We start from the raw sequence: 72089 nt of genomic DNA on the forward strand, positions 1-72089 counted from the left end.
ACAGAAATAATATATAAGGATTTCTGAGCGCATAAATAATTATATTTTTTGACTCCGTTATCGGAATATCGTATCTTAAATTGTTCCGAAATTTTAAGAGCAATCACCGAAAAGTGAGTTTTGGGAGAAAATGGAAGACTCCTTTCTCGCGCATTGCAGATGGTTGTCTTGCTATATGAAGACAGTGAATTGCCATTCTACCTTCCACTTTTCACCAAAACTTTATAAAATCTATCGACTATTCTCAAATTTCATTAGGCTTTGAGATCTCGATAAGTAAGGGACGAGGGAAAATAGTTTTTGCGTACAAAATGTCACAATATGCTATTTAACTGATCTATATTAATGTTTTTTGCCGGGAGAGTGATGTAGCGGTTAGGAGTTAGCCTCACACGCAGAAGCTGCAGGTTCGAACCTGGCTCCAATTGGTGAATTTCCAAGGTGTAGAAAATAAACAGCGTCCATGACATATGATTATCGGCTTATGAAAGATCCCTTCAATACAAATTGGACTTGGAGTGCTCTTGGCAAAATAAAATTCTTACTGCAGTTTCACTTCGAAGGAGTCCAAATGTCTCCATCTGTTGAGGAAAATGGGTGTTAAAAGTCTTGTATCCGCCGATAGTGGTGCTACATGAAATGACAGATGCTATATTGGCGGATCGCACTTGCTCTGCAAAAGTTTGATCCTCTAAAGCAGTCCGATAAAGAAAAAAAAAATTTTTATATTATTAAATTATTCGTGTGGTTCCCTGGTGGATGTACTTAAGAGGTACAACTTCAAAAGGTAACTACGATCTTTACCGTACTTTAATAACATGCCATAAAGGGTTCAGTTAAAATTCAGGTCGACAAAATGTTTGGAATTAGTTTTAAGTCTTAAATTTAAGATTGTCTTCCAAGCCCGTTTGGCTTGCATTCCTTATTTAAAGGTGATATACATATAAACTTCTCATATGAAATCGATCTTGATTCATACTCAAAAAGTGTTATGCTGATTTTCCAAAAATTTCAACTCTTTCATACATTTACCAAATGATTAATCTTGACGTTCCGTTTGACAGCTCTGTGTGGAGGGTGAGAAGTAAAGGAACTATTTTTTCCTCCATTCTAGAACGAGATTTTTTCCAGAAATTGTGATTAATATGTCATCATTCATCAAAAGCGTTTCTCAAGCATGACCGGTTGAAATGGTTTTGCCACGATAGGGAAAGTATGATCACATAACGTGTGGGAAACGCCCACGTAATATCTAGAACCTCACGGTGATAACGTGACTGGATATGCAGGACATTTTTTCAGTCTTTTTCTGATAGTTTCATAATTTTCATTTTTATACGCAGAAAATAATACCTTCAATTTACGTTTGCGTGTTACTGTATCCATTTTTATGCAAAATAATTGTTTCAAAGAGTTTAAATGTTTAAGTATTATTTTACAATGTTTTATGATGTAGACGAAACAAAAAACAATGAATAAAATGCAACTATACCGTTATTTAAAAGGTAATGAGTCAAGAAAACAAGAAAACGCTTTATAATATGAGCTGAAAGTTGCTTTTAAAAAATAAATTATTATTCTATTAACGATGTAACAATAACTACAATTTGTATAAAGGGAAACTAAAACTATTTTTATTGTTAAAAAAAACTATTTTTCAAAGATAAATTTCTTTGTATAAAGCAATTGTTTTTATTAATTTCAAATCGACCCTAAAAACATGTTTAAATATTTTAATCTGTTTACATACCTTTCATACGTATGGTTTAGTTCTTGCTTAGCCTTTGTTTTCCTACATTTTTCCCCGAAAAATGGGAGCACATTCACTGTTTACATGAAAAAATTGGGGAAAAAAAACCATACCTTTAAATCTATTACTCAATTCGTAAATTTTAGTTTGCCAAAAAAACTGCGATTAAATTTCAAAATAGTAGCGCACTTATTGTGCGCAGCGCTATGAATTAATTGCTTAAGAGTCAAAAAACCAAAAACACAGTTTGTACCACACAAACAGTTTCCGGATGTCCCATCGCTCTCAGGGTCTCAATCCTTTCTAATCCCACTTGAATGAACTTTTAAGAAAACATATTTTTTTTCAACTACAAAGGCTAGTGTTCTCTCTCTGCATCCACCCAAAAAACGAATACACTACATTTTATTCACTTGAACAAGAATAAAATTTTTCTTCTTCTTTTAAGGCAAATCATTTAACAGATAGAAGTCAAGATAGTCCAAGATAGCATTATAGTAAAATACGTTACTATAATGCATTGTTCACTACAGAAATCAAGCAATCAATGTACATGATATGATATTCTACCGTTTTAAAAGTCAGTTCTTTGCCATTCAATTCTTCAATATCACAGTGATAATAACATTAAATGTTAATAGTATGATGATAACACTAGATACATGATGATTGGTATTCATATTTTATTATCGTCTTGTTGCAGTTTGTTTGCTGATACTTCGGCCATCCAAACTTTTTCCGAAGTGAAGAATATGTCTTGTGGTACTCCTCTAAAAACGTTATACTCTAACTCTACACTGGAAAAAAATTCCGAAATGTCACTCATTATTTCTGTATAACGTTTCGGTATTATCACAGATTTTTATCAATTTCCTGTGAAAGTCAAGTATTTTTGCAATAAAGTATTCGAATTTTACACGTTGTACAAATGCAGAATTCTTGCTATTGTGAAGAAAAGGATTTTAACTACCAGTTTAATGATAAAAAGTTTTTCAGTCTAAATGAATGAAAAGTTTTTCTGTCACTAACTACTGAAGCCTTATTCAGTAATTATTACCTAATAACCATCACACTGCTTAGTAAAACTATGACATACCTACGAAAATAATAATACACTATTATTACCTTACTAAACTTGACTAATTAACTGATAATAGTACTTGTTAATATTTAAAGAATACATGCAGCAATATTCCCAATCATTACGTTTCACGATTTGGATTTTGCACAATCCCACAAAAAGGTTAAACTCCCCAGAATTCTTTTATCAACAACCACACTAACGCTCTTTGTTAGTGCAGAGATTTCGGTTGATATTTTCCTAATCCGTTGTTATTAGAGTTGATGAAATGGGGGATTGTCGTTAGAAGTCACTTCATTAACGTACACTGTGGATTGCAAGAGGATTACTCGTCTTGTGGCCGTGATGGCTTTCGATGCAAACGTCTGTCAGTTGTCTATGGTATTAGACTTAAAATATTCACTTTATTTACTTAACGTCATGTTATATTGAACAAGGTTAGCATAGATAATTAACAATATGTTGAGTGACGTGTTTATGTACGTGAAATATGCTCGAAATTGAGAAAGTATGAAATACTGCTGAAGTGACTTAGTGGTTAATGTTGCTTCTTCATCAAAATTTCCAAAAAAAAAAAAAAAAAACCCGAACTGATGTATGCATCACATGACTTCCTTTTACACCAATTTAATGTTATTTCCCCGTTATTGCAATTTAAATGTGATTCAATAGTTAACTCTCTAAATATCACCAACAGTAGTCAAATTGAAACCAAATTTAAAAAAAAAATCGCCATATTTGTCGTCAAGTTGGCAACAAGACTTGGCGATCAAAAGACTGGCGATGTATCGCCAAGTGTCCACCAAATTATAACACCACTTGAGTTTGCATCGAAATTAACATTAATTTCCTCCCAAACAAGATGCAAAAGACCCCTTTAGAAACACCCGAATGCAACCAGAAGAGGAGGTGCACAACTAGACCCCACTAGGAGTCTACGTAGCAAATTTCAACTTTTTAGGACATACAATTCTTGAGTTATGCGACATACATATGCAGATACGTATATACGCACATACGTACATACGCACATACATACATACGCACATACATGCATACGCACATACATACGTACATACACACGTCACGAGAAAACTCGTTTAATTAACTCGGGAATCGTCAAAATGGATATTTCGGACGTCTTTACGTTCTTAGGTATGTATGCACGTGTGGTCGGGTCGAAAAAAAAATCAACATTCATTCGGGGATGAGCAAAATGAAATTAAGGTCGATTTTTGAGTGAAATTTTTTTCGCGAATACAATACAATACTTTCTTTTTTGTAAAAAGAAGTAAAAACGGAAGATACAATGGGATAAAGTTAAAGTTAATTCCAGTTACACAATATAAAATGATATGTTTAAAAATAGTTTGAATTTTCAGATTTTAATTTCAAATTATGCTTTTTACAATCACGAATTGGATAGGGCCCTTCTGTTGGGTTTCTTGTTTCTACTAATGGCTTTTATATCAATCGTAATTTGAATTCAAGGCGTCAAAATTCAAATGACTGGCAAGGGATGGATACTAGATGTTATGTGCTGAATGCTGGATGTTGTATGCTGGATAATGTTTTTGCGTAAAAAGGATTGCGTAATGTCGGGAAGCTCGTTTATAGATAATTCGATTCCGAGGCACATGAATGTCTGCATTATCTATATATATAAAGCAGACGGTGTTTCTTTGTTTGTTTGTTTCTTTCTTTCTTTGTACCCGAAGGCTAGAAGCCTCCCTAGCACCTACAGCTCTGAAACTTGGCGCAATATTTGTACGTACACCGGGGGTGTGCACCTTGAAACCGAAAGACAAAATTTCCAATTCGGTTTTTCCTAATTAAATGTTTCATGTGATTTTTAGATCTTGTTTGTGTTTATTTCGTCACAGATCCCCAACCAATCACCCGAGGAAAAAAAAATTTGCACTATAGTGTAGGAAATTTAGTTTCAAATATGATGACTGAAAAAAATTTGGAGATAGAACTAATTTTTGAAACCGATTTTTGAATTTTTTTTTTATGAGTTTTGCATTTTTGCACGGGTTTAACTGTTTTTTAAACCCATCCCGTCAAAAGTATGAGACATTTTTTTTTTGAACATTTAGTATGTATTTGCCAAAACATTTCTCCCTCTTCAGAAAAAAATAGTTTTCAAAAATACGCGATAGCTTTAAAAAAAATGCAATTTTGAAAAAAGCCTTTATTTTTCGCATTTTTCTAGGTTTAATTCTTTCTAAACTCATACCACAAAAAGTATGAGAGTTTTCTTTCTGAAAATTTAGTATGTAGTAGTCAAAATATATTTCACCTTCTTCAGAAAAAAAATCAAAAATATGCAAAAGCTGCTGAAAACGGTTTTTTTTTTTTTTTTTTTGCTATTGCTAACGGTAGTACTTGCTTTTCTCTTTCCTTTTTTTTTATTATGCATTCTTTTTTTTTTTTAATCCCTCCTCCCCCGCCGAACATTTCGCTGTATCTATTTTACGTTACATATTCGCGTAATTGATTTAATAAAACTAGTGCGGTGTTTTTTTTTTTTTTTCCAAACGCTACTTTTGCACATTTATGGGAACAGGACAGAGCATATTTTTTTTTTTTTTTTTTTTTTTTTTTTTTGCGTTATTCAATTAAATGAATAAAGCGCAGTTTTTTGAATGATTTTTGTTTAGATTAGGAGAGTTGAAATAAATAGAGAAGGATAAAACAATTATAGATTAATCGTATTGGTAGATATTCGCCAAAGGCGGCTATTTTATGTAAAAAGATGAATGACACAAAACGCATATAGAAATAGGTATAGAAAATACGAAAAAGAAAAATATCGAATTATTAATACCTTTGCATAATCTATTTAAACAGCCGCCGTAGTCGGTGAACTTGGCTGAAAAAGAAGAGGGAGGGGATTTTTTTTTATTCAACGTACTTTCTTTAAATTCTTATCAAGGGTATCGCCGTGCGGGTACTGCTAATAAAATATAAAATAAACTTATAGGACTGCTGTAATTTAACGGTCAAGTGAAAACAATAAGCAATTCCCGATTGCTCAATACTTCATAAAATGCATTAATTTGACGAATCATTCATGAATTAAAAATGTATCGGGTTTTTTAATAAAAACATTATCTAGTACTCTTGTATTTTCATAACATAATATTTTTTTACATAAGTTAATGTACTGACAGACAATTTAAAGTTAAAAACCTACTACACACAAAAATATGAATTGTAAAAAAATAATCCGTAAAAGACCAAACATTTCAAATTTTACTTATTTTTTAATTTTCAAGTACACCGAAATAAGTTGCAAAACATAAAAAAAATAATATTTTAATGATGAATCATATTTATAACAAATTGAACTGTATTCAATTTGATTTGAGCTAGATATGCTCGCATAGAAATTTCTTGCAACCTGTACCTGTACGTTTAAAAAGTATCCCATAAGTAAGTCAATTTCATAGAGTTTACATGTTTTTTAACGATCAGCATAATTTACCTATTTATAAGTATGTTTAATGTATCTCTAATGCATACATAATTAATTTTATTTTTCGAAAAATGCTCTTGTCATTTTTTATTACGCTTCATCTGAAAAACATGTAGTTAGAGATTTAGAAAAGAGTTAATCAGTTTTGTTTCCTTTTCCTGAAACTTAAATGTGATTTGGAAAAATGATTGTGTGCAATTTTATTTTCTGTGCGTGGTTTATTCTTTAAATAAGATCTTGTTTTATAGTTACTTTATAATCATGCATTACTACTTTTTTTTTTATCATTTCTCTAATATTGTCATTATTTTTAATTGAGTAATTTATTAATTTTGCAGTAGATAAATTGTTAATTAGATAAAATGTTTATTCTCTTAGTTTTCGTAAAGTTTGTAAACGAAACAAATTTACCAAAATATTTATATTGCTAGTATACACAAAGAAAAATAATATATTTTCGTTAACACTAGGGGTTCCCGCTTCAAGGTGATTACTTCAAATTAACTGGATATTTCTTCACGCTTTACTGTAGTAAAGGTTAATAATAAAACATAACAGGGTTTCAATTGAAAAATCTTACACCGAACAAAAAAAAAAAAAAAAAAAAACATTATGCATTAAAAATACATTTTCGAAAGAAAAAAAAAAGAGCTGAGAACTGAGAACATTTAAATTGAGATTAATCAAGGGATATTTCACCTTCTCCTTGCACTCTTCTGCTTCCTATGAAGTCTTCTTTTAGATGAACTCTTGTTCCGAACAAATTTTTCTACAGAAAAGTTGAACTGGTTTTTTTTCTTCAACAATCGTAGAAGAATTTTTCTCGAATGATTTTAGAACATCAGCGGAAGAACAAGGTGAACCGCTGGAGGCAATTTAAAAATCAATTACTTAGAAGTGACTTCTATATCTTTCTAGAAAAGTATTTAGATTTTTTCCATGACGCGTCTTTTACAATAATATTTATTCAATTTTGACTTGGAAAGGAGGAAAATAACAAATTTTTATACTCTTGGCTTGTATGAATATTTTAACATTTCTTTAACTATTTCAATTCCTTTATGGTACATTAAAAAAGAGTTTTCGAATCGAAACTGACGTTGCTTTAAAAAAAAAAAAAACTATAAAGCAACAAAGTAATACCTTCTGATAAAATAAACAAAACAGTTGGTTACTTGATGTTTGACATTTAATCAATTTTTGCGATTGTATTCCTAAATTAAAGCTGATTCATTTATTGCACTGTTTTTTTTTTCATTGTTTTTTTTTTTTTTTAAGTTTTGTGCTTATAATAAAAAACAGAGAGCTTATGCTGTTTGTGAAATATGTTGTCAATTTTTAGCTTAAATTTTAATAAATATCGTTTTTACACATTTAGTTTTTTATCCCTCAGTAAAAATAAGAACACATCGATTAACAAGTTAGTGAATTAAAAGATTTTACAAATATTAAAAGAGCAATTTTGGATTTAGCTGTACTCCTTGTTCAGTATTCAATCATAATTGGGAAAATTGAGCCAAAACTGCTCCGGAAGCAAATATATTTCATTGGTTTAATATTTTTGCTGAAACAACAATGGAACAAGCAGGTATATATTTTAGAGGGTTCGTTTAGTGTTCTTTAATAAAACATCTGGAATTTCAAATATGAGTTAAATAATTTTTTGCCGTGATGTAGATAAAGCAAAGAAAAGCCTTTTTGTCTTTCAATTAGAGGTATTTAACTAATGATAAAAAACTTTTTACCAAGTGTGCGAAACAAATAATTATAAGTGAGAAGATGCAATATTTTTTTTTACTTTTGTAATTCTAGTATATGTTTAAAAAACGCACATTTCCCTGTTAATTATGGATGGACTCTAAGATTTTCCGTTACGTAACATTGTCGTTATGTAATTTTACCGGTTTTGCTATTTGGCACAGTAGCGTAACTATGGGGTCTATCGCCCCTTGCGAACTTAAAAAATTGCGCCCCCCTCCAGGGTCTCACACATGAGAAGTCACCGGAGGTCATTGTGTTTTTTTTTTTTTTGGAACATTTTGATTAGTTTAGTCGACAATTAGGAGGCATCGTTGTATTTTTTTTCTCGTTTCTTTTTTAGAATTGTTTTCTATTATGCCTAATGTTCCTTCTCAGTAGATATAATGTATGTGTCTCTAGATTTTTTTTTCATTTTTTAAGGCATTTTTCAAATTCTATGATCAAAAAAAAAAAATCAAATGAAATGTGGCCGCCCTGGCTGCTGCACCCCTGGCGGATGCCACTCCTGCCAATTCCTAGTTACGCTACTGATTAAGCACACGTTAATGGTTTAAAGTTGCTTTTAAGGAAAGACACATTTACACTTACGATCTATATAATAGTCTTGAACTTAAATTTGCGCACAAAAATATCAAGTTTTCATTTCCAACTGTTAAAATTTCTGATCATTTTCAATACTTACCATAAATGATGCTACTATAATCTGATAACTTTAAGGATTGATACGTGTACTCTTGATACGTGTTTCGGCGTTACTAGGAACACCTTTTTCAATACAAAACAAATTAGCTTATGGATGAAAATACATCCGGAAATAAACCCTTCAGCTTTTTGTCGACTGTATTTTTATTCATAAGCTCATTTATTTTGCATTGAAGGAGGTCCTCCTAGCAACACCGAAACTCGCGTCTTTAGTACTGTGTAATTTTTGACATTGTTAATTCTTATTTGACTTCTCAGCACAAAGGTATTTATTTAACTGTTTATACGTTTTCCGTATTAATTTATCTTTCCATTCTAAACATCTTAACAATATGAGCAAAAAAACTTGAAAAGGTATAAAAGAGAACAACATCAAAGCATACGATAATGGAGATCCATTTTTCTTCAACTGCGTTGATTTTTAGAGTCAGATCAAATACAGTTCCAATATTTTAGAAACAGTAAATTCTCATAAGCTTCGTTAAGTAAGAAAATCACAACTGGGAGAAAAATTCTGCTTTATCTTATCGGACATTTCTAGCGTTAAGAAAAGAAAGAGAGGAACTTTGACACCGGATTACAATTGATTTATTACATTTGACTGCAAGGTTTGCTCCATTAATTTAGAAACTCATTTTTTTCCGTGGAAATATTTCTCAAGCGAAAACGAAACTTTTCTGATTGTAAATGTATGTGGTTAAATTTCTTATCTTTAAGAATATGCATTTAATTTTACACATTAAGGAAATTTTTCAAATTTCTCAAATTTTTGTGAAATAAGGACTACTATTTCGTGAGCAGTGCACTTACGATCTAGAGTTATTCTAACATCCTGATGCACATAATTAACAAATAATAAAATCAGATGTATGTTTCTTTGGCGCAGCCAGGAAATAAAATCGGGAAGGGGTTTTTAGAATTAAAACTGTTTTATATTTCATTCACTTCTAATGTGAAAACATTATGTATTGTATTTAAGCAAATAGCTTATGTGGCTCAGTAAAGATATTCACATCTTTCACTAGCTTAAAACTTATTAATAATGTGTATTGATATCACAATGTCTTTAAAACAAAAAATAGGAAAAATGGGAAGTAAATGCAATATATTTATAATTATCTTTGCTTAAATATCGTATCAGATTTTCGCGGTGTTTGTCTACTGCGTTTTTCATTTTAAAGTTTACTCTTGTCCTGCGTCAATGATTCCATATAGAAGTAAGAGATTTAATCGTTCTTCGGAAATTTTCTTGGAAGACAAACTTTTATTTTATTGAAATATATATTTAAATATATCTCGCGAAGTACATATAGGTATAAATTGAGACACCTGTAAAGCTTTATCAAACGCAAGCTAATAACGGTTTTGATTTATCGGTAATAATTAAAAAGAATGAAACAAACAGCGATTATCAGGCAGTAGAATTATGGGTGGATTAGCTGTGTGGAATATGATTCTACATGAGATATATATTTGTTAAACAAAATATGTAGTTTTCAAAACATGCAGAGCATAAAAGATTAAGTAACTGAAAAGGAAAAAAAATGATTTCGTTAAAAGGCGCAAAGTTTATTCCTAATCTTACTACAGACTTGTTAGACTTTATCGAGGTAAACTGTAAAAGAGGGTAACACTTCTTTTCATTTTTTCAGAAAAAGGATTTTATGTAAAGGGTTTCAATAATTATTTTTTAGGGATGTTAAAATATCAAATTACAACGGTTTGGCACTTTGAAAATGTATAACGTTAAGCGGGATATTTATTTTAAAATATACTATACTAAGTGGTCTCAACTGTATCAAGATTACCTAATTTAGGGCCGACGAAATGAAGGTACAAACTTTTTTTTAACGAAAAACAAATATACATGTATGCATATGAACTTATAGCGAGCCTCAGTATATTTTTCTGAATCAAAATATCGCCACGAAAATCACAGTAAAATGAAAAAAAAAAACATAAACCTCCTTAAAAAAAAATTAAGGATTTTTTCAAATTATTGTAATAGATCAGTGACTTTAAATGTACGCAAGAATGAAACATACAAAAAACTTTTTCGAGAGATACAGGAGACATGGTATTAAATTCAAATAGAATATTAGATTAGAAAAAGTAACACGGGAAACGTCTCCCATCAATCTTACCAAAATTCGACTAAAATTGCGGTTTTATAAGTACTAGGGTTTGCCCAGCGGTCGAAATTCGACGATATTCATTACTGAATATTTCAGAAAACTTATATGAATTTTCCTATTTCTAACATTTTATTTTTCACTCTTATACAATCGTTTACTGTACATCTGGGAACACATAATTTTTACATGTACTCAAAATACTGTTACTAGTTCATTGCAACTTCAAACTTTTTTCGAAATGACGATTCTAATCTTGAGAAAAACACAGGAGATTTTTTTACATCTATGTACAATAAATATCGCCATATCTCGAGATCCAATGCTGGACTAGAGTCTCTGCTACGGTGGTAACTTCTTGATCTGGAATGGGGTACGCCTCGGGCCATAGTCAATGGAAGCAAGGATGTATTAGTTCCCACCAGCAGTTCTTGGCAGAGGACCCAGGATGTCAATCCCGATTCGTTCGAAAGAAGCTTGTACAAAAGTAGCTTCTTTCGGTATCTTTTCTTCGGTCCTTTACGGACTGCACAGGCATCACAAGAATGGCACCACTTCTCCACGTCATCCTTCGCCTTGCTCCAGAAGAAGCGCTCTCGAACTTTATTAAAGGTTTTCAAGACACCAAAATTTCCTCCAGTCGCACTACAATCTATTTCCTTCAGAGCTCCAGAAATCCTTGATCGAGGAAAAAGTAACTGCCTCGATAATTTTGAGAATTTTAAACACCCCTCGAACCGATCATCCAAAATCCACTCGTGATGTTATTTTTTTTTTAAACTCTATTTCCGGGATAGTCTTTGAGCATCATCGAATATAGTCTGAGATAGCACTTTTTGATATTCATTTCCAAAAACTTATTGGAGGAGAGTCTCTAAATTGCATCGTTTCCCGCAATTTAAAAGGTTCCGACAATGATATGCTTAAAACATTACTCTTTTTTTTTCGGGATTGGCCGCCTGATCTTCCCTGTTCTTAACAGCATCAAAATTTGCCTATAATTGCGTTTCGGGAACTTTCATTTCTCATAACTACTGAGGGAGAGTCCCAGAGCTCCATTCTTTACCCACAACGTTACCAAAAATGGCCAACAATCGTGTATTTAAGACTTCACTTAAAAAAAAAAAAAAAAAAAAAATCTGCCAGAGGCACCTGACTCTCCAATCTTCTTAGAATAAAAACGTTTTATCCAAAATTGTGTTTTTGGAGTGTCAGCTTCGAAAAGATATTGTGGGACAGTCCATGAACATCTCTTCCTTTAACATTACAAAAATAGTCTATTGTTGAATTCTTAATTCTTCAGCTTCAAAATACTTATTGAGGAAGGGAACGAAGCACTCTCTTTCTCTAACGATGTGTTCAACTCTGTGGAGACCGTGGTGACCTAATTAATAAGTGTCAACTCGTAACCAAAGGTCCCGGATTCGATACCAGCCTCTCAAAGAACCTCCGTTTACATTTATAGTGACTGGAGCATGTTAAACAGTCGTGGTCACAAAGTCCTCCAAGTTCCCATTCCAAACCAATATCTCTAGGGATACTGGACCAGGGATTTTTCGGTTTCTGATCTAGATCAAAAAATGAAACGATCTTCCGAGCCCCATCCAACCGGTTAAAATCACGCATAATGCTAGTTACGGTAGCCGTGGAGAGTGAAGTGCTCAAAGCTGCCAAACAAAATGTGAAATAGCCAGTATAGCTATTATATTGCAAAAAGTGTAAAGCAAGTGACCTAAGTATTAAACAAGTGCGCATGGTATAATGGGGAGAAATTGTGTAACACTCGTAGCTTGTTCATTTTTAGTAATATGTACACAGAGTTTTTGCTTTTAAATGCAGTTTCTTTAGAAACAGAGTTTAAAAAAAGGATTTCTGAAAATAAATGTTTCAGGGAGCGCAAAATAGCGAAAAGTATGTTTATGCTACTCCTTTCTAAATCTTTATTGCAATATATGACATCACTCCAATCGATATTTCCGATGCATTATTGTCGTTGCCCATTGAGAATTGTCATTTTCATTACTCTTAAAAAAGTCGAACTTCAGGAAAATAAGGAAACATCCTAAAATTAAGTTGTCTAATAAACGTGCAAGTTCAGATTTCATTCTCTTTTTTCTTTCTTTCAATTTCTCCAAGCAAAATGCATATTTTTTGGATTTTTTTTTTAAATATTTCTTAATCTCAGCAAAAATGAGAAATGTTCAGTAAACTCAATCAACAGCTTTTAAAATAAATTGCTTATGATGCGAAGTCACGTGGATAATTTATGAATAATTGTCAAACTTAAAGCAAAATAATAAAAAGATAAGTAAATGCTGAATAACTACGTAAAAATGAAGTAACTGTCCGTTTTTTATATTCATATTAATGATTTTATTTCCCAAAGACAAAAACTTAAGATTCATTTATCCTGTTTCTTCGAATTTCGTACTTGACTGATATTCCTAACTTCATTTTTACCAACCAATACTTGTGGTATCTCCAAGGCAAATAAGTGTTTCCAATCGGAGTAAGAAAAAAAAAAGAGAGAAATAAAACATGAGAAATAAAACCAAAAATAAAAAGAATGTCGAATTAAATCGTTTTGTTTCGCATAAATAAAGCGGACTTCGTTTTCCAAATGAAAGGATGAGATAATTAAGCAGGTTGTTCTTCGACAGTTTCTGTCTCATGCTAATTAATTGAATTGTGTTTGAGTTCGAATGAACAAAGAAACTTTGATGAAAAAATGTTGTAGGAAAATGAGAAATGGTTAGGAGATGTATTTTAATTCACGAACTTACACTTGACTTTGAAGGCTGCTTAACATTTTTAGCAGAAGTGAATGCTTCGAGTTTTTTTAAAGAATATAGATCTTCATAAACATTTTTCTTGGTTTTCAGTGTAGTTTAGAAAACTTAATCATTTCTTTTTCTTTTGTCTTCTAACTTGTAAATAGGCATTTTTAATTTCAGGCTCTGCAATGTTTTGCGATTTTCTTTTGTCTGAGTAATTAAGAAAATCTTTTTGAATAAAAAAAAAGCTGATGAGGCATACTTTGGGTAGTGATTAAAATCGAAGATATTTTGGAAAGGTTACTATTTTTTATCCCTATGTTTAAAATATGTTCCTAATTTGTTTTGAAAGAAGGTTAACTGAGTTTTTAAAGTGAAGAAGAGAGAAACTCTCTCTAATTAAAACTATTTTTTCCGGATGTGGCTAAAAGATCTTTTGTTACATAATTGCATATTTGTTTTCAAAATTAACATCATTATTCAATTTGAAAAATGCATTTAAGCACTGTACGTTTTGAAGGCGTAGTCAATGCTTTACATATTTGTAAACAATTTTTCGTTTTTATTTTACTAGTTAATAAAATAGTTTCGTCAGAAGAAAAATCATTTTGAAAACATGTCTCTCTATTTCTCTCTCTTTCTCTCAAAAAAATGGCCTAAGTAACTTTAAAAAATGCCATATTATCTGATACAAATCAGATAAATACAATTAAAATAATAAACTTTTACTGAATTTAAGCACTGCACGTTTCAACGGCGCAGTCAATGCCTTGCAGGTTTTGCAAATAGTTTTTCGTTTTTATTTTACTATTAAACAAAATAGGTTTGTCAGAAGAAAAATAATTGTGACACCATGTCTCTTTATCTCCTCTCTCAAAAAAAAAAAAAGTTGTCTAAGTAACTTTAAAAAATGCCATATTAACTGAATAAATATAGTATGAATAAAATTATAATAATAAAATTATAATAATAAACTTTTACTGCTTTTCAAATGAACATATTTATAAAATAAACATTTTACTAAGGAAAGGTAAAGTTTAAGGCATTGCATGCAAAATAAAAAATAAAAACCATTAAAAAGTAGCATAAAAATAACTAATTCAAATAAAGTTTTATTTAATTGAAACCAGACAACCTGTTCGCAAGGGTAAACTTACCAATTAAGCAAATATTATTAAGTGCACTTAAAATATAGTGCAAAAATTGAATATGTAAATCATTTTCATTTAGCTTATTCATATTCAACTGTTTCATTTAACTTTTCACTTTAGAGATTTAAAAGCCCTCCTTTATGCATCTAGTTATACATTCTCAGAAAAATGTTACCCCTATGCCTTGCCTCCCCTCCCTCCTCTGCTTCTCTGCCTCTCTCCCTCCTTAGGGTAAAATGTAAAAGTAAAATGCGATTATAGTTTTTATTAGAATAAGTTAATGTCTTTCAATTTTTTAAATTAGTTTAGGGATGATGCTAAAATCTTTTAAGAAAACGGTGCAACTAAAAAGGTATTAGGAAAATAGTAAAAACGTGTACAGTGAGACGGCAAAATTCAATCATTATTTTTATTTAAAAAAAAATTGATTTCTTTTAAATTCTATAATATGTATTATTGTAATAGGTATAATAAAACTTTGTTTAGAAAAAAATTTACGAATTCACACAAAAAAAAAGAACAGAAAGACGAATTTGTCTCAATGTTCCTCCAATGAGTGGGAACAGTGAGACACAAGTAAGTGGGGGACAGTGAGACACAGTAAGTGGGAACAGTGAGACACAGTAAGTGGGAACAGTGAGACACAGTAAGTGGGAACAGTGAGACACAGTAAGTGGGAACAGTGAGACACAGTAAGTGGGAACAGTGAGACACAGTAAGTGGGAACAGTGAGACACAGTAAGTGGGAACAGTGAGACACAGTAAGTGGGAACAGTGAGACACGGTAAGTGGGAACAGTGAGACACGGTAAGTGGGCACAGTGAGACACAGTAAGTGGGAACAGTGAGACACAGTAAGTGGGAACAGTGAGACACAGTAAGTGGGAGCAGTGAGACACAATAAGTGGGAGCAGTGAGACAGAGTAAGTGGGAACAGTGAGACAGAGTAAGTGGGAACAGTGAGACTTAGTAAGTGGGAACTGTGAGACACAGTAAGTGGGAACAGTGAGACACAGTAAGTGGGAACAGTGAGACACACATTTATCGAGCTAGTGAACATTGAAAGCATCAAGATGGACCTGAAAACAAATGGATGCTGGTTGCGTTGTTTTAACCCTGGGTTACGAGCTTGATCAAGTCACATTACAAACAAAAAATAATGTCAGAATCTGATTTTTCGTTTAGGGACTACTGCACATGATGGAATTAGCGGGTTTCATATGACCCGAGGGCCGTAGGTTGAGAAAACCTAGATAAAGTCACTCTCGATAAAGTACCTTTCAAACAAAGAAAAATATCAAAACCGGTTCATCCGTTAAGTATTTTTTGTAAAAATAAAATAAAATAGGTGCAGCGCGATGCCAAACACACACATACACGCATTTATAATAAAATTCTCTTTTTTTCGGGTTAAAAACTAAAGTTATATAAATATGAAATCGAAATAAATCCACCATATAATTTATATAAAATCTAGTAAATACATATATGTATTATTTCGATATAATGGCCGTAGCTAATTATTGTGTTGGTAAAAGGTTTTCAAACTGATCTTGTTAGTATTTTTCTCAACAGTTTAGCTGTAAATTAATTCTATAAAACACATAATTTTTAAACTTCTTATATAAAAGTACCACGGAAACAGTCAGACATGAACTCATGCTGTCTCAATGTTCCCGTCTCAATGTCCCCTCATTGCTATAGCTGAAATAAGTAAGCACCATTTTCATACAAAGAAAAATAACAAAATCATTTTACTGCTAAAATGAACGTTAAATAATAGGTTAATAAACGATTAAAAATATCAGTTTTTTAAAAAAATCAAACAAGGCAAGAAACGATACAACAATCAATGCGCAAAATTTACTTTGATGGGGTTAAATTATTAAGACGCAATTATTTTCTCACCTTGGATCTGAACTCAACTTTCTTTCTGAAATAATGTTCACAGCATGTTAATGTGACTTAACACAAGTTTTGCTAGTCCGGAAATATCAAAACAGAAAATAATTGGTTGCCGTGTCACTGTTCTCCCTGCCTCACTGTACCCACTCTTTCCCTAGATACCTTGAAATAACGGCCATGAAATACGGAATCACGAAATATTATTATACGTAAGAATTTCTTGATTTTTAAGTTTTTTTTAAATAATTTTTATCCAATGTTTTTATTTACTTTTCGCTAGTCACTTTAAACTGCTCTATCAGTCGCAAAAAACTCCACCAAGAGAAAATTTAAGTATAAACAAAGTATATAGTAATGCTATTAATATCTGTATTTTCTTAGCACGGGACGTTACCGGTTCTTATGTAAACGTACCTTTAAGAAAACTGACATGTTCATTTATACCGAATTTAAATCGATAGTTTTGACCACATTACACGTTTTTGGTAAACAGTATGGTACGACTTTTTTCCTTGCAAATTCATTTCAAAACTATTTTTGTTCTTCAAACCATATTAAGATTTTTTATGAATAATTATGCCTGATAAAACAATTTAAAACAGAAATTACATAAACAAAACCTAGAGAGATTTTGGTTCTTGTTACTTTTTTTACTTCCTTTTACAAAAACAGAAGTATTGTATTCGCGAAAAAAATTTCACTCAAAAGCCAATCTTAATTTCAATTTTGCTCACCCCCGAATGAATGTTGAGTTTTTTTTTCGACTCGACCACACGTGGATAAGGGCCTAAGAACGTATAGACACGCGAAATATCCATTTTGACGGTTCCCGAGTTAGTTACAACGAGTTTTCTCGTGACGTCTGTATGTACGTATGCATGAGCGTATGTGCGGATGTATGTCGCATAACTCAAGAACGGTATGTCCTAGAAGATTGAAATTTGGTTCGTAGACTCTTAGTGGGGTCTAGTTGTGCACCTCCTCTTTTGGTTGCATTCGGGTGTTTCTAAGGGGTTCTTTTGCCCTTTTTTTGGGGGGAAATCATTGTTAATTTCGATCTCAACTAAAGTGGTGTTACAATTTGGCGGACACTTGGCGACGTATCGCCAGTCTTTTGATCACCGTTTTGTCGCTAACTTGGCGACAAATTTGGCGACTTTTCTTCTGGTTTCAATTTGGCCACTGTTGGTGATATTAAGAGAGTACACTATTGAATCACATTACAATTACTAATAATGGGAAAATGACATTAAATTGGAGTAAAAGGAAGTCATGTGAGGCACACATCAGCTTGTTTTCTTAAGCTTTCCCGCTTGGAGAAAAAGTGAAAATACCCTACATGTTACGGGAGGATAGTTCTTGAAAACTGTAACTTGGATACCCTGCTTAATTGTTGTTGCTGTTGTCTTGTGCCAGCTAGGCTGGCAACTTGGGGTGCACTGCTTCACGGCTCCGACTATACCGTAAGTTGGTGTGAAGTTCGATTTCCACAATACCTACATGCCATAAGGACTCGTTTATAGGGTAAGTAGTCATTTACAGCCCAACAACACTTTCACACATAGACAATGGCAAGAGAGAAAAAGGACATCCAATCTTAAACCAGGATGAAATTTAATTGCAGAAAAAAAAGACAAATATCCTCACCACCCCCCCCCCCCCTTTTATTTTAAAAAACACAAAATTTTAAAATAATTACGTTTTTTAGTGAGTGTGTCGAGTCAAGCACGCAAAATAATGAAGAAAAACTGAACACATCTAGAATCATATTACGCTAAGTGATCACAATCGAGTTATCGATTAAAAAAAAAAAAAAAAACTGAAAAGAATGCATTGAGTTCATTTCATTTTGTAAGCAACATTGTACGAAAAATATAAATGCAATAGGTAATTGAGAAATCAATAATGAATGACTTTGAAAAGGGCATTCTATTGATCTTCAGTTATGATATTTTTTAATGAAATGATAAGGGCATAAATATTTGTGAGCAAAAGAAATCAATACAAAATAAAAGTTTTTTTTTTCGTTTATTTTTCTGTTCTGGAAAAAGCGTTAATAAAGTAAGGGTTGCAAATAAAAGAAAAACAGTTTTTTAATTAAAGCATTTTTAAATGTATTCTTTCAATAACGAAAAGATTTTTATAGTACAAAAAGTTTACATACACATAACTGGGCTTTAAAAGTAGTTACACCGAACACACTTAAAGTTTTTCTTCCTTAGATTTTTTGGCAAAGAAAGTATTGAGTTCCCGTCACTCAGCAGTAGTGACTTAAAGTGCGCATTTTGCTATAACCGCAGGTTTCAACGGCAACAAAACGGTAAACCAAAAATCAGTTTGTTGATAATATAGAAACTTATAACGAAAGTACTTAATGTACATATTTAAAAACCTTAAAGTATTTCGTTGAAACTTTGTCAACAGTTAAAAAGATGTTTTTGAATACCCTCGAACTACATGCAAGGATAGTCTGAGGGTATTGGAGTGATGAGGAATGAAAATTGTGTGTGAATGAGTATTCGCATAAATAATAAGTGCAATTGAGAGTTATTTCATAAGATGCTAATTAAATAACACAATATGTTTATAAAGTATTGCACTGAAAAAAAATCATTAAAAACAACTGTTCCAAATTTAAAGTAATCAAACTGAATTTATTTAAAAAAAAAAAAAATACATATATCATTGCATATTTTACGCATTGAAATAATCGTTTCATGTATGTGCCATTGTTTAAGATGTCCTCTATTAAAACTTTGAGTACAGCGAGCTTTAAACTTAGCTAAAGCTTGTCACTACTTGAGAAACATAATGTAATCCACCAAAAGACCAAACTGCGACAGTGACGTTGATTTACAACGCTAATCCGAAGACTAAAGGCTTTCCAGAAATATATTTTGATAAGCTTAAGAACACATGCTAAGCAATGTAATTGTTATTCGAATTGATTAATATAAGCTTTGTACACTGATAATTTTGCAACTCGGGTTAAAGAGGAGTTTTAGCTAATAAAGTAACAGTTTTGTTAAGATTTTGCTTTCGTTGTTTTTGGTTTGTACTGCAGAGGGAAAGAATCATGATGTTTCTTATGGATATCATCCCTTTGTTATGTTAGAAAGTTTAGTTTATGTTGTAAAAAAGTGAGGTTAGTAAAATAATGCGAAATTTCAAAACTTAATAATAAATAACGTTTGTAAAATATTACGATACAAATATTGCCTTTCTAAATTTACGTTGAAATATTAAATAATTTTTCTTCTTTAATAAAGTATCAAAACATGCTTTCAAAACAAATACAGAAGTCATTTTTGATTAAAATGTGATATGGAACGGAATAACATAAATCTGACAAAATTAAGGCAACTAATGCAGCTTAAGTTTCCTGCTATAAATAATCATTTCAGTTCAAAATGCTTTCTAAATTGTATTAAGTTTTATAATTATTTATATTAATAATATTTATTTTTAAACTTGTATTTTTTAAATTACATTTTAACTTCAACTTGTTTATATATTAACTTCTTTTCAGGTAACTTCTTTAGCAAGATAGTTATATGTTTAGAGCACTTAAAATAATGTCCGATTATGTTATGAAAAATAAAAATTCATATTTGCATTACGTTTTATGGCATAAAAACATTATTTACCAAGTTAATTTTTAGCTTTTTTTTCCCCATTTTACGTAAGTAACAGCTTGTTACCGAGTATCCGCAAGAGTTTATACGAAAAATTATGGTCAGAAAACCTCAAAGAATTAGATTAGAGAACTAACATTGACGTCTAAAAGAGGATAGAGTTTGTTATCCCTTCAAATTGCTTATGTTTTCCTAGTAGCATGTTTTTTTTTCTGTTAATTAAAATCTGCTCAATTTTTGCATACGTAACTGGCATTCTTTCTCCTACAGTGCAGTCCTAGAACATTATAGATCGTGAATCGCTCTATAAAGACCCTACCACGCCGTAAAATACCTGAACAGAGTGATTATTGAATATACTATAATGATGTATTTTCTGAATTTTCCTCAATTATTCTCCAGAACTATCAACATATTTTATCAGCTATTTTTGCATAAAAATGCTATTATTTTGTATATTTTATTTTTTACTTGCTACATACTATACATTTAGTAGGGGAGAGCGGGGTTAGAAGTTCCGTTGTTTAAACAAGCTCAAAATGTGTTAAGAAAATGAAGTTCTAGAATTATTATTCGGAGATTAAAACCGTAATATATGCCTCTATGCTATAACAACTGTTTTTTGTGTAGTATTTAAAATTTTTTTATAATTAATATTATAGTAACTAGCTTTTTCTGGATTACGAAAAGGAAGGTTACTTGTGTTTGTAATTTATGCCTACAATAATGAAAGTCCTACACAATTTTGACCAGGCTAAACTCACAAAGTAGAAGCTACAGTCTGGCTAATGACGACTAAACAGGTAAAGCCTAGACAGATCCACTTGCGTAGGATATGACCTGTTTAATGAGACATCTGCCTTGTCTGAGTAGCATTGAACTCTTTTACCGCTTCGGCTACTTTCTCAAATCACAGCAAGGTGGCTCAGCTCTAGAGCAAAAAATTTTACAACTTCATATTTTCATACTAAGATATGAAAGATATTTTTATTCATATTTAGATTTTCCAAAGTTTTATATTTTTTTATCTTTCTATAAGAGAACGACCAAATATTTTCGGTGAATCACAGGTGAGAGTCGACATTCTCCGATTTCTATATTTCACGGTGATGAATATATGCATATATTCTGTCTTTGTTTACTGCACTACTGATATAGATAAATAGGGACAAGGAGTTCCTTGGGCCCCACAAAGTAGGAATAACTAGCCCCACAAGCACAAGTCCTTGAAAAATTAAATTATAGGTTAGTAACGAAACGTAAATCGTTTCAGCGGAGTAATTTAGGATGCACAGTACATATTTGCATAAAAACACCAAAGAACTATAGTCTATCATTTATAGTCTCTGAAAAAGACGAAAAAGTTTAAAAACGAAAATATTTACAAAAGTAAATCAATGATGCACGTGGTCAACTTTTAATATACAGAACGCCCCTGGTCTGATAAGTATGGCTGTCATCGGTGCACTGCAACATTCCATTTTACCAGGTATTGACAAAATACATTTATTTTTTTTCTCCATTGAACTATTTCAAAGGTAACAACTTACTCGCGGAACTTTTAGCCCCGCCCTCCCCTACACAAAACTTGAAACGAGTTGGTGCATGAAGTGTTATCAGACACCACTAGAAGTTTTTTTCAGCAAATCAGCTTACGAAATTCATCAACTACAGCCACAAGGTATTTTTAAAAATGCAACTGTTTTTTTTTATGCTGTGATTTCCTATTAACCGAGATCGTATTCACAAAGTTGAACTGTATACCATTGCTTGTACAACTAAGAAAAAACATTTGCCTCCCATAGAACACAGGCGGCTATTAAATGATGAATGCCTTTCCAGCCCTGAAAGGCTTTGTGATTCCAAACTGTCTATGTGTAGGTACTGTATCATTTCATGAAGTGTAGCCCATGTTTTTAAAACTCAGCCCATATGTGCTTTTTAATTTAATTATCACTAAAAACTTTACCGTACAAAATGTACAGACTTTAAAGTAAAACCCTAGATTAGCGGTCATCAGTTGCCAACGGGCCAACATTTCCTTGAAAATGGTTGACAAAAAATTAGTACTTAATATCCAAAAGTTGCAGCCGTGCGTTTCTTTATTAGTTAAAAAATCATACCGTATGTCGTGCTACGAAGACACGCTTTTAAGACTGAGACGTATACATTGAGGTACATAGAAACTCCTCTTCACCCCCCCGCCCCTTGGCAGGGGGGGGGCGAAGAGGTATGAGGACGCACGATCTGAAAAAATAACACTATTTTAAGCTTTAAAAAAATCCTTATGGAAGGCGCACTTATAAATCTCGCGGAATGGGGGGAAGGCGCACTGCTTCCCAGCATCAGTAGACTTCCCTGGCTGCATGATTCAGAATAAATCTTCTTAAGGTTATTTAATTTTTTCGCTGAATATATTTAAAAAAAAAAATAGCTATCGAAAGTCAAAAGTGGACACCATTTATTGTGACTCTGTTCCTAGTCTAGAACATTCATTACCTTGAAGTTTTGCATAGTGTATCACAAATAAATGACACTAAGATGTGCAAAGCGTTGTTCTTTTATAGTTTTATTTTTTTTTTAAAAACTGTACTTGTTCATCTTTGCTCTCTAGACATTTAAACATGTACGGTTTTTACCCCTCAACATATTATGGCATCTCATTCACCCCGATCAACAACATGTATCATACCTTCGAGCGATTTCTATATGGCGTAATTATGTTTGCCGCAACCACTGCTACATTATGTAATCCTCACCAGTACACTTGACATTGATTTATGATGTAAGTTCTATGACCAAAGCCTTCATATTAAGACATTTTGATTGGCTAAATACCTGCTATGACACATCGCGATTGTTATCCAAGTTCGTTGATGTGAACATTAGACAATGTTGATTTACCGGATAGTGATGAGACGACGACGTAGAGGGAACACAACGAGGATTACGGTAAAGAGAGTTTTATCATTGTTTATTTATCGCTGTCGTAAGTCTATCTCAAACAATGCACCTAAATCTCAAAATCAGTGTTTCTCAGATATTAAGCAGCGAGTCTAAGTTTTACTATATTTATGATTCAAAATTTTTGCATACCTTTATGTAAAACTTATATTTTAGCGCTATCTTAAATACAATTTACTTTGCACATCGGTAATATGTTTTTCATATTACCAGTACATAAAAAAAAGAAATAAACCTTATATTAAAAGACAATTTTCATGTACTTTCCCTCAGATTACTCAAAATATTGAACATGATGCGGACGGATGATTCTCCAATATCTTAGCAATATCTTGTCCGGGAAGAATAACACGAGAGTTAGTGGATCCACAAAGTTTTTTTTTTTTTTTTTTCACTGTTAGACTTAATTTTGTCAATGTATTTCTCTTCTTTTAAAACCAATAATTCATTTATAATTTCCTAAGAAAATTTTTGAGTAACCAGAAAGTTACTCTTCCAACCCGTTCGAATCTTTTTCTCAGAAGTACTGAAATTGATTTTAAAAATGTGTGAACATTTCACACATTAAATTTGTTGTGTTAAAGTATGCATGCTTATATATGTAAAATAACATTACTTCATCCATCTCTTTTTTTTTTGGATTGCAAAGATACATCATTTCAACGTTTCCCCCAAGGTTTTCATCTCACTTTCTATTCTAGAAATGAGTTCAATTATTACATGTAAAAAGAAATAATTTTTAATGTGAAGTATAGCAACAAAGTTTATCCTAACTGTATTTTGGATTCCTAGAATATTTTTCAGTCCTAAAAATGAATTGTGGTCTCATAATTTTTAAGTTCAAAACTGAGGTGTGTTACCTTTTTGATGTCATTGTCCTGGACAGCATTTCTGCATAACAATTTTTTTTTAAATTAAATTTATTTCTGATGCGAGTAAATAATATATAAAGTTTTGAAGAAATATTTTTAACCTGGTAATGAAATTCTGGTCCCTGGTAACTGTTCCGGTAATCAATCATTCTTTTCGTACACAAAAAGCAATTTTTGAAATGTCTCCTACTTTTTTTAGATTTGGAAGTAAATTATTTGCTGTTTTTTTTTCTTTTAGTTCCGTCCAGTGTTGCCAAATTGTTTTTTTGACCATAAATCATGCTTAAATTTAACTAGGACATTTAAAAATATTTTCCAAAATCTGTTTTTGTAGTAACAAACGTTTGAATTTATTACTCATTACTTGAGTATGTCACGCAAGGAAAAACATACTAAGATAGTTTTACGTTCCGTAAAAGTAACAATTTACATATCCACATTTCAAAAATATATATTTCTTCGAAAATATTTCTCCACTTTAGTTACACAAACTACATTTATAACAAGATTTTATCGAAAACATGAAGCATTTTCTCATAATACATAATGATATCGCACAAGAGTAACCACCCAAAAGAAAATACAAATAGTCCACATCTGCGTTCTTATTATCTAAACATAGAAAAAGACTGATGTAAGCGTATTTTTCCGATACCTGAAATATGTTTCTCAGATTTCCATTTTTGGCAAATGTATGATATTAAGTTTATTATATGATGCAATGTTCAGTTATGGTATACATGCAGTTCTGAATAAAATATTATAGTTTAAATAAGGATTGTCGAAAATCGTCTTTCTTATATTTGAGGGATTCAGGTTCTTACGTCAACCATACCTTTATACGTTTCTTTTAAACATTAGTGAAATGCAATCCTTTAAAATTGTGGGTGCAACCCTATTTTTTTTCCCTGTAGGAAGTAAAAGAAATATCGTATTCGCTAATCATTTTTATTCAAAAATCACATTATATTTATTAAAATTTTAATACAATAAAAACTTTCGATTATTCGCGGGCCTTTTCACATTTTTTTGCGCAATCACGATTGCTTATTGCTTTCATTTGACTGTTTTGATGTCATATGATTTTATTCCCCCCCCCCCCCCCGCCACCTTATGCAGCATCACCGTCGCGTCGACCGACTCCTCACGATGCTGCTCCTCTAGCGAAAACCGTCTCCAGGTTTCGTCAATATCCTACACTTACACGCATACATACACGCACCTACACACAAACATATACATATATACACCCACACACATACATACACCTACACACATACACAAACACATACGCACACAAACACACACTCACATACACACAACTACCCACACACTCATGCTTGCACACAGACACAAACACATATGCCTGAACACAGACACAAACACATATGCCTGCACACAGACACAAACACATATGCCTGCACACAGACACAAACACATATGCCTGCACACAGACACAAACACATATGCCTGCACACAGACACAAACACATAAGCCTGCACACAGACACAAACACATATGCCTGCACACAGACACAAACACATATACCTGCACACAGACACAAACACATATGCCTGCACACAGACACAAACACATATATCTGCACACAGACACAAACACATATGCCTACACACATACACAGACACAAACACACACGCCTACACACACATACACATACCCACCCCCCTGCACGCAAGCACACATAACCCCACACACAAGCATACACGCCTACATACACACACACACACACACACACACTCGTGATTGCGAAAAACATAATTTGAATTCAATATGACAAAATTCAAATTAATTTTTCTTTTTTTTTTACTTTTAACTTCTATGATTGTGTTATAGTTCGCTTTTGGAGTTTATATTTGTATATTTTTATATTCAATGTTAATAGATGCAGTAGGATAGCAATGCTTTTAATTATAATTTATATGTATGTGTGAGTGTTATTAATATTTTTTAGCCCTTGTATGCCCTAAGTATTTTTCTATAAGTTGGCTGGGTACAACTGGAGTAAAATTTTATTTTCACTATCTTCGTTACGATTTTTCTTAGTCTGGGCATTAGAAAACAACAGCATCTGTTAAACTAAACCAATTTTAAACAGTTAATAACAAGAAATCTCATCATAATGGAAATAATGGGTAGAAGATAGAACGCAGCCCTATTCAATCAGCAGTGAAGATCAATCACCAATTTTATCCTCCACACAACAATGTAATTCAACTTTTTTTTTTCACTTTTTTTTAACGCATGGGAATAAATAACACTAGAAGTCCTTCTGCTGATAAAGAAGTCATAAAAACACTACAAATAAGTCTCAAATAATACGAATTTTTGCAATTAAATGTTTTGAGGTTACAAAACTCCTTTTTTTTTAAACCAGCTTTAAAATGAATGTTTAGTATAGCGTTATCAAACAGATGTCGTATAAAAAGTACTGGAAGGACCTAAACAAGACGATGAAAGGTATAGGAGCTTGTATGCTTGTATACAGATAAGCAAAAAAAAAACTGTCCAGTTCAATGCAGTTCTCGACAGTAAATGCAACGCTTAAAACTGAATCAAGTTAAAACAACAAGCTATTATACACTATCAAATACGATTGAAAATTATTTTTCTTACTAGAAAATCGCCTGTCAGAGTATGACGGATCAAGAATCTCTTAGCTATTTATTAGTCAAAACATATACAAAATTCAATGAACTTTCTCAATTATAATGTGTTTCATTTAAAAAAAAATAACTTCATTGCCGAGAATGTCTGAGTGTTACTCGATCAGTGATTTTGGCTGTTAAGTGAGGATTATGAAAACTAACCATTTTTAAATCTGTTTTTTTTTTAAATAAATATTTTGTTCAGTCTGTTGTAGAGCAATTATATTTTATTTATATTTTAGTGCGACATTGTTAGTCATAGTGAGAACGAAAAATACAGTATATTTTTGTTTATGTTCATATTATTGCTTTCGTTAAAAAAAATGTATTCAATGTCCCATAACGCCCTTAAACCTTTTAGAGTTGAAAATTTGAAAGTTATGCTCAAAAAAGCACATGATTATCATAAAGTAATCAAAATCAACGATGTGAAAATGCCGGCGATTTATAAAAGGATTTGTGTAGTCAGGTTTATTTTTTAACTAGACATTTATACCATTCAGATTAATTATTATATCTTATTGGGCATTACAATGTTTTGTAGAACTGTCTCGCATATCCCAAAATAAAAGTTTAACATTCTTACAAAACTACCTACACCTCATAAAATTTACAAAAATCTTCTTTAAGAAAAACCAGTTTCCGTTACCATAATAAAACAGTTAAACAAGAATAATGGAGAAAAATACATATTTTCAGCGAAACATAAAGAAAACCTCAAAGAAAAATATTATGAACAAAACACTACATCTCTTCAGGGCATTAATACAAAATCGTGAAATAGATGGGTATCATTACAGATACGAGAGGAATAATTTTCCCCTTTCATGTTTTGATAATAATGCGCTAAAGAAACAAACATCTGGATCTCTGGTTTCATCATATATTGGTACTCGAGAAAACAATATAATTTATTATTTATCCAACAAGTGCCCATGTTTATTTTATGCGTTCCTTTATGGAACTTGGGAAGTAAAGGAAATACATAGTGACTATGCAGAATAAATACAATACAGTTAGATTTTTACACATTATGTTAAATATATGTTTAATTGCTGCTTATGAGATTTTTTACACAACCATTTATATGATGTTTTTATTAGTTATATTTACTTAAGAGCATTTGACCTTATTGTTTAGCGCAAACCAGATGGATATGAGTCAAACTCGTATGCATGAGATATCCTTGAACCATTATGAACAAAAAGAAACAGTTTCGCGTTTTTTCTATAGCGACAGTTACTTAAAACAGGATTTGACTGAAGAAGTGTGTAGCTATATCGTCGAGTTTTTTTATTTTATTTATTTATTTATTATTTTTTTATTTTTTTTTTATTATTTTTTTTTTTTTTTTTTTTTGGAAAATGAAGGAGGGACCGGAGCTACTGCAACCTATCCACAGATGTAGATGCCTTTCCTTGACGATTTCTCAGCCGATTTTTGCAGTCAATTCAGACAATTTTAATGTAAACTAAAGCCCTGGAATTCAATAGGCTTCTAACTTTCCTTAAATGACCCCAGAAGACTTCTGGCTATTTCTCAAACGCAAAAGAAGCGATTGAAAGGAATGACAACGTCTCTAACTCCATCTAGAAATTCTGCAACGTGAGACTGAGAGACGCCGTAAACTGTATCTAAGGTTGCTTCGATTACAATGTATAATTTAAGAACAACTACATACATTCCTGCTATATACGTGCTGTTTACGATAACTTGAGTGTTTTATAGAAGACAGCAATGTACCTAGGCTCGTCATTTAAGGGATCACTGAAATCATCTACACTTAAACTTTTGAAGAAAGAATGCAATTGAGCATTTTGAACGTATTTCTAAAATCTGAACAAAATAAATACCTTTTGCCCATTTCCTACTAAAAAACTTTAAAATACTGGACCTGACTATTCCAAAGTGCAAAAGTACTTTGTAGAAACTGCCGGTGAAAGAATTTTTTGTGGGTCACAAGAAAGTTTTTTGGAAGAAAAGAAAAAATATGTGTCTTCCAAAATCATTCGAAGAAACCACTAAAATTTTTAGCGAAATCAAAAATGGCATATATCTGACCCGCCTGTTTCTTTTAAAAGATAAACACGGTTATTAATTTAATTCTATTTAGAAACGCAGCAAGTAACTTGAATGTTGTATATTACAAGGTTAGCAGGTTTATCTTTAAATATCCCCCCCTCCCCAATACAATGTTTTAACTAAACCACTGTATCATCCATGACAGTTTCCTTATTAGAAGTACTGTACAAGTAATGAGTAAATACACAGTAACTCTTTCCTGGTGCCCTACAAGATTTTTCCTAACCCCTTATAAGCCCCATATGTTTACGCATTCCCCGTAAACTAGTCAAAGGATGTAAGTGTCACACTTAAATGGACTACGGGTCAGTCACTTACAGTTGTGATGATTTTGATAATGAATTTTACGAAAGAAATAATACTAATAATAAATATTTAGAATATATACGGACAACAATTTATGCTACTTTAAAATATCTTCAAATGACCTTTACTGTACACGAAACCATTACGCGTACGGTAAAGATGAAAAATAGGAAAATTTGTCTGAAACTGTCTCAGACTATTGGTAAAATAGATCCCAAGGTCAGGGGTTCCCAAAGTGGGTGCCCCGAAGAGTTCAATGGCACCAAATCTTTGTTGCTAATGAGACAATCACATTGATTACTTATGCCAATCATAGCCAGTTTCAGATATGTTACTTCAGTAAACATAATAGCAAGTAATAATGATACCGTTTCTCAATATTAGGAGCCTTAAAAGATCTTCCCATAGCAAGCAATAAAGTAGAACCCTGTAGCTACAAAATTTCTGATTTTTCCCACGAAGTTATACACATGTGCATAGATGTGGTAGATATGATGCTTATCTATCTACTTCTATATTATACAAACGTACACACGACAAATTACTAGAAGTGCCATGAGAAAACTACAGTTCTTTTAAGGACTTGGAAAAGTTCAGGAGCCCCCGTGCAAGAGAGCTCTTTAAAGATTTATATTGATATTACACAGTTTTATTGCGTGCAATACGTATTTTTTTATCCACAATTAGTTTCTTTTATCGTATATTCTTATTTAAAAGTCATTCTTTTGTGACAGTGTCAAGTACTAAGTTTAAACTACTTCTCTTTTTGGTCTGAAACCTTTTCATACCGTAAGACATCATACCCGCATCAGACTTAACTCGATTTTCAGTCTCTAATGAAGGCTTCACGTTTCACGGCGTTGACTAATACACATATTTTTCCTATTTTCAATAGTTAATATCGTTTAAATTTAGTTTTTTTTTTCTGCACTTTAACACGTTATTTTCTGTGAAGCAACAACTCTCTAGCGTCGTTTGTGTTTTATTGTATCATTGTAAAGCTTTTATGTATTGGTTTTGTCTATTTTATTACGTACATTAATGTTAAATTATCACAAAATTTTCAAGAGCAAATCAAAATTGTTACAGATAATAATGTAATTTTTTTGTACATTTAAATAAAGTTCCTCAGAGACCCCCACTTGCTCAGATTTATCTGAGCATTTAAAATCGATAAACCGAGCAATTGGTAGGTGCGGGTGGTGTCTGAGGGCGTCAAGTGTCATACCGTAAGACTTTTGGCCATTACTATGTGTGATTTTATTTGCGTTTTTCATTTTTCCTTAATAATTTCCACCTTTCTTTACGTTAAAATACCGTCCGCTGTGTAGTCAAAAATTAAAACTTTATCCAAGATAAGCTGTAGTTTTTCGTTTTTGCAATATCAGTACGCATTGCCAAAGAGCATCAAGTTTTATTAAACATGATATATACTTCAAATTTTCATAAACCTTGATTAAATCTCAATTCAATTTTACTGTTCGCAAGTTGTCGGACCGTAATCTTTAGAAAACAAATGTGTTAACCATTTTGCTTTCCATTTAATTTGTTAAGGTTTTAAAAAAAAATCTCATAAAAATTTAAAATCAGATCAAGACATTTTACTCCAGATTGAACTAGAAATAATGCGAATGGATAATATAATAACTAGTTACAAATGACACAAAATAATATTTAATGATGCAAAATGTATCATCAATAAGAAATCAGTTGAAGCTGCTGTCGGCGATTTCATTTTTTCTCCTGTTTTCCATAGAAAAGTGAGAAATAATGGAGCAAGCATCTGGATGACAAACTAAAGTGCATTTTCTTGCGTAGAAACATAATCATTTTGATCGAAATTAAATTACAAGAATAATATTTTCTGCGATAGTAATTTCATTATGCGTATAAATAAAAACATTTTCGTTTACTCTTTTCTGAAATAATATCACTTTTTAGCTCCCAGAAAATCGTACTTACAAAGCTGGTATTTCTAAAATTAATTCAAGTTACTTTTTCTTTTCTTTTCTACTTTTTTATAAGAAATAAAGGAATTAATATATTTCTGACAGCATTTTCACTCAAATGTTGGGCAGTTTTTTTTTTTTTTTTTTTTTTTTGTTCTTCCGTACGTTGCACGCAAATTGTGTCCACGAAACTGACCAATCCTAAGTTGGTCATCACGAGTTTTCTCGCTGCGTCTGTTTGTGAGTACCTCGCATAACTCGAAAACTTTATGCAGTGGACGATGAAAAATTTCATCAACACTCTAAGTGAGATCCAGATCTGCATATCCCCGTTTTATCGCATTTGGATGTTCAAAAAGAGGACTCTATAAAGAGGGCTTTATCCCTTTTTGGGGGGGGGGGAGCAAGTGAATTTTATATATTCAAGCAGACAAAATATTCTAAACTGGCGACAACTTGGCGATATACTGATAAACTTTTGGCTTCAAATTGTTTGTTTCAAACTTGGTCATCTGTTGCGAGTATGGCGATAAAAATGAATTTTCGAATTCGTTGTCCTTTAGCGAGTTGGCGATAGTTATTGAGGAACTCATTGAATCTATGTTAAAATTGCTGATACAGTAAAACCTGTATAAGTTGACCATTTGCGGTGCACTATTTTAGCGCTCAACTCAAACAGGTGGTCAACTTATAAAGGTTGATTTATATGATAAGGGCTAATTCCGTGCCTGACAAAAGAGGTCAACTTACAAGAGTGGTCAATTTCACAGGTTTTACTGTATTTACTGTATGAAATGAATATCTGTATAAATCTAGTCTGCATCAGTTCGTCGCAAGCGTAGTTGTTGTTACATAATAGTTTTTTTTTTTAATCGCTGTAAAACATTGTATTTTTACAATGCCTGGCATTTACATTGTATTTTTATTCTATATACACGTTACATGCTGTTTTTTAGCAATTTTAGATCTTAAGCGCTAACCCAAGTAGCTCGAAAGGTGAGGAAATGGATGGCTCAGAGCCTGTTCACATACCGGCCGTGAGTTCCATCCATCACATTTTTTTTCCTCCCGAAGCAGGTTTTCTTTGCTGGTTGCCATGACAGCAAGCCTTCTTGGACGGAACCGGTTTCGATCAGACGAACCTTGATATCTGACGGCCGTCAAAAAATTAAATGGCATTTCATTGGTTTCCGCCAAGCAGCGCTCTATTATTTTTGGTGGGTGAATTCAGCCACGTAATTGATGTACGGCGATCGTATGTGAATGCCACCCTGTCTTCGTCGGCAGTCCGTCAAGTGAAAAAACGGGATGGACAGGACGGACGGCTGATAAGGAATGGTGGGTTGGAAACGAGTGCTGAACCAAATATGACTCTACAGTTTCTGAGCATCGTCGGGCCAACTGCGAATATTTCTGATGGACCATCGTTTGGAAATTGTTGAGCACTGTAGCAGATCGTAGGCCCTTCGTTGGGAACTGGTTGGTTGGGTAACGGTTACCAAAGTGACTTTGCCTACCGCTTTTCAACCATAAGCTCCACGGTTGACCGCCTATGAATACTACAATTAACGAGCTGATGTGTGCATCACATGACTTCCTTTTACTCCAATTTAATGTGATCACCAACAGTGGCCAAATTAAAACCAGAAGAAAAATCGCCGAATTTGTTGCCAAGTTGGCGACAAAATTTGACGACCAAAAGACTGGCAATATATCGCCAAGTGTCCGCCACATTATAACACCACTTTTTACATCGAAATTAACAATGACCCCCCCTCAAAAGGGGCAAAAGACCCCTTTAGAAACACCCGAGTGCCATCAAAAGCGGAGGTGCACAACTAGACCCCACTACGAGTCTATGTACCAAATTTCAACTTTCTAGGACATACCATTCTTGAGTTATACGACATACAAACGCACCTAAGTACATACAGACGTCACCAGAAAACTCGTTGTAACTAACTCGGGAATAGTAAAAATGGTTAGTTCGCGTGTCTATACGTTCTTAGGCACTTATCTACGTGTGGTCGAGTCGAAAAAAACACTCAACATTCATTTAGGGGTGAGCAAAATGGAAATTATGGTCGATTTTTGATTTAAAGTTTTTTAGCGAATACTTTTTTTTTTTTTTTTTTTGCAAAAGGAAGTATAAAGCAGTTCGGTGTGTACTTGCGTTCCGATTTATCACCGGGTATGGTGGGTTATTTGTATCTTCATTCCCTTCAAATGCTTAGCATTTCAGGGAAAAGAAAGAGCAAAACTCATTACCATTACTTAAATATGCTTCCTATACAATTATTACTACGTTGTAGGTCTTCATATGGGGCTCATTTAGACAAATCTACTTTAAGTAACAGAAGGTATAACAATATTTTTAAAAAACATATGTTTTAAAACAATAGCAGTTGCTTATTCACATTTTAGACAAATAATTTGTCGCATCACTTATTTTAGTAAAAAATACATATCCAGTAACATATCATTTTATTATAAAAAGAATGCTCTTTTCATGATAAAAACCTGTTTAACTGAAGGTTTTAAATAAATGGCTCAGGTAATTTGAAGAAAAAAATCATAGTTTCATTTTGACATAGAATGTATAATAATTAATTTTATTTTCAACAAAAACTTTACTTCTTTGGGGGAAATTCGGAAAATTGATCTTCAAGTATTAGTTCTCCGTAAAACGTTTAGGAAACTTTTACCAACAAAACTAATATACTACAAAAATATTTCCATACTGCAAATAAGTGTTAATTAATTGCGAAATGCTGAGCTATTTTTCAAAAGTAAACGTATATTCTCAGCACAACCAGTATTATTTTTCCAGGCACGCATATTTTTTTTAGAATGTAAAAAGAAAGTTTACAGCTAAAACAAATTATAAAAAAATACTTTTAAAATAATTTTCTGCTTTGCACCTGGTCTTAAAATGCTTTAAAAGTTCTTTTAGTACCGACAGCAAGCATTATTCTTCTGACTTTAATGATAGGGAAATGTCAGGTGGCCCAAAACTGCGCTAATTTACATATTTATTGCAGCCATTAGTTATTAGATACAAATTTAGAATTTAAATGAAAATATTTGAAAAACGAGAGTGTATAAGGTCATATAATACTTATAATTGATTTACGAAACGTGTTTTTTTTAAGTTTCCCAGTTTTTTTTATTCGCTTAAAATTGCCACTGAAATAGAAAATCAATTATTTGTTTATAGTGCCGCGAAAGTCTGTGATCTTGAAAATATCGAATTCAACCGGCAAATACTAACATTCACATACCTAATAGATATCTTTCAAAAATCTTACAATTTCTTTTTTTCCTTATTATTCTTATTTATTTTTCACTTTCAAAAAAAAAAAAAAAAACACGCATTAGACAGAGCTAAATACTACGCATTTACGTGGAGGCTTAATACAGTCGAATCTGGATAACTCGAAGTTTATAACTCGAATATTTCTTTATCACAAAGTTTTCATCGGGTCCCAAACTCTTGAGACTGGAAAACTTCCCATAACTTGAATTTTTTGATCAGTCCCTTGGGACTTCTAGTTATTGAGAGATGACTGATATTAGTACTAAAATGTGATTTCATCCACTCTCCCTATAGTCCGAAATTCCGTTTTTAATGATTTTCCCGGATATCAAGAAAACCTAAAATGTATCTTTAAAGTTCATTTTTACAATACTTCAACTATCCTAATTTGAAGTCAAGTTAAATTTTTGCTTAATTGCATATATTACTATACATTTTACGTAGTTAACAAGTACCATCAGCATTTTACGTCATTTCCCTCCAACAGTTTTGACATATTTTCATGATCATGTGCGTAGTGACTCAAGTAACTGTTAGTTTTAGTAGCAGTCAACTTTTTAAATAAAATTAGAATTTTATGTGTAGAAATTTCTAAATTTCCTGATTAGATGTATGTAATAACAAAATAAAGAGAAGTATGATTACGACTGCAATTTAAGTGTTTTATTTACAACTTTTACTCTTCATCTATGGCAGAGGTTTTCAAACTTTTAGACATTGGAACCTCCTCTTTGGATCAAGTAATTCGGTGAACCCCCAAATTTTTAACTCTGTATATATCCTAAAACAATAACAAAAAAAAAAAAAAAAAACATAACACACAAATGCTTAAGTTTTATCCTTAAAAACACAAGTAACAAGTAAAATAAACATGAATTTTTGTCTTTTGAATTATTTATAATAAGAAAAGGTAGTAGATCTTACTGATTTTATAATCTTGCTATAATTTTATGAGTTATTGACCAATAGCTGTCTTTTTTATAAAAACACAGCAATGAATTAATTTTTCTTTAAACTTTTCTTTCACATCTCACGACCATCCCTGACACATCCCGCTCACCCCTGGAGATCATGACGACAGCAGCCAAAAAATCTCTTTTAAAACATTTATTAGAATTTTATTTGCTCGCGCATATGCAAAATGGCAGCAGGAAAGAAATAAAAATTCCTGAATAACGTTATGTTAATTAACGTTTTAATTAATATCTCTGCTAATTAAAGTCGCACAATTACGAGATTGGTCCTATTGTTTTCATTGGAAAATTTCGAATTGATCGGTATCTCGTTTGACTCCTGATTCGCAGTGGTTCTAGAGAAGATGGATCTTCAGACAGACAGAGAGACAGACAGACGGACGCGAACAGATTTTAATTTTATAGTGGATGGATAAAGAGATAACACATTGATTGGCACTCCTAATCTAGTTTTTAAAAAAAATAGTTAAAACCAATCAATAATCTGTAAAATATATCAGTTCTAATATATATTTTGCACTTTATTATGTCAGAATATATGAGTAAATAGAAGTATTTTGCTTTTAGTAAATTAATCAGTTTTACAACATCATTTTTTAAAAAATTTGAACACTGGTTGGGAAGAGCTTTGTTTTAATATTATTGGAGTTGTAGTTGAGTTGGGGGCAAAAAATATTTTATATATTCAGGAGAATTTTTTCTGATAATGTTAAAAATTAAATATTTTCAAGGTAAAACAAATTCTTTTACTCTCTTTCCCTGGTGAAAGCAAACTCTTTCATTTTTTAATAATTTCCAAAATAAACATTTATGGTATGACTTTCATTTTTACATAACTTCTGTCTGGCGATTTATTTTTGCATTTCATGCATTTCTTTATTTCTCCCTGAGAATGAAAAATATGTTTTTAAAGATGCAAAAAAGCAGCTTAAGTATCATCAAATAAATTTTTGTTTTCATGCTTAAAAAAATACTGAATGTTTTTCTTCACTTTTTAATATTGCTAACAAATTTTAAAAAGGCTTTCAAAATATCCTTTGTAAAATTTTGCTGTAGTGGTAACATTCGAAGCTCCTAAAGCACTAAGAAAACCTTAAGTCTGTTTTACATCACCTTTTTCTGGACTCATAAACTAATATTTTCTTTTTCGTGTTCGGAATGATGAAAAAAAACTTTCACTTCAATAAACATTCAAGACACGTATTTTTCTCGATAAAAGATGAATTTTAGGTGTTCAGCTCTCAGAAGATTTGGGAGGAACACAACGGAGGAAAAAAATGAAAATCTGTCCCAAAAGTGTTTGCTCGATAGAATTGATTGGAAGTACTTACTGCAATCAGAAAAGGGCTGAGCCCGCTGTTTGAAGCATTAGGGTGTGTGTGAGGAAGTATTTTTTGCAAAAAGACGATTTTTTTTTTTCATTTACTGATGTTTCGCAAAATTTTAATATTGATAAAGTTCGTTTATGTGGGACCTACCGTTATTCTCAATTTGATTAGTAGAGGAGAGTGGCTCAACTTGTTACAGCTTGATTTATTGCCCTAAATTTTACATTGGCGCAGCACTTTTTTTTCAGATATAGATGCATTGAAGCATCTTACTTTCAGAAAGAAATGACTGCATTAATAAAGCAGGAATAAAATTATTAAGGTTTCTATTTCGTAAACGTGTCTAGTTAATTTAGGTAAACAGCTGATAAGTAATATAAGACATTTTAATGCAAATATATTGAAATAACAGGTGGTATGCTTCAATTCAATCTGTTTCGCGAAAACAGGCGTGTAATATTAGTCCAGGCCCGAAGACTTTTTCCAAGGTTTTAGGGCACTTTGAAACGAAGTAAAAATGCTATATATAATTTATTTCTAATTTTAGAAGTTATATGTAATCCTACTTATAATTTACACACTGTTTAAAAACGAGCTAAAGTGTGTATCACATGACTTCCCTTTACACCAATTTAATGTTATTTCCCCATTGTTGCAATTTTAAAGTGATTCAAGAGTTAATTCTTCAAATATTACCGACATTGGCCACATTGAAACCAGATTTTATTAAAAAAAATCGCCAAATTTGTCGCCAAATTGGCGACAAAACTTGGTGTCAAAAAGTCTGGCAATATATGGCCAAGTGCCCGCCAAATTATAACAATACTTGAGTTTGCATTGAGATTAACAATGATTTCCACCCAAAAAGGGACAAAGGACCCCTTTAGAAACACACGAATGACACCAAAAGGAAAGGTGAACAACTAGATTCCTCTAGGAGTTTACGTGCCAAATTTCAACTTTCTAGTACATACCGTTCTTGAGTTATGCTACATACATACGCACATACATACATACGTCACAAGAAAACTCCTTGTAACTAACTCGGGAACGTCAAAATGGATATTTCGCGTGTCTATACGTTCTTAGGCACTTACCGACGTGTGGTCGAGTCGAAAAAAAAAATCTCAACATTCATTCGGGGGTGAGCAAAATGGAAATTAAGGTCGATTTTTGAGTGAAATTTTTTTTCGCGAATACAATAATTCCTTTTTTGTAAAAGGAAGTAAAAAAGACCTGACTGTCCATATCCTCTTATTAAATGTTTTGGAATGTTATGAATTTGTTAAATTTGATGTCAAGTCATAGTTAACATGCATATGGTGATAAAATGTTGCATGCACCAAAGTGTTCGGATCAAAAATGACCCATGCTTTCATTTCAAGTATTATCAATTTATAATCACATTTTATCTATGTTTGTGACGTAATAATGTATTTATATTACACTTTTAATACATTTTTATGTAGTCATACTTTCAAAAATTGCTTTAGAGATGTTTTCATAACCATAACGGAATATGAATTTAATGAGCCGCTCTGTATTTATAAAACAAAAATGCTGTTGTTCAAAACATTCAGTCCTGAATTTTTTTGTAAAACTTCAGACAATACAATGTGAAGTACATTTTGTGCTTACATTTCTTGTTTTTTTTTAGTTGGTGTGAGAGCTGAAATAAGCCAATAAATGCGTTTAGTTCAGTGGGATTCATATCACCCCAACTGTCACCGAACATTTTCTTTCCTTGTATATTACTGCTGTCTAGTGTAATATTAACAATAGTAGGAGGAAGAAACAATATAAACGCAGAATATTCGTTGTCAATTTTTGATGTGGTGAATCTTGCAGGTCCTGAAGTCATGTTCACAATATTTTCTACTACACGCTTTCCACGTGACACTGGTGGTTCTAAATTACACTGAATTGTATTCTCTTTGCTAACAAGACTTGTCGCCTGACTCGTTGATCTGTCACATTCGTCATCTGTGTTGTCATCAGATAATAGTTCGCTCCAGAAACATAATCATATAGATTTTTAACACTAACTATTCATCCGACCCTGTAGGAACTAATTCTTCGATTTCATGTTTGGTAAGTCCGCGACTACTATATGTCATATCGTAAACTTTAAAGAGTTTCTAACTAAACACGGAAAAGTACCATGAAGTGAATTCAATTCGGTTGCAGAAACGAAAGAGACTAAGAACAGCAAAGTACCTCTAGCGGCATTTAGTGTAGTGCTAGGGGCACTAAAAAAGCACAAAAAACTAAAACGCAAACATGAATGTGCTGACAGAGCAATAATAACTGAAAAATATATTGAAAATTGTTCTACTTACTACTGATTAAAATTTGACATGAGTCAAAAATGACCCGAACGACTTCTGTGCTACAATTTTTACTGGAAAAAAAACCTATCATATATTTTTTTAAAAACTGCATATAACTGAATATTTTCAATGACTACAAAAATAAAGTCACGAAATTTTTTTTAAAAATTCCAAAAAATACATTAGGTATAGAAGATTCAAATTTGAATTGGGTTAAAAAAGGCCAGAACACCGTAGGAAGGTTAATAATATTTGTTAGAAGACCATAGAATTTTTTTATTTAAAACAAAATTTAGCTTAAGATCAAACCCCCAACCCCTCGTAATTATAGATCTTTCATTAGAATTTACCACTTATTGTTTCAATAAGTAAATGTAAATAAGTAAATAACATCTCTATAATCATTTATAACAGGAGCAAGTGCGCAGAAAAATGTTACGATACGATACGGTGCCTAGTATTTGATGTGTTTTTCCTTTACTTTTTGCTTTTTTTACAGTACAGTTTGGAATCTAAATTAAAGAAATTGCGAGTTCTGTCTCTTCCTATTTCATTGTGTTTCAATCTAAACCAACTGCGTTCTTTTCGCATGCATAATACAAATATGTTTCTATTTACTTTTAGATAAACAAAATGAGGTTTTAAAAGGATGTTTCTTTTCTAAAAAATGTACTCCGATTGTGTAAAAGAAGTAATGTAATTTTGTTAAATTTTAACTTAAAAGGAAAGCAAAAGAAGAACAAAATCAAAATGTACAAACACAAGTTCCTCAAGCATACAGGAGTGGTTGCAATAAATAATTATTTCCTTGCTGTGTCACTATGCAAACGTTTTTGTTAAATATTAACCAACTTCTAATTAAAATATTAAAGTAAAACGTAAAGCATAAGTAGCAAGGCCATAAAATAATATATAGTTAATTGTACACGTAAGCATATTGAGAAACTTAACAATAATATTTGCAATTTAAAACCGCTTTCCCTCTTAAATTATAAGCATGATTAATTAAATAACGTGTGTTTGGAAATAAGGAATATATTCCGGTGACTTTTGCTATGTTAATTCCCTTTCCCCTATACGAAAGAAAAAGCCTTTCTTTTAAAGCCTTCAAGCATATCGGAAAATTAAAACATGTCTTTTTAAAAATATTTTACGTGACGCCAAAATGTTTCTAAATTAAATTTTCTATTCATCCTTTTCCTGCTTTTGCAATATCTTTAATTTCACAGAAATAAAATCCCTTGTTGTTTGAACCTAATACAGATTTAATTATTTCTTTCTCGAAAATAATGAAACCAAAACTTTAAAAGGAAGGAAGTCATTATTTCAACGTTTTTATTTTTTTAAATGTTTGTTCATCGCAAAAGAATACTTCTTTTAGATTTCATACCATTTGCATTTCAGTCTGGGATGCATTGTTTCACAACAGTTGTAAAAATGAATTTATATTTATCTTCTAATTTATTTAGGTAAACAAAGTATCAGTGCAATATTTGCCAAACTGCGCTCATTTGATTAATTAAACAATACAAACGGAAACAAAACATTTGGAAAGATATATTTTTTAGAAAATGTGAAATTTCTGTTAAAATGAGTTAATAACTGTCCGCCAAAGTACCAAAAATACAAATTCCCCTCACCCCCCTTAAGAATGGTTTGTCCTAAGATTAAAGCAATATTAATTAAGAAAAATATAAGTTTAAAAACAAAATTATGTTTTTTATCTTTAAGAACTTTTTTTAAGACATATTTTCGCCCTACTACACATACACTACCACATTCATAATAAAAATCAAATCGAAATAGTTAACGAGTTCTCTGGCTTCTTCATTGTTTTTATGAACATTTTGTATAAGAAATCAATAGCATGAATTATTCCTTTAAACATACTACACCAAAGTGCTTATTTTGTTTCTGACTATTTTATTTTTTCTTTTATTTTTACTTCTTGGAAAAAGACAATAATTTATACGCTCCGAAAGCAATTTATTTCGTAACACAGTTTGTTTTCAGTAATTTCTATATACCGTTTTAGGAAGTATATTTATAACAAACTCTTTTGTAAGAGTAATTTTATATGTTTTACAATTGACTAAAAAATGTATATATTTTAAAATGTTTCCTTTTTAACTGCACAAACAATTTACAGCAAATTATCTAGCTAAAATGTTTTATTGCAGCACGTAATAACCACGTGGATTAAAATGTATTAGAATGTTGTTACACATACTGAATACTAGGGTTGCGGAGTCGAGTGAAAATTAACCGACTCCGGCTCCGACTCTAACTCTTTTACCCCAAGATCAACCCAACTCCGTAAAAATAAAAGCAAAGGACGCATGGACGTCTAAAACGGTCAAGTGAGAATAATAAGCAATTCGTGATTGCTCATTATATAGATAAATGGATAGCACTTGCTGTTTTTTTAATTAAATTGGATAATTTTAATTGATTCTTTTCCAATAACTTTAAAAGCAATAAAACTAAATTTTATACAATATGAAACATATTAAACCGTCAAATAAAAGACAGCGGTCAGCATTCAACCAAAAGTGCTATACAATCCGATAGAAAACATCCCAAACAAGTCCTTTAAAAAAAGGTTAAAATCTGACATAGTTCGAATTTTTAACGGTAGTAAGAGTCGATTTAAGAACACAAAAATGGAAAGTTAAAACAAAAGGAAAAACTATATCCAAATTAGAATAGGAGATAGAAATTGCTTTTAAAATAAATGTAAGAAAAAGAAAAAAAATGAGCAATTTTTATCTTTTCTATCAGTCTATGTACGTAAATAAATACACAGGGCAGTCAGATGAGTGTTTTACTAAGCATTCAACACACAAGATATCTAATAATGATTCGGTCCCTGTTGCTGCAAGGTAATTAAATAGAAAGCAATTTATTACTTAGTTGTTAAACAGATCCTTTTCACGGTCGTAACTAGTGACCTAGTTTAACATGAGATCTCACATTTTTTTTTTTTTTTTTCAATCGTGGAAGCGAGACTCGCATTTTTGTACATTTTATATTTTGATGGGATTGTATCCACAGTAAACGAGATTAAATACAACTCCCCAGCTTACGAAAATATATGTGTTCTTTATACAAAAGTACTCACTGTGAATAATTTACATCGCATGTAAAATTCACAAACTGCATATACAGGTCTAAAAACTAAACAGTATCATTTGAAGTTTAAAAATAATAATAATAAAATAATGCATCTTATTTCACCAAAGGACTAATTTTTTTAAATAACTTACTTTTTTAATACTTTTGTTATATTTTTACAGCTTTCAGAAATATATAAGATATTAGAAAGACAATTTAAAGTAAACATGTCTTAGAGTTCAAGGACGTGCTTTAACTAGTTGGATTTAATTGACGAAGAATTATTTCTGAAAGCTTATTAAATTGTATTAGCTACGGCAATAAAGCAACTTTTAATAAATTTATCAATATATTAATAAATGCATTCACAACTTAACACACAATACGTAAACATGCAAAAAGGTTTAGGTCACTCCCAAATATTCCAACTAGTAAAAAATTCAGTTACCAAATATCCCCTTATGGAACCGGTTTTTAAGGGTATGGCCGCAGTCCATGGTAGTATATCAGAAGAATTTAGTAAACGGAAAGCTCTTAGAGATTTTTATTTACAATATGTAATGCTAATGACGTAACTCAAAATTCTGATAATTAAACTAAAGTCTTCTTAAATTAGACTTTACTTCTTAAATTAGATGTTAATGCTGCTAATAGATTACTCGTATGCCATATCCGAAACTTATGGCGAAAAAAGTTCGTTGTTTTTAATTCAAGAAAAAAATGAATTGCTTTATCTAAGCGGTATCAAGAGAAAAAAAATAATGACTCTGCCATTTAAATTACGTTCGTTAAGTCCCCAAGGCGTCATTGAATAAAATTTCTTTTTTTTTTCTCATAATTGTTATAAAGAATAAGAATACCCCATGCTGAAATATACTACAACTACGAAAATGATCCATCTGAAAAACTATTGGTAGAAATAATAGTTACCAGCGTTTAAAGGAATACATTGTTTCACTTTTAGCAATTACTTTGATCTACTGGGAATGCCTACTTTTAACGCTAAAAATTTTATTGAGGTGTATTTTGACGTCTTTTTACAATATCAATAGTTTTAGCAAAAAACTGTATTGAGAGCCGTTTATTAAATAAACATACCAAAATATTTGGTAGCAGGGAAATTATTTTTTATTACGGCGCATTATTTTGTCAATTAAAATGTCTGTTTCTTTCTACTTCCCATAAATAAATATAAATATAGCTATTTTCTAATGGGGTAACGGTTGTATTCCAAATAAAACTAGCTATCAAAATGCATTAAATAATCTAAAAATCCAAACGTGTATTCCACACGTTACAGCAATACTGAATTAAAAATTAACAACAACAAAAAAAGATATATGATTTTGCTTACAAAAAAAGTCAAATACTTTCTAATATACTGCTAAATTACAAAAGTCGAACACACTGGGTGAATGCTGTTTTAACTTAACAATTCATATAAGGTACATCACTAGTTATGAGCAGGCAACCAGTAACGGGCAGGTTTGTCATATATTTTAATTATCAAGTTTGTAATCGACATTTCACACACCATAAGTGGATCTCAAAATGGTATTTTTCAACCACGCCTACATCACAATTTTTACAAACATAAGTTTGACGTATATTTTTAAAAAATGTTAAAAAAGGAAAAGTGCAACTTTATTCGCATTTAAGTTACTAAAGGGCTTCTTTCTTAAGTACCTGGATATGTTGTTTTATACCAATTCGCAGTTTTATTGATACGTACTCATTCATTGACTTTTTTCTATCATGTAGGTATAATTTTGCCATTAACTAAGATACTTCAAGTTCTTTTAACTCAATGTGCTCACATCTAGTTAATTAAAAGTAAAAATTTTGGTTATGGACACGTATGACCATAACTAATTATTTCACCATTCTTGCTTAAAGTTCTAGTATAGAACTAATGATAAAACATAAGCTAAATTTGGTGAACGATAAATAAACAATGCAGCACCAAAAAAAATGTATTGGGTCTAGTGGGGTAAAGTGGTCATAAAATACAAGTTTTTCAACTTTGGTTAAAAAGAATGCAGGAATTTCTTTTAAAATTTTAATTTTGTTGATGTTTATTTTACATTACATTAATAAGAACAAGCTGCCCTGAATTTTCGGATGAAAAAAATTGATCAAAATTGCTTAATGTCATTTTCTTTTTCATGTGTGTTAACGATCTGAGGTGGAGTAAAGTGGTCATAGTTAAAATAATTGATCTAAAACCACCATAAATAGCCTTTTTTTTAATGCTCAACATACCTAGTTCTTTTGAAGAATTTAACTTCATTTGAATAGATTTTTGACGGTCAACTGTGTTAAAAAATGATTCACCAAGAATTTTAATCCTATTCCACTCTTGGATTTTATCAATACCATCAGCAAAGGTGTGATAACTTACCATGTTTTATTTCTTTGAGAATATATTAAAGATAACATCTGAATAATGTTTAAACTACCTAAACTACATAATAAGATAACATTATATTCAAATAGAGTTCCGAAAAAATATTAATTAAGAATCAAAAGGGGAAAAAATGATCAAGTTTTATCTACGTATTTATTCAATATATGCGAAATATTTTTAGTTCTAAGTTACTGATATTTAAAAGATGATATTTTTAAAGAGAATAAGGGGGGTGGCATAAATTATTCTGCTAGAATAACTTGAAAGCTTTGGTTGCATAAATAATTCTATGATATTTTTTTTTCCAAACGCTATAGGAATACAATCTTGCTTTAATTAAATCGATATGCTTTATCAAATTCAAACTCATTTGTATTTAATTCAGTTTACGTTAGATACAGTAAATGGTTAGTAAATTTAACATTTAACTTATATGAGCCTTAAAAGTAAAAATAAAATGATATTAAATGAAGGATATATGTTAAGCTTAACATATGACCACTTTACCCCATCTTACTTAAGTTGTTCTAAAATATTTTTTAAAAAAAGGAATCCAGCTTAGCTGCTTGTGCAGATGTATTTTAGAGACATTCAAAAAGCTGCCTGCACAACCAATCTGCTAAAAAATTTAATAAACAAAATTTCGCAAAGAAGTTAAAAGAGGTGTTCAGATTTTAAAATGTTTTATGTGTACACAAAACAAATTTTTTCCACGAAATAAATACTACCGCTAACAACATTTTGAATTCAGAACATAGTTCCTAGTTGTTAAAATCTAAAATAAAAAAAATACTCTCATTCTGTCTTTTGTTTCAAATTTATAGCTCTTTATTTGATTTATGAACACTTTCCCCCACCAGACCCTATTCAGTTAAATTATTTTTGTTGTTGTTGTTATTCAGATCAATCTTTCCAAAGCGATTTGCCAGTTAATTTCCTTTAAATCTGATTACATTGTAAGACAAAAAGTGTTTACTTTTTTTACGTATTTTCTGAAAATAATTCTATTTAGGTAGGATGACTGTTACTAGATTTCATTATGCTGAGAACTAAGCGAGTGTGACCTTAACTGGTCAACCCAGTGTATTTTAATTTACGTTAAACATATCTATAACTTTTAGCAAACATTGATGAAAATGTTACTGGTATAAAAGTAATTTCTATATTCTAGAATCGTGAGAATTGGTGTTTTTTTTTCCTTTTGACAAGAACTGCAACATCACAGTTCAACTACAATCTATTTTTTTTTTTTTTTTTTAAATCTTTAACCACGTGCATAACAGGTCATTTACTCTACATATACGAACGATATGACACGATTAGTATTACTTTCCCACACATGACGGTAGAATGATCCAAATATGAAAAAGAGCTGTCCCTTTGCTGTTTTTTTTTTAAATCAATACAGAATCTTTTCTTGGTTTAAGTGTATTTATAAATTAAAATCTTTACTCTTCTCTGCTTTGAATCATCAAAACCCCTTCCTATATATTTTAAATGCAAAAACCTTAGCATTGGATATGAAATATTACTAATATATATCTATATTATGTTTTGTTTTCTTTCATTATAGTTGACTTTTTTTTTAATTATAATCAAAGATTAGTTTTTTAACAAAAAAAAAGTATAGGAGTCTTAAAATTTTAAGATGCGCTTTTTTTCCTTAAAAAGCCTGAATTTCGCATAAAAAACTTCACATACAATTGATTAGAAGCGATGAAGCTATGCTCCCCTGAACTCTAATGTAAACTAATATCTGGTTATGGGCTCTTAGAAGGTTTGATGATGTTTCGATTGACGCATTATGGGCCGGTCAGAAGGATTTCTTGAAATTTTAAAAGATAGTTCCGGAAATTCAACAGTGTTTGTACATCAAGTATATTTTGCTCATATAGAAGTACTTTAAGAAAATCAATTGAAAGTATCATTATGTAAATAATAGATTTTGTCCGATGCCATTTAGAAATGTGCAACTTTTATCGTGAGTGAGCGATAAATAAGAGCCTTTAACATATAAGAATCAAAACTTAAAATAAAATAAAATCGCAGAACCGAAAATAATTGCATGCATTCTGTTTTTTGTTTTACGATTAAAAACTACTATAAACTCTAATCGCAATCAGAAAAGAAACTTTCCTCGAAAAAAGATTTACGGTCTATGTAGAAAGGACAGGTTTCCTATTACGACATTAAATGAAACCAGTCTTCTGAATCCACTCCAGTAGAGCTCTTTGCACTCCAGTTGCGTATATATTGAGATTCTTTATCTTTCTTTTCTCTTTATGCTTCTCCGCAAGAGAGCTGGATCCAGAATTGCCATAGTGCCACGAGTTAATGATGTGGAAGAAACTCTGGAGTCGTGCGGTTGAGCGCTTTTGCTAAATGAAGGCGTAGGGGGCTTGCTAGCACCTCGTAATCCAACTAATTAAGCCCCGCTTCGGCCTTAACTTTAAATAAGGAGAGCATTTCTTCCTACAAATCTTTCTCGTAGTTCATCGCGTAACTTCGAGTCATAATATTTGCCGAAGTGTAAGACATTTGATTCTAAATGCAATTTAAAGAGAAGTTTTGAGTCGGAATAAAGTTGAGGATGCGATATTTATGTGAAATGAGTTAAATATTATAGGATGATTATTACTGCTTTGATGGTTGGTATTTTAAATTCTTAATCAAGAGACAGTCATTACCAAAAAATTACATTAGTTTATACCGAGAAAATAGTAATAGTTCAAGATTAATTAACATAATCAGGTATACTGTACATAAAATTACTTTTTTAAAAAGGAATTTAGTTTAACTAATGACATTTAATAGTGCAAACATGACAAAATATCCAAAAACAAATACTCACTACATGTAAACATAAAATACACTGCAGATTTTTAGACACATTGAACAGTAAAAACAAATTATTGAAAATGAAATATTTTAGGGTTAAAATTAAATGGATATACTTAAACTTACTTTGGTTTTAATGATGTAGATTGGATTCCTCGTGGTAAATCGATCGTTTCTGTGCTGCTGGGCTACTTCTTTTCAAACGCTTATGAATACCGTGGCAGGAAGTTTTTGTTCCTTTAGTTAGCATTTTGTTAATTTATATCTCATTTGAGAAAATAAGTTACTAAAACAAAAGTCACCATTCTTATTATCACTTGTTTATTTTATGTTCTATCAATACAGTACACGCGGACCAAATAGCGAGTCAGACATTGAAGTTTCAGTGGCAGTTTTATGACAACATACGGTTTTTTTTTCCTTTTTTTTGAGTTTATTTGCTTGTTCTCTCAGGGTTGTTTAAAAATTCTCGTCCAGTGTTACAGATAGTATAAGATATATTATATCTTGTAGGACAGAATTTTAGTTAGAGAGATAAATTATACCAAAAGCAATGGAGAGAGCATGCACTTCAACTACACCTGCGCCAAGTTTGTTATTGGCGTGCACGCTCTGTCGTCGAGGCCCCAATACCAGTGAAACTAGCTGAATCTGAAAGGTAAACAAATAGTCATCTCCATTAGTGAACTGCAGTGGGAAATATAGCGATTGTTCAGATTGCTTGAATGAAATTTAAAGCCGTTTTTCTGAGCGAGGTACGTTTTTTAGTTTCAAATTATTAACCTTTTCTCTCTTTATTATCTTCTTTATTGCTGTTCTTTTTTTTGGTGGCGGGCGAGGGGGGAAGGAGATTGGGGCGTTACATTGCAAATTCAGATTTTTTGATTTACAAATCAGTATCATCAATACAAAACGTTAACAATGTTTTTAAACTGTTATATACATAAGGTGTAAGTTATTGGGTAACTAATATAATTTAATATTTACCTTAAATTACAGATTTGCAAAACTAATCTTAAAAAACTAAATTTTGTATTACTAGATTGTACTGTATCTAAGTTACAGAGCTGAAAGTTTTTTCATCTGCTAAAACCTTTGTATTGACATAAATATTAAAAGTGTACAAAGTTTTTTATTTGCAATAAGAACATTGTTTTTTTTTCTTAATGTGATTTTATTAATTTTTTTAGCATAAAATAACTGTGACTCTACGTGCCTTAAAATTACAGTTCAATCACACAGTATTTGATACTGTCAACTAAGTAGTCATACTGTGAGCATCAAGGAATTCAGAACAAAAAATGTCTTCTATACCAATTCGAATTTGTATTCAGACGTAAATGCGCATATTAAGTCTGAATCTAACACTTGAGGGTTGCTTAAATGATTTGATTGTCTGAATTGCAGTTAAAAGTTGTTTAAATAATTTTGAATAAAATTTTAAGTGTTCTTATGCATTTGTATCACGTAAACATGGACACCAAGTGCTGCTTGAAATAATATGCAATCTAACCTAGTTGTATCTATTTCTTTTAATATGATTTTTTTTTTTTTTTGACCTTAAACATAATAATTTTAAGAATTCATTTTGATGATCTAAAGCAAAAATTATAATTAAAGCGTTTTTCTTTTTTCTTTAGACTTTTTTTAAAAATAAATATTTAATTGCTATAGAAGCTAGATTCGTGATGATTATGAACGGACGTGGGAGTATAGCTCACAAAACGATGTAATAGTATTAGCATTTATTATTGTTTGTGCAAGTTAACGTGTGGGTCTTTTGTGTTTCTCAAGAGTGAAGATGATAAATCAGACTTAACATAGGCAACGTGACTCAAAAAAAAAAAAAAAAAAAAAAAATATATATATATAATGATTTTGAATCTACGTTACCACAAAAAAAAATGTAATAATGTCTGAATATACTAAGAAATGAAACATTGCTTAAAATTAGAACAAAACTTATTCACTAATTTGATAAAATTCATGAGTTTTTTTTTTTTTTTTTTCATTTAAAGAAATGTACTTTTAAGTACGTCAGTTTTATAGTTGTAGAGCGAACTGAGAAAAAAAATGACTGAGAATGAAAGTTTATTTTTTCGAAATAAACTGCAAAAAAAAAAAGTTTTTTTTTTTTTTTTTTTTTTTATAATGTCATTTAGCATGTATATTCCAATAGTAATTCTCAGACCAGTTTAGGGCATATAAGATTCTTCATCACTGCATTTCAGTGTTAAAAGTGTACTTGTAGCTCTTCCTCATAATTGTAGATTTTGCATAAATTGTTTAACAATTTGTCTCAAATTCCGGAGTTTTTATTTATTTGTAGAAATTATTTTTTTAACTATGTCAATTCTGTTGCTGTAGAGGGAAGTGATCGACAAACAGTGTCTGAGAATGAAATTTTGTGTTTTTCGAAATAAATTGAAGAAAAAAAAAACGGATTTTACTTATAACGTTTCTTTGCATATGTAGTTTCAATGAGCTAGATTATTCCAATAATAATTCAAGAATCGCACAAACCAGTTTAGGAAATGTAGGATTCTTCTTTACAGGATTTCAGGTTTAAAAAGTATACTTCCAGCTTTTCCTCTTAATTGTAGATTCTGCAGCAATTATTAAACAGTTCGTCTAAAACTAAGCGAAGCTTCGTTTTCTTTCGACAAAATATAAATTTTCTAACTTTTTTTTTTAAAACGGGTTTGACATTAAAATGTTTCAACTATACTGCCGTGTGCAGGTAAACGGCAGTAACTGCAGAAACGAGTTTTCGTGATATTTGAAGAAACGCGTTTTGGATTCAATACTAACAATAATGAAATGTTGAAATTAGATGTCTCTTTCGCGCCTTTTTTTTAGCGGAAACCAAATAAGCGAGCTTGTACAATAAAGGTAACGTACAATCGATGACATAAATGCAAAAAATTAAAAAATGAAAAATGTGCAGTTACTGCCCTTTACCTGCACACGGCAGTATACACTTTATTAGTTCAGTTTAAAAAAAAGCAAAATATTTTTAACGCAAAAGAAACTAGGCATTTTGTCTGTTTGTCATTTAATTGTTTGACCTTTGAAAATGATGATTAAATGAAAAATAAAGACATATTTTGAGACACATGAAATATTTTATTCAGAAAAGTATCATTTAATAAACAACAAGTAGAATTATTTTGTACAATTAAGAACCATAAAAATTTTGTTAGAAGAAGAAAAACAGCATTTAAAATGGAATGTCTCTATTCATATTTTGTTTTCAGAAAAGCTAATTAATTTATCATTGTCGGGAAAAACTCATTAATATAACCAAGAAAATAAGAAACGACATTTTTATTTAAAAAAAGAGAGAGACGAAGGTTTAAATGCTCTATTCTCAGTAGATTTACTCTTATTTCCTCAAAAAGAGTATTATGAAATGCATAACTATAAGCTGCAGAAATAAATTTGAAACTTTATCATATAGGGTCTGGTGGGGGAAAGTGGTCAATGGGGTAAAGTGGTCATAATTCAAATAAATGGCTATAGCTTGGAAATTAATATTCGAATAAATGTGAAAATTTTATTTTAGGGTAGTGCATTTATAAACTATATTTTGAATACAAAATTTTACAACTGGCAAAATTTCATTTGGTAAAAAAAAATATTTTGTGTAAGTATGAAAATTCTTAAAATCTAAACACCTTTTTTAACTTCCTTGGGAAATTTTGTTTGTTAGAATTATTAACAGATTGACTGCACAGGAAGCTTCCTACATGTCTCAAGAACTCTTACTCATTAGCAGTTAGCTGAATCTATTTTGAATAATTTGTTAGAGCAATTTAAGTAAGATGGGGTAAAGTGGTCATAATATTAGGAATAATGAATATTGTTCTTCTAAAGTCACTAAATCTTTAAGTATAAGGCAGATATAAATTAAACTATAATTTCACTTAATATGAATTGTTTTTACAATAAACAGGGTTAAATATATGAGTATATGCGTATGTATACGCATATACTCGTGTAGGCACGTATATATACGTATTCACATAAATGCACCAATAAACACGTATTTGGGTACCTGTAAGTATTTTTATCTATACGGATATACATTCGACTATACACGTATATTCCTGCTTATATGCTCGTATATACGAACAATTATATACTCAGGGAGACTCGTATATACGCGGACGTACTCGAGTAGACACTTGCATTCAAGCATATGATATACATGTATACAGGGTGAGTCTAAACTCTTGGTCAAATTATTAAAAGGTGTTAGACGGGAGGATAAGAAGCAAGAATCATAAGAAACATCCGCTACATGCACGCAAAGCCAGAAACTGATGGATGTAAAGCATGTCACAAATTTATTACACAATGACAATTTTACACAACTTTTTAGGTTTTAAGAAATATTTAAAGTTATTGATGAAATTTGCAGCCGGCAGATGTAATACATGCATAGCAATCACTCTGTTGCAATTACGGGACTTTTGAAAAACTTTCATCAGTCGCTGCACCTTCGTTGCGATGCGTGTATTAGAACTACTACAGGCCGTAATTTTTAACAACTGCTCTAAATATGTCTTAAAAACTAAAATGTCGGGTAAAATCATCTTTGTGTAACAAATTTGTGACCTGTTTTGCTAACGTCAGTTTCTGACCTTTTGTGCATGTAGCGCGTCAGCGACCATAAGTTCCTTATGATTCTTTGCTTCTTATCCTCTCCTTTCACACCACTTAGATTTTGCAAAAAATCTTAGATTCATTCTGTAAGCATACATGTATATTAGCGGATATACTCGTGGATATACGTGGATACATGTACTGGTGTATACACGTAAATGCACGTATATACGTCTAACAGGTATATAATCGTGTTTACACGTAAACATACGAATATTCTCGTGCTTTCATATATATTTACGTGAGTAGACACGTACAAACACGCACTGGATATATCCACGAATTAACTCGTGTATACTCGTATAAGTATGTATGTACACTTATATATGCGTATATACGTCGACTGTACACGTATATACTCAGGTATGAACGCATATACTCGAGATACAAGCGCAAAACACGCATATGATGTTCTTTTCTACGCTTTACTCGCATATACATGTGATACGTATATACTCGTGTAGACACGTATACACTCCTATAGGTAATCACGTATACATGCGTGAGTATATACGTGCATACACTCGTGTATACACGTATATACTTGAGTAGGCATGTGCATGCATCTGATGTATATATGTATCTATTCATATATGAACATGTTTACTCATGTCTACACGACACGTATAGTAGACTCGTGTATACCCGTATATACTCGTACATATACTTGTAACTATAAAAATAACCGAAATATACAAATAATAGGGTTATTTGTAACGGTTTTGCAGTTTTTTTAAACTATGACCACTTTACCCCATGCTATGACCACTTTCCCCCATCCCATGGGGGAAAGTGGTCATAAATACAAAGGGAAATGAAAGTGTTATAAAACTACTTAAATTCAATATTTTTTTCCTGAAATGCAATGTACCGTGTTCTTTAATAATGCAATGTAAAATAATAACAAAAAAAGTTGAAGTGTTTAAAGAATTTATTGTTTTTATTATCTACTTAAGTTGAAAACCTACGATTTTATGACCACTTTTGCCCCACCAGACCCTAGTTAGCGTCTAAAAAAATTGTTTTTTTTTAATACCTATTTTTTAAGCCTGAAATTACGAGCTGCACAGTTGATAAATAAATGAAAATTACTAAAAGCAAGATATTTAATTTAATTTTACGTTTATGTCTCTTTTTTTATGCATTTGATAAATCTTCATTTTTTGTTTGTTCAAGTATATCTTTTGCAACAGTTCGGTTCTTGTATTGGAACTAAAGGAACAGTAGGGAAAAGTTGTGGTAGACTTCAAAATTCTGAAAAATAGTAATGAATTCAAAATAAACGAAAGTCATAAGGATTAAAATTAATACAACCCAATCAAATGAAATATTTTTAACTGGTATATCCTTTTTCTTAAATAAAGTAATGAGTGCTCAAATGAGTACACATGTTACTAAGTCCCCCCCCCCCCTCCTTGCGAGTGCATGGATTTTGCTCAGCTTAGTGGCATGTTGGTGTTCGTGAATCAGTATCTCGATTACTCGAATGTTAAAGGATATTTTGGCTTTAAAATTCCAGTTTACTATAAGCAGGATAAAAGGAGCTGCATACGGTCGTTACGTTTCAATGCTGCATAAACCCGTATGTACGAGTATGTACCCATAACTAGAGTTGTGCACTAATACGACATGATACAGCGAAACCTGTGTAAGTTGACCACTTGCGGTGCGCTACTTTAGTGATCAACTTATAGAGGTTGATTCATATGATGATATAGGACTAATTATGCAACTAAGGGGCAGTCAACTTAGACAGATGGTCAACTTATAAGGGTGGTCAACTTTACAGTTTTTATTGTATTAATATTGGAATTTTACAATAAACATTCTTTAAGTTGTCTGAGCTGCACCTCCAATCAAGTGGTTCATTCCGAGCTTGTTTAACAAAATCAAGACAAAAACAGAGAGAGAGAGCAAATATGAAGCAACTGTATTTGTAATCTAACTAGATAAACCTAAAATGAATATGTTAACTAATACAAGTATAACATCTAACTGGATGACGGTTGTTTTGTTACTGTTAGCGCATTTTTATGCGTTTTTTTTTTTCTTACCTTGACCAATAAATTTTCTTTTTTTTTTATCAAAAACTATTGTTGCTTAGTTTAATCATAATTATTAGTTTTACTTACAATGATTAAGTTAAACATTAAGTTGCATCAAACAGTGCCATAACGAGCAGAGTAGAAGAAAACAACAAATCATAACCAAAAATGCCTCTTATTGCTATCATTACTTTAAAACTACTGGAGCTGAGTATTCGATTTTTTGTCTGATTTTGGTGGGTTTTATTAGAAAAAGATACAACAGTATTTCAAACTTTGACTGTAAAAACAATTGAAACATAAAATATGGGAAATAAGTCAGGCAACTCTAGAAAAACATAACCCAGTATGTAATATTATTATCAAAAGCACTTCAAACTGAATACGTCAAAATATACTAGCACTATGCAGATCGATAAACAATTTTTTCGTCATGATTCAAGCCACGGAGGCAGAACTAGCTCATTTCGATAACCAATTCACCTCATTTGTAGAACAAAATAATCGTAGTTACACAGTACACACGTGCATGGTTCAAGGAATACCTGTAACGACAATCGTGCTTGTTGATGAAGAAGTTGCGCTTCGTATGCCCCTATTTGCGATATTCAATGAATCATGACAGCGCGTAATGCATCGAAAGACTTCGGAAACTTTAGAAAAGACCAACGTGATCATTATTATGAACGTTACTAACAACAAATGGTATTAATTGGTTGAAATAAAGTACCCATGGAATTGCTATGGTTTTTCTCGCATGAAACTTTGTCTAAGCAGTAATTTACGAGAAAAAGGTAATGGTTTTGGATAATGAAGTAGAAACATTTCTAGACAATAAATATATTATGTGAAATAACAAATTATTTCGGTAATATAGGGTAAAAGCTCCAAGATTTGGCCATTTAAGAGATCAGTTGTTGAGTTTTGTTAACCAGTAAATTTCAGCTATCAATACAGCAACAAATACAATGTAAACCTTTAGGCTGTACCTTTTTGATAATGATTCAAAACCTTGTTTCTGGAATAAAAATATTTTTATTTTAAAAACCAAGCTATTGTTAATACGAGAAAATGCTCCAGTAGTCGGCCATAGAAACCCAGTGATCGGCCATGCATGAGAAAGTAGTCTGCGATTTCAGTTTTTTTACTCTTATGTGCTGTAAGTGAATGAATTCAAACAAAATTGAATGCGAAACTTACAGCACAGCAGTGTACTTAAAAAAAAAAAATATATATATATATATATATATATATATATATATATATATATATATATATATATATATATATATATATATATATATATATATATATATATATATATATATATATATATATTCCTGTAATTACGAAAGAATTTTGCATTCCGGATGTCTTCATAACGTTTATTGTTCTCACTTAACGGTTTTGAATTCCTATGATTTTATTTTCCCCCCGCCTCCCTCTGCAGCACCACCGTTGACCGGCCTCACGATGCTGCTCCTCTACCGAAAACTGTCTCCACATTGCGTCAATATCCTACACTTGCACGCATACATACACCCACCCACACACATACACCTACACACACACAAATGCATACACACACACCTACACATACACACAGCTACCCACACACTCATGCCTGCACACAGGCACAAACACACATGCCTACACACACATAAAAATACCTTCCCCCCACAAACACACATACACACAACTACCCACCCACCTACACACACACACACACACAAACACACATGCCTACACACACATACACATACCCCCCACACACACAAGCAAACATACCCCCCACACACAAAAACACACACGCCTACATACACACACACACACATTCGTGATTGCGAAAAACATAAATTGAGTTCAAGATGTCAAAGTTAATTTTTTTTTTTCTTTATATTATCTTCTAAACTGCAATCAGTTTAAATATGCATTTCATGCAATATTTTTTTTTTCATCTTTAACATCATCGGTTCTCAACCTACGAGGGGAAGGGGTGCAAAAGAACGTCAAGGCGACGGAGGAGCGGCGTTAGGGTATATCAGATAAAATAAAATCAACCCTCTCATTAATGTTGTGAAAGTGACTAATGTGTACACTAACTTCACTTGGATCCTAAATTGCCTCAAAAAATTGCATTTACTTCCTTTTCATCTTGGATTTCATATTTTCTAGTAATAAGCGGTTCAAAATAAAGCTTTGAACAGTTGAGTTAAATTTTGTATGTGAATTTATCTAGATTTTCCCTTATTTACTTGTTTTGAGCTATTCATATCAGTTCCAGTTTCCAATTAAATTGCTTGTATTAAGTACATACGGAGGGAGAGGGGGTGGGGTGATCTCATGTCAGTCTTCAAAGGGGCTGCAGAGCCTGAAAGTTAGAGAACCCCTGTTCTACGACATTGACTAAAATGATATCATATGCTTCAAAAGAAGAAATTTGATAAATGGAAAAGGCCCAAGTTGGATTTTTTTTTCCTTTTTTTTGTGAAAGGCATTTTGAAAACTTCTAAAACATGAGAATTTGGTCTCCCCCTCCCCACATCCTATCACAAAAAGGTTTCAGTGTTAATTGTTTATGTTAACATTAAGACTGAACGAAAGAGTTGATAGAATTCATGACCGATAAAGAGCGATTTAAACTATGAATAAACTAAAATTGCATTAGCAGTCACGTAATGCAATTTTGAAGCTCAGTCAGCATTTTTTAAACAAGAAATAAATTTTGATTTCCTACAGATAAAAATCCAAGAAAATAAATATTTGAAATGTGCTCTTCACGTTGTGTTATAGGGTTTTCCGTTTTATTTTGTTAACAACATTTTGGTATTTTTTTCAAAAATATTTTGAAAGTCACTTTCGTGCAGGAACGTGCCCAGAACTGGGCCCATCACAAAATGACTTTTATGGGTCCAATCCATATATTTTACCCCTCATTTTAAAAACTCGGGCCCCATGCCGGCTCGGGCCGGGGCCAAGTGTGTCCCTTCTCCCCAGTTGTGGACGCCCCTGCCTTCGTGTACCTTGGACATACATTTTACTTGTACGTTGGGTGTCCAACACACATTAGTTAAGTGGATAAACAAGGAACAATTAAGGTACAAGTGGGAAAAGAGACGAAGAAGACAGAAGAAATTAAAAATCTGAACTGATACACTTGAAAAATGAGTTGTTGAAATCTTCACAAGCTAGAAAATGCAGTTTGAAGAAGAAATAAAAAGACAAAACTACGAAGAAAAAGCTTAAATGTGACAAGAAGAGATTAAAGAAAAGGGTTCTAGTATCTTTCTCGACGGGCAAACGTACCCACATTTTACGTGAGCCAGGTTCTTGAAGCTAACCACAACGACCAATTAATTTGGAAATTTTTACTAAGAAGAAAAATGTTTTTTTATTGCATTCGATTGAAGACGTTTGTAGACTGAGAGTTTCAGATGGTATCAAATTATTACCCTATTCTCTGGTCCACTGGCGAAATAAGATCCAATTTAACATTAATTTTGAAGGGATCACACCCCCCCCCCCCCTTCCTTTTTGGGTACCGTTGAAATGGTAATATCTGTATTTACAACTGAAAAATTCTGTGTATTTATCTTTGTTAAAAAACATATTTTACGTAATATCACTTACTGATCCACGAGATCTGAGATTGATTACATGCATCGTATATCTTAAGCATTTTTTGGTCAATATTTAAAACTTTCAGTCAACTGAAGCAGCAAAACTTACCAAACGGAATTCATATTATTTCTTACATGTTATAAACTTGGAAAATTCCTGACTACTATTTAAAAAAATTATAAAGATTTCATTTGTAAGGCTTGTTTCATTTGTACTCTTACACGGTACGTTACGTTCATAAAAGACTAATTACAGTTGAATTGTTTTGAAAGAAAGCATATAATATAATTTTAGTTTCTGAAAATGTGTTGAATATTTATTCAAATTTCCATACAGTGCACTTGAGCTTATACGTGTTCGAAGAGACTGAATGAAAAAAACGTATAAATGAAAAAAAAAACATAAAATAGGTACACGTTAATGTTTATTAGATTCTACAGAGACAAATTTAAAAATTGTACAACTGGTAAAAACGTGTAAAAGAGAAACGTATAAATGATGCTTCACTGTAATAGTTATCTAAATATAATTCAAATTTTTAGGAAAAGGGCATACTACGCCCTATGTGTAAAAAAGCATAATTTTGGGATCTCTGGATTTTTTTAATGTCTTAAATATAGTTTATACACATATTTATACACCTTTAAAAACTTTAAAAAGCTTGCAAGTTTAACTATTTCGCATACATTATAATGCTCCAAATCAACAGAACAAAAACAGCAAGCAAATGCCTTCAGAAGTATCCCAAGCTTGTTGTTAATCGAAAATGCAGACAATTTTCTCGTTCGCCTTAAGGGAATCAAAGAAGTGAGTCCTGATTCATAGCAAGGTTTTACTTAATTCAGTTAATATGAATACAGAGGATCACCGTTTATACGTTTTTGAAGGGATTGTATGAAAAACGCATTTAAATGAAAACATTTAATAAGTATACGTTAATGCGTAATAGACTCTGCAGAGACCAAATTTAAAAAATGTATAACTTATAAAAACGTATAAAAGGTGATTCACTGTATTTTTTATCTAAATATAGTTCAAATGTTTAGAAAAAAGACAAACTTCCTTGTGTATGAAAAAATACATAACTTTGGAATTTCATTTTTCAAAGGACCTAAATATACATACATATACTCATACACATTTAAACACTTTTACAAGCTTACAAGTTTAACTAATTCGCATACCTTGCAATGCTCCAAGTCAACAAATCAAAAACAGCGAGCATTTGCCTCTCAGAAGCATCCCGAGCTTGTTGTTAATCGAAAATGCCGACAATTTTCTCGTTCGCCTTAAGTGAATCAAAGAAGTGAGTCCTATCTCTTAGCACCCGCATTTCACGCCTGGATTATCAGCTGCAAGGGCAGTCGTGCTCGTTCGAGGATCCGGCAGCCGGATCCAACTGGTTGGGATGCTCAATAAACGCAGTGAACGGAAATCGGAATCATGCATTGAGTTAATGTCTTGGAAAACTGTGTAGAAACTGAGATAATAGAGCATACTTCATCAATAAAGAATTTGTTCAAAGGAGCATGGAATGAGTCCCTGAAGCCCTGTAAAGCAGGAATTGTGCTTCGAGATATATTTATCCATTTTCTATTTTTGCGTTCCCGAATCGAATATTTAATGAGGTTTACGTATCAAATCGGACAAGGGATTCTCCTTTTGTAAATGAGACTTTAGGTGCTGCATTTCAAAATGTGTTTTAAATCCACATTCGCAACTTCAAAAAAAAAAAAAAAAAGTAACAAGTACACAGCGTATTCTCGTTGAGAATGTAAGACCTCTATTTTCGCAATCTGTTGCTCAACATTCAATGCAGGGTCAAGATATCAAAAGTTCAAATGAAAACGAAACAGTGTAAAATTACCAAATTAAGCTTTTGAAATGGTCCCTAAGTCTCTTACTTGCATTTAGGAAGTAGCAAACATAATATTTTCTAATAAAAAAAGAACCGACTTCAAAAAACAAAGATGAACTAAAAAGTAAAAAATAACGGATCATACTTACATAAGATTTCCTACCCAAACATATAAATCAAATATATTTAACAATTCCAGTACAAAAATCAACTAAAACACCCAATTATAAAATAAACACTGATATTTATCATTATGCGATGAATTATTTTAATACCTAACAATTTATATGCGATCACTTAATTTTTAATAACCTTTTGAAGTCGGGGCCTCCTATAAACTACTACCTAACGTCGCTGACAACCCACATGAGTTGAACACTAATTTAACTAAACGCAAAATTAGTCTTTAAATCTAAACCTGCGCAGTTACGTTAGGAGGCCCCTACTTCAAAATATTGTTTAAAATTAAGATATCGTATGTAATTTGTTAGGTATTAAAATAATTCATGGTATAGTAATGAAAATCAGTGTTTTTTTTTATAATTGGGGGTTTACATTAGTTGATTTTTGTACTGGAATTGTAAAATAAATTTGATTTATACGTTTGGGTAGGAAATCGAATGTAAAGTATGACCCATTATTTTTTACTTTTTAGATCATTTTTGTTTTTTGAAGTCGGTTCCTTTTTTATTTGAAAATAATTAATTTTTTGCTTTTTAGTGGTGTAAATATGAAATAAGTACGTAGGTTAGAATATGTGGTGCAATTCCTTACCTATATCTCGAGTGAGAAAGCGTCGAGTACAGGAGTCTGAAAGCTAAGATGAGCAAAATAAAGAGGAAAATAGAGCATAGTGTCTCGGAGACTTCCGGAAGACTGTGATGAAATGCTTTTTCAAATGCGGAATTATTTACAAAAAAAATTGTCTTCATCATCAGTTTGACTTGATCAAAGTATGCTTTTCGAAAAAAAAATCACGAGTCACTAAAAAACAAAAGAAATCGCTTTAACTTTGCCCATAGAATTTGAAGAATTTTCTTGATTTTTCAAGGATCTCATCTTGAGATACTAACCTGATGAACATGGGATCACCTGGGAAGTATATACCTTTTCAAACGAGAGAAAAAAAGAATTTTCCAAATTGGTCTACTTATGTTTGAGTTTACGGGGGATATATATATAAAGATTCCGACAAATTGAGAACGTCTTTTTTGAAATTGGTTAAATAAAAAGAAAAAATCTTATTTCGCAAAACATTTTTTTCTATTGGCACTAAAAACTGATCTTTGTTCCTTGACAGAATTTATTTGTACACTAATTTAGTTAAGAAAACCAATGACATTTAAATGGTTCTAACTATTTTATATTTCAAAATAGTGCGTTTTATATAACTGGTGAAAAAGTCACATTTCTCTTTACTTCTCCCCGTTATAGATCAACAATACACTAGAATGAAAGTATCTATTGTGATAATGTATATATGTAGATCAAAATACTACTGTAGCAATGATAAGAAATAAATTTCATGTTTGCTTCAAAGAAGTCTTTATTCAAAATTTGCAATCTGACTACTAATGATTATTGCAGTGGAAATATTTAGGAGGGGGTAAGCGTCCAAAGCAAGAGCTCCCCCCCCCCCTAAAAGGGAAAAAATATCCCTTAAAACTTCCCCCCGCTCTTAAAGAGGCACCCATAATTAATATTAATGTTTTATGGCACTTTCTTTAACACTGAGTAAAGATAGTACCTTGGTTTTACGGCACTTTCTTTTACATTGGGTTTTATATTTAATCGTTTAATATTGAAATTAAATGAAGTTTATTATTTTTTGCCCATAACTTTTTTTTAAAGAACAAATATCTTGAAGCAGAGATTTGGGATCTAAGTTAGATCATTCCTACCCATTAAACAAAAAACAAAGAATAAAAACCGTTTCACTAAGTGAGACGCTATGAATTTACAAGCAACAAAGCGATTGTGTGAAATTTGAAGGTTCCCTCGATTTCTCCAGGACCCATACCCGGACTTGAAGACCATTAGATGACCGGGAGAAGTATACCATTTCAAACAGAAAAAGGAATTTTCTTAATCGGTCCAGGCGTCTTCTAGAAATCGGGGAGCATAGTACATAAAAAATTCCAACGAAATCTGTTAATTAGTATTGCCATAACTGTAAATTGAAAAGATGGCGTCATGAAATATTAAATCTAGAATACTTGTCAAACTTCAAAAACCGGACACCAGTTACGATATATTTATTAAAGAATATAAATTTTTATTGCCCAAGGGGGCGGGGGGGGATTTTTGTCTTAAATTTCCCTTGAATTGAACACTAAATATATTTCAAAACTGATATTAAAAAAAAAAAACGAAAAAAAAAAAGTTTAATGACTAAATGAAGTTACTTATTAGCAAAAAATAGTTTTATATTAAATTAATTAATTCAACCATTTTTGTAGCAAAATACATTTAATTTACTGATTTGCTACATACGTAATAAATACATTAGTAAGACTATAATTAAAGTTAACAGACGGCACCGTGAGAATCAAACATCTTGCTGCGTGAGAATTACATATTGTTCAAGACAAGATTCCTCCGTCGAAAAAATACACCGTTCACGTCAAAACCACGTGATCTGTGACATATCGCGCAGCTGATGAAAACTGGTCTACGTAGCCACAACGTATGAAATTTTAAGTTTCTTAGATTTCTTCTGGACCCCTCATCAGATCCAGACAAAATGAACATGGGACCAACTGGAAAGCATACCCTTCCAACCAAAAAAACTGTTTTTCAAATCGGTCCAGTTTTTGTGAAGCAATACGAAAACATACATAAAAAGCCGCAAGACGAAATCATAAGCTCCTTTTTTGAAGTCGGTTGAAAACTAACATTTAAGCATAAAAAAATTGGTTAGTACCACCAATATTCACCGAGTTCTGAAACACATCGTCTCAGGAATTACACCACTCACTTCCACAGGCAGTCATACATTGGGGGAGGGGGAGTGAGGGGCTAATGCAGCGGACTAACAAATGATTAAAATTATGTGTGTCCATTGAGTGCGTTTATTTTCTAAAATGCTTGAGCTTTTTTAGTGTGTGTTTACGTTTCGTAGCAAAACAATAGCAATGAAAAACATTTTTCTTTTTTACTTCGACAAGATGTCATTCTTCAGAAAGAGCAACGGATTTCAATTCCATCTTTTGGATAGTCCCTGAAAATTTTGAACACGAATAACTCCTTGTACTTTGATTTTGAACTTCTGTAATGAAATTTGAGTAGGGATATTTTTTTTAGTTTTGACTAGGTCCTGGAGAGTTTTTTATTCTTTGGTGGGATATCCATCACCTGGTACATTTTTTGGCTATGCTGTCATCAAAGAGGGTGGCCGTGCGCTCTCATAAACTCGCATATCTTTTGTAATACTTGACTGATTTGCATGAAATTTTTGCTAGTACAATGCTTTTAGTGATATAATGGTGAGTACCAATACGTTTTAACGGTTGATAGAAAATAGAAAATGATTTGTAAGTTGTTTTGATATACTTCAATTACTTTAGTACTTCATTAAAAATATATTTCCCATTATATTAAGAAATATTTAGCAATTTTACACTTGTATCTCGATACAAACGTTTTGCACTCTGTTCATGTTCTTGCAATCATTATTTAAAATTTAATTTAGCTACAATTCATATTTTGCTTTTGCACATTTCCATTTGTCTGAAATATTACTAAAAGTCCGGGCATTATAAACTATAAATTTTTCAAAATCATGAGTGCATTTAAACTTTTCTTTTCAAATTTTGAACAAATTTTTCCATCTATGAAACATCAGTACATGCAACAATTCAAAAAATAAGCTAAGTTACTAGAATCAACTTCACTTTAAATTAGTAGATTAATCTTATGAAAATTCGTTATTAAATATGCTACACTGCATCAGTTTCATTTTATTGTACTATTAATTACTTCTTCACTTTAACTGAATCTAATAATAAAGGTCTCTTGTGTCAATATATCTCTGAAAAGAAGTAAATATTTTCACAAGATCGCAGATAATTACTAGACAACCTAATAATTAACTTTAAAATAGTGTAAATAAAACCAACGCTCAAGTAAATTTGCATTTGCTTCACTTATCAAATTGAATTTCAATTGAAATGTAAATTATATGAGCTCTAGAATGCTGCTATATTTAATTACAATACTAAGCGAATATCCTTGGGGATTATTACGTTTCCCAGTGCAGTGTAGTATTTCCAATAAAATTTCAGCATAATATAATTATTACTATTACTATTAGGAAAGATGTTGTCGCATTTTATAAGTACAGTTGGTACAGTGCATATATTCACGGTAAAATTTGACTACATTGATTTGATGTTTTGATGGAGATAAAACTATTAAAGTTATGCTCGAAAAGGTTCCTTTTGTGCAGTGCTTTTGATCGAAATACTATGAAACGAAAATACTAATAATTTAAACTTAAAGCTAGGGAGTTCTATTTTCAGTTGCTTAAAAGAAACATGTGATATAGGATTATTGTCTATTGTTAGTAACAGAAACGTATTATCACATAAAACTAGGAATCAAAAACACTAGAGTGCTTTAAATAACGAGCTGATGTGTGCATCACGTGACTTCCTTTTACTCCAATTTAATGTGATTTCCCCTTTCTTGGCATTTTTAATGTGATTCAATAGTTTACTATCTAAATATCACCAACAGTGGCCAAATTGAAACCAGATAAAAAAAATCGCCAAATTTGTCGTTAAGTTGGCGACAAAACCGAATGCAACCGAAAGGGGAGGTGCACAACTAGACACCACTAGGAGTCTACGTACCAAATTTCAACTTTCTGCGACATACCGTTCTTGACTTATGCGACATACATACGCACATACAGACGTCACGAGAAAACTCTTTGTAATTAACTCGGGAATCGTCAAAATGGATATTTCGCGTGTCTCTACGTTCTTTAGGCACATATCCACGTGTGATCGAGTCGAAAAAAAAACTCAAAATTCATTCGGGGGTGAGTAAAATGGAAATTAAGGTCGATTTTTGAGTGAAATTTTTTTCGCGAATACAATACTTCCTTTTTGTAAAAGGAAATAATAACGATATAAATTTAACGTGTAATTGTCTGGAACCGCACACACTGCTGACGTAATCTCCTATTGAAGGTATTTTACATTCTAACAACTATTAGAGTCAATGCAGTGACGGAGTTTGAATTAATTTTATTTCATTTTTCATTAGTTTCATATTCAGGTTAAAATAACTTCAATTACGCTTGAACTTAAAATTTAATATTTATTATAATTCCAGTTTTAAATGACATGCTCCATTATTGAAATAATAACCGATTGCAGTTGATACTTTGACATTGTTATCCATACATTTTATGAGATTACATTACTCAATTTGTGTTTTGTTTGTTTTCTCTGGGTTTATCTTTATAACGTTGTTAGCTCTCATTTATCATTCAATTAGATAATAAATTCAAACCCTGTGGCACGAAAGCCTGCTGTTCCAAACTTAGTTTTGCTGACCAGGGACTCGGGGGTTCAAGGTTCCGGTTAGGTGGTCAGCCTAACGCGGAACCCCCAGTGTTTGGTTCCCAAATACGTTTGGTATTTATTCAACTAAAGAATGCAACAATATATAAATGGGCTGAATAAAAGAACTTCTTATGTTGAATACCCTACTATCGAAGAAGCATAAAAGCACTTGAAGAATTTGTCCACACTTGAGCAAAAATGACAACAATATAGTCTTTATTCTGCTAATTTCAATCCATTAAAAACAATATTAGGCAGAGATTTTCAAATTTCGATTTTAAAATCAGAACCCAAATCAGCTTAGATTAGTCTTAAATAACGTTAAAAAAGTAAATTTTAAGTCTAAACTAGAATGAATACAACGGCAATGAAAATTTTAATCACAGATTCAAATTATTTTTTTTTTTAGCAAATGTCTCTAAGCTTACTGCACAACATATAAATAGACTTTAAATAACAAAGGAAAAAGAATCATTAGAAAAAGAAGTTTAAAAATTGCCTTGTCAATATCTTCTTGTATAATGTCGTCACACGATCAACTCTGTTTAGAAAGAAATCCGCATACATGTAGAATTAATTGGACGTAATTACGGAAACCATGAAGAAACTCTGCTTGATGATTGTTGCATTGAATCATGGAATACAAAAAAAAAAAAAAAAACGTAGGGGAGACCGGAGCAAGATGAAGAATGTCTTAATTTTTCCGTTTCCTATTAGGAAGCAGGACCAACTGAATATTACTGGCTCTCCCATTGACTGGCGGTTTAGCAATAGTATAAAGACGCTGAAATACCCACTTTTGCTTAGTTCTGAAGCTCTGATTGTTTACCGCTGCCACGTTATAACTGTTATGCATGTGTAAATAAACTCTGCTACAGATACAGGCATGATAGATCGTTTCACTTTAGTATTTATGAGTAACTTAGTTAATATACTGCCTACTACCATGAATAAAAATCAATAATTGCTTTCATTTATGGCAAGGAAGGGGAATCCTTTGAAACAGGCAGTCCGGGGCAAGATGGAGCGCCGAAACAAGGGGCAAAATGACAAGACTTCTCTTAACGAGTTTTGCTTGTAAAGAGGAATATTGTGACTCTCCTTCTGAAAAATGGATCTAATGCTACAATGCCAAAGAGTGGTGACATGAGGAATAATCAAATTATGAAAATGGCATTTGTATTAGCAACTATTGTTAGCTGCACAACTAAACACTTCAACATTACGCTACAATGCATTGCGTGTAATTTGATACTTTGTAAGCTGTAAAAACACAGTTGTTATTTGTTAAACTATGTAATATATTCAAAAAAAAAATATGTTGAACCTTTTTAAGTGTTGTCATCTTGCCTCAAGGTCCAATTCATCTTGCCCCAGTATTGGGACAAGATGACGATTTGTTAAGGCTATGAAAAAATTAAAATATCCTTCATTTATTTTATTCGAAATATTAAACGGTAATATGTTTAGCACTACAAAGGACTATTCTAACAGCTCATGTAAAATTAGTTTTATTTTATTTAAAAATAAATTAATAAACAACAAAAATTGTTAGCATAGTCTTCTTGCCCCGGTCTCCCCCATACCTGTACATAAGAGCCACGCTAATTGCGATTTTCCGTTTATTAGTGCACTGTTTGAAAGATTCCTATTCCGCACCGAGCCATGTGATCGCAATTTTTAATAAATAAATAAATAAAAAACACCAGTGTTAAAAGACCGCGTGCTATCCTTTACATCCGCCAGAAGTACAGATATTTCCCCACCTAGTGATTTAAGTTCACAGCTGAATTTTAAAAGCAGAAAATAAATGTGAATTCTTGACATCTTGAATTCAAATTATGTTTTTCGCAGTTACGAGATCCGATAGGACCCTACTCGTTGGGTGTTGCATGTGTTTTTGCCGAAAAAAACATGATCTTGCACAAAAGCTCTCCCCCTCTTCCTCCTTTCAAAGTAAATTTTGCTTCAGTTAAGCCTTAACAAAAAAAAATGAATGACTGAATGAAAAGGCAAACCACTTGTAACCATAGGCATGAAAATTAGCTCTCTTAATAAATATCAAAATCAACGAGCTAAAATTTATTTCGTGGTTAATTTATGGTAATCTGAAAAATCAGACAACCGCCAACTGCGGTCAAGTGAGAGTACTAAGCAAATCCTGGTTTCTAAAAAAAGTATAATAAATCGTATTATTTCCGGAAAATTTAGAAACATTAAAAGCCTTAGTATCTCACCCGATTGCTTAAAAAAATATTGTTTTTCGTATTTCCAATTTAACTCCAATTTGAACATCACAATATTTATGCTTCATAATTTCCTGCTTCCTTTAATAATTAGTATATAAATAAATTATCTATCCTATTATTTGTTATACTTACCCTGATACTAAAAGTTTCAAGCAATCAATTACGCATCACAAATACTTAAGAATTTCTTTTTCAATCAGCTCCAGCATTGACTCTTAATGAGCAGTTAAAACACAAATAATTAAGTAACACTTCCACACTTTTTTGTTCTGTAATTAGACAAAAGAGTCAGAAAAAGTCAAGTTAATGATGCAGAAAAATTTTACTTAATGATATTTTTTCCATGCTGCACTGTTTCATCCGCGTATTGTTCCCTAATGATGCAAACATGGTCACACGTTGAAAACTATTTTCTTTTTAATGGTTAAATTTGTTTTAAAGTAGTAATAGTTTTTAAAATATTTTTTGTTTGAAACTATTTTATGAGACAAGAAAATAAATGCGTAAGAGAGAGAAAGAAGAATGAATTATTGAGTAATTTTCTAACAAAGTGAATGTATAAATGAGTGAACGATTGAGTGGGGAAATAACATACACATATTACCGTGTGGTAATAATACCGGTTTTTCTTCAGATCTAATTTAAGCACTTAATAAACTGACTAATTTCACGTTGTTAAATCAAAGAAAGGTTTAGATCAAATTGCAGCTCGATTCATCAATTTCATCTCAAACCAAGTAAAACAGAGTTTGTGTGATGGTCACCCAGTGACCAGAAGAAATGATGCACAAAAAATAGTTTCTGTTTATGTTACCTTCTGTTGCGAAATATGTAAATTTGACCAAGTGGCACTGCTTCGCGGTTATATAAAGAATGTCGTTTTGTTTTTTGTAGCTGTTGTACAGGGTGTCCTGAAAAATGATGACTGTTTTTAAAAATTTATAACAGGAAAACGGTAAATAATAAAAAAATAATTCTTGCAGAAGATTCATGTTGTGGGTCGTTAATTTCTTCCCCCTGAGTTCCAAATTTTAGTTGAAAATTTTTCCAATAGATGGCGCTGCAGATAGTAAGCCCGTAAATCAGAAAAAAATATATAGAAAATTACAACATAATTTTCCGAAAATAGTGAACAAAAGAACAAAACAATATTTTCAAACAATCGTTGGTTGTAATCCCAAGTCGCAAGCGGAAGAAAAATCGGTGAATTTCAATTCTTCTTTTTGAATTACCGGCTTACTATGTGCAGCGCCATTTTTTTGCCACTAAAGTTTGGAATTCTGGGGTGAAAATTTTAGGGCTCACCACATGAATTTTCGGAAAGAATTTGTTTTTTATCATTAACCGTTCTCCTATTATAAATTTTTAAAAACAGTCAATCTTTTTCAGGACACCCCCCAGTTGCACTGTTGTTGTTTAAATGTGTGTGCTAACAACGCAGAGATTGCACGAATCTTTTGTTATAACTACAATATGGCTAAGCTAATGAATGTCTGGTTAATTTGAGATAGTAGAGCTTCATCGTAAAATGCTTGACACTTTTAGTCAGTTCCGATGCTCTTTCAAGAGTTTTTTGCGAGCGTAAATGTGCTCTCTTTTCATAAAATGATGTAGTATTTGTCAGAAATTACCAATGCATGTAATTTTTAGTTAAATATTTAAAAAATTATGTACATTTTGGGAGAAGAAATTGTGAAAGGCTAAATGAACTAAGAAATAGATAAAGGGAATGAAAAATAAAAGCAAACAAAAGATAAAAATATTTTTAAAATCTTAAATTTTGAAGTGAAAATAAACTATGATCAAATATGATATCAAATACATGTATGTTTTATGTTTCCTACAAAATGCCTTTTACTTGTTTTACTAATCGTTAAAGAAGACTTTATATATCTCTAATACTCATCTAAAGATTAAAACTTTGAAACAATTAACTGTCTATTGTCTCTACTCCCCTCTTCTAATACCCTTTAACTAAAGAGCTTTTTTTGGAGGGAAAAAATGATGTTAATCATCGTATTGTCTCCACGAAAGTTTTCACGTGTCATTTTTTTTGCATTTTGAAATGCATTTTTTGACTGTTCAAAAAACTTCAGATAAACTCTAAAGGCAGCATTTCTTCAGCATTAGTTTTGTTATAGAATGCTGATTTGAATCAAAAATAATGTTATCGCAAAGATTTTTTTAACCATAATATCTGTAAAACAACCGTCCATTTTTCTAAATACAACTAGCATTAAACGTTTTCTTAAAAGCACCCACAAATAATGAGATTGCTGTTCCATTGATAGAGTATTTTTATTTTACTGCAAGAAGCAGAAAGAAAAAAATGTTCGAAATTATAAAATTTGAAATCTTGGGTAGACTTTACAGTGAAAAAAAGAGTATGACACTAATCTTTTTCCTTTGACAAAACTATTATGCAATTGTGTGGCTTTCCCAGAAATTAACTCGAAAAGACGTCTTTTAAAGTGTAAGATCTAATACTCATACTCGATTGCGTTTTTGTTGCATTGTATAATGAATCTTATAATAACGGACGGTATAGTTACACTGAATAGATGGCTCTTTCTTATTGTCTCTCTTCCCCTACTCCTAAAGACCGAATGGAAAAAAAATGTGATCTTTTCCGACTCAAAATCAGCACTCGAAGCCATACGTAGTGGTGTGACAAGACTGACGCAAGAAATTAAGTTTCTTCTCCACTCACTCAGGATAACTTGTGTTCTCCAGCGGATCCCCGCTCATGTCGGAATCAAAGGATATGAATGTGCAGATGCACTTGCAAAGGAAGCACGTGATCAAGATCAACCTCTAACAGCCACCTTCACAGACGTGAATGCTGTTGCCAGGCGAAGTATCTACGATCAGCTTTTCAGCAAGGCAACAATCATCGACCTTCATTGCCCAAGAAACCTCTCTTCTACAATAGCTAGACTACGCACTGGACATTTCAAGGATATGAAGATATTATCAACCAATAATAAATCTTATCCCATCTGCAAGCCCTGTCCCCATTTACAACTATCCTCTGATCATGTTTTTAATTTTCAGGTCATTATTCGCTCAATCCTCCAACTTAGAGCACCACCAATTGAAATCCTGTACAGTCATCGAGCTCCAGAATTAGCAGATCTTGTTATCAAGTCTTTTGGAGGCATCTAAGCCTTTCGCACTCTGCACGTCATTAGACACGACCACAACAACAACAACTACTACAGATCAGCAGAAAAATAGTTGCTCTGAGTGTTTAAATATCGCAGTTAGAACTTCTTTATGTGCACATAATTAACGATCTACATTTTTTCAGGAAGAAAATAACCTCTTTTACTTTGAGAAGCATACACACGCATCAGAAAATACTTATACCGATAATCGGGATTACTGAGGAAGAAATCGCACATTGGATACAAGTATTTGTGACATTAAATGGGCTCGATGAACGGAAATCTGAGTTATGCAAAAAGTTAAACATTGTGGAAGTATCCTTAGATTCTTTACTGGGGTGGTTTCCTTCAGTCAAAAGTACTACTTTTAGTCATTGAAATGGGTACAATGAGCAAAAAAAAAATAATAATAATAAAAATAAAAATAAATAACATGGACCCAGAAAATACTTTCATTTTCCCAACAATTTTTTTAAATTAATTTTTTTTTAATGTCCGATCTTTAAAACAAGGCATGGTCTTGATGACGTCACAAATGATGCTCTTTAGCGCATCTTTCTTCCGCGTTTCCACGTTATGATAATCAAGAAGCGAGTTCACGCTACGCTTGCTATCAACCATATCGTTGCCAATACACGTGAGTAAAGATGCGAGTTGAATATTTATATAAATATAATGTACTGTGAATGGCAACACTGAATGGCATTTCATCATTTGTGATGTCATCGGCAGAAGCCGTAAACAATGAAAGCGCTCCAATTTAAGTAATTTTTTTTAATATTAAACTTAAACAAATTATTTAAAAAATGGTCATAGTCTATGTTTTTAAGCATGCTCTTTCAGAAAAAAAAAATACTTTTAAATTTTTGAAAACGAGCCCATTACGCAATTTGTTTATTATTATCCGTGATGGAATAGAATGTCTCAGTTATGTCAACAATCCTTTGAGATTTAAAATTGCAACTTAAATGTTTAATCTTCCTTTCTTTGGAATGTTTCTATAAGAATTAATTTTCTAAACTAATCCTGACGTGAAACGACACATAAATTAGAACAACGTACAATCGAAACATTAACATGTAACTTTGATATTTACAAGTTTAAACCTATTAAAACAAATTCAGGCAGATATTGCAGTTTCAAAGCCATAGTAAATGTTTTAATGTATTGTAATATACATTATTCTGTAATAGTTTTGTATTAAAAACGCTACTAAAAAGTAAAAACATTCTTCAATATATATTTATTAATTGGATGTATCCAGTATCTATGAAATAACAACACTATTATGCGGTTAGATGTTGGCATTTACCTAAAATAAAATACAGATACAAGAAAAAAAGTTTGAATAAATACGCAACTCTTAATAACTTCTGTAGCTGATTCTTAGT

The sequence above is a fragment of the Uloborus diversus genome, chromosome 2, assembly GCF_026930045.1.
Source record: "Uloborus diversus isolate 005 chromosome 2, Udiv.v.3.1, whole genome shotgun sequence".
Classification (NCBI taxonomy): domain Eukaryota; kingdom Metazoa; phylum Arthropoda; class Arachnida; order Araneae; family Uloboridae; genus Uloborus; species Uloborus diversus.